This window comes from Anopheles coustani, chromosome 2 (assembly GCF_943734705.1).
Source record: "Anopheles coustani chromosome 2, idAnoCousDA_361_x.2, whole genome shotgun sequence".
NCBI lineage: Eukaryota > Metazoa > Arthropoda > Insecta > Diptera > Culicidae > Anopheles > Anopheles coustani.
Window position 1 is genome coordinate 939,387 of NC_071289.1, and position 68,783 is coordinate 1,008,169.

General features: G+C 46.7%; 8 protein-coding genes across 11 annotated transcripts; 3 read left to right on the forward strand and 5 right to left on the reverse strand.

Annotated features, from left to right (window-relative positions):
• Nucleotides 1-1,378: 1,378 nt before the first annotated feature.
• Nucleotides 1,379-10,621, reverse strand: LOC131267047 (ATPase family gene 2 protein homolog A). Its single transcript, XM_058269799.1, has 3 exons — nt 10,216-10,621; nt 7,833-10,157; nt 1,379-1,552 (listed from the first exon to the last, which is right to left on the reverse strand). Exons 1-2 carry the CDS (start codon nt 10,619-10,621, stop codon nt 8,164-8,166), a joined length of 2,400 nt encoding a protein of 799 aa, XP_058125782.1. The 3' UTR covers nt 1,379-1,552; nt 7,833-8,163.
• Nucleotides 10,622-10,772: 151 nt separating this feature from the next.
• On the reverse strand, nt 10,773-12,543 carry LOC131267048 (torsin-like protein). Of its 2 annotated transcripts, XM_058269801.1 has the most exons (6): nt 12,114-12,543; nt 11,920-12,040; nt 11,835-11,851; nt 11,636-11,766; nt 11,122-11,573; nt 10,773-11,055 (listed from the first exon to the last, which is right to left on the reverse strand). In XM_058269801.1, exons 1-6 carry the CDS (start codon nt 12,310-12,312, stop codon nt 10,923-10,925), a joined length of 1,053 nt encoding a protein of 350 aa, XP_058125784.1. In that variant the 5' UTR covers nt 12,313-12,543; the 3' UTR covers nt 10,773-10,922. The 2 variants fall into 2 exon arrangements, with proteins under 2 accessions (XP_058125784.1, XP_058125783.1); XM_058269800.1 differs by having other exon boundaries at nt 10,773-11,573.
• Nucleotides 12,544-12,697: 154 nt separating this feature from the next.
• Nucleotides 12,698-13,830, reverse strand: LOC131267049 (beta-1,4-galactosyltransferase 7). The gene is made up of 2 exons (XM_058269802.1): nt 13,627-13,830; nt 12,698-13,560 (listed from the first exon to the last, which is right to left on the reverse strand). The coding sequence occupies exons 1-2, from the start codon at nt 13,727-13,729 to the stop codon at nt 12,710-12,712; spliced, it is 954 nt and encodes a 317-aa protein (XP_058125785.1). The 5' UTR covers nt 13,730-13,830; the 3' UTR covers nt 12,698-12,709.
• A 204-nt stretch (nt 13,831-14,034) lies between these two features.
• On the forward strand, nt 14,035-16,155 carry LOC131262319 (endoplasmic reticulum lectin 1). Of its 2 annotated transcripts, XM_058264294.1 has the most exons (5): nt 14,035-14,262; nt 14,331-15,020; nt 15,242-15,289; nt 15,434-15,622; nt 15,686-16,155. In XM_058264294.1, the coding sequence occupies exons 1-5, from the start codon at nt 14,125-14,127 to the stop codon at nt 16,127-16,129; spliced, it is 1,509 nt and encodes a 502-aa protein (XP_058120277.1). In that variant the 5' UTR covers nt 14,035-14,124; the 3' UTR covers nt 16,130-16,155. The 2 variants fall into 2 exon arrangements, with proteins under 2 accessions (XP_058120277.1, XP_058120278.1); XM_058264295.1 differs by lacking the exon at nt 15,242-15,289.
• Nucleotides 16,074-17,080, reverse strand: LOC131262320 (intraflagellar transport protein 43 homolog). Its single transcript, XM_058264297.1, has 4 exons — nt 16,796-17,080; nt 16,685-16,717; nt 16,473-16,622; nt 16,074-16,401 (listed from the first exon to the last, which is right to left on the reverse strand). The coding sequence occupies exons 1-4, from the start codon at nt 16,927-16,929 to the stop codon at nt 16,176-16,178; spliced, it is 543 nt and encodes a 180-aa protein (XP_058120280.1). The 5' UTR covers nt 16,930-17,080; the 3' UTR covers nt 16,074-16,175.
• Nucleotides 17,081-17,214: 134 nt separating this feature from the next.
• On the reverse strand, nt 17,215-20,170 carry LOC131262892 (nicotinamide/nicotinic acid mononucleotide adenylyltransferase 1). Of its 2 annotated transcripts, XM_058264983.1 has the most exons (6): nt 19,896-20,170; nt 19,613-19,836; nt 19,275-19,550; nt 19,045-19,202; nt 17,892-18,802; nt 17,215-17,605 (listed from the first exon to the last, which is right to left on the reverse strand). In XM_058264983.1, exons 1-5 carry the CDS (start codon nt 19,978-19,980, stop codon nt 18,007-18,009), a joined length of 1,539 nt encoding a protein of 512 aa, XP_058120966.1. In that variant the 5' UTR covers nt 19,981-20,170; the 3' UTR covers nt 17,215-17,605; nt 17,892-18,006. The 2 variants fall into 2 exon arrangements, with proteins under 2 accessions (XP_058120966.1, XP_058120967.1); XM_058264984.1 differs by lacking the exon at nt 17,215-17,605 and having other exon boundaries at nt 18,665-18,941.
• Nucleotides 20,171-29,211: 9,041 nt separating this feature from the next.
• Nucleotides 29,212-46,404, forward strand: LOC131263619 (homeotic protein spalt-major-like). Its single transcript, XM_058265849.1, has 5 exons — nt 29,212-29,275; nt 38,545-39,934; nt 40,172-42,798; nt 43,172-43,311; nt 45,844-46,404. Exons 1-5 carry the CDS (start codon nt 29,212-29,214, stop codon nt 46,402-46,404), a joined length of 4,782 nt encoding a protein of 1,593 aa, XP_058121832.1.
• An 18,097-nt stretch (nt 46,405-64,501) lies between these two features.
• LOC131267367 (glucose dehydrogenase [FAD, quinone]-like) lies at nt 64,502-66,372 on the forward strand. The gene is made up of 2 exons (XM_058270232.1): nt 64,502-65,288; nt 65,348-66,372. The coding sequence occupies exons 1-2, from the start codon at nt 64,502-64,504 to the stop codon at nt 66,370-66,372; spliced, it is 1,812 nt and encodes a 603-aa protein (XP_058126215.1).
• Nucleotides 66,373-68,783: the final 2,411 nt, after the last annotated feature.

The window sequence follows — 68,783 nt, forward strand, 5'->3', positions numbered from 1 at the left end:
CTGGCTTCCTAGGCGATCTTGCTGAACGGATGAGTTCATTAAGCACCGAAGCGGGCGTTATCATTTGCTAGTAGCGTTCGAGGATTGGTTTCAAGCTGCGATCGGTTGGCGAAAGTGATTCATGGACCTAATTTAAGGCATTGCGCTACCGGGCACAACTTTTACACCGCTGACGATGACCCGTCCGCTGATCCCTTGTCCGCTCCTTATCAACGGAAGGCGAACCTGAAGGGTCATCAGGGTGGGTTTCTCGCGAACAGCCAGCCCACCCTTAGGGTTCGGGCGGGGATTGATTTCCCAGCAACTCATCGTGAGTCATTTCGGCAGCGAGCTCGTGTCGTGTGTAAGGTCTCCGCCACGGGGATCTTCAGGTGACCTATTTGATACGGGATGTAAAACGGGCGTCGGGATGTGTTGATCGCCTATCGCACTGACGGAGCGGATCAAAGGCAGAAACAGAACTACCGGTTCGTGTGATTGCTGCTCCGGGGACGAAGGTTTTGTCAATAAATGATGTTTCGCAACGGATGCATTGGTGCTTGGGTGATACAAAATTGCAAACAACTTACCTTAAGCCATTAGGTACTTCCCGTGAGCTGAACGGGTTGTACCAATCCCTTTCTTCGTCTGAAGACCGGCTTTGCGGCTTCGGATGCTGGTGCTGGTGCTGATGGTGGTGATGTTGTTGGTGGTGCTGATGTTGCTGTTGTTTGTGATGGTGGCCATGATCGGGTGCGCTGTGGCGTCGTTGGTTATGCTGATGACCCACCACGGTGCTGGTGGTGACCGTGTGCGCGTAGTAAGGACCCGACGGTTCTGACGGTACCATCGGACCGACGGGAGCACCGCCCAGCCGGCCGGGCAGCTGCACGGATCCATGCTTCAGATAGTGCTGCTCGTGCCGGACGTGATGCATTCGGGGTGGGTAGTGGATACGGGGCGAGTCCACCCCGTCCCAGCGCATTAGGCTGGCGGGGGCCGGCGCTGGCGGGAACGGAGACGACGGAGGCCAGGAGGATCGCGTCCGCTCCTTGTCCTCCAACCACTCGTCGCTGTCGTCATAATTAATGTCACTGTCACCGGCGGCGACGGCGACGGCGGCGGCATCGGCGAAGCCGACACACATTTTCACTTTCAAAAATAAATGCAGAAGCAGCATGAACCGAAATGCCGCGCTTTTCGAAATGCCCATGGACGATTTCATGATTAACCCGCTCGAGAACCGGGGCACACACACACACACAAGCACACAAACACACAGACACACACGTTCAAGCTGACACGACACACAAAAATTGAACCAAAAAAAAATCACTTCACTTCGTTTCGCAGCCGAAACGCGATCCTTTTTTTTATTTTCCAACGGACGAATGAACGATATTGCCTTTTAATTCACTTGGAAATTTTCTTCCTTCATTTTCACTCTCATCCTTACTCCATCAAACTCTCTCCCCTTCACTTGGGCGAAGCAGCGATCGGTGATCCTCGACGTCAGCTTCAGAACGCACAGCTACACTTGTCACTCGCCGTAGGCCACCTTGTCTGCGCTTCGCTGTCAATCAATGGGAAAATGGTAAAACGATCTGCTTGTGGAAAAATGCCGACCCTTCCGAAGAGTAGCCTGGGAAACCCCTCCCCCGAACCTCCCATGCGCTGGGTGTTTGTGTTACGAAGAAAAATGGAAACTAAACGCATCGACAGGAATGCGATTTTTCCGAGCGACTAGATGTTTTTCAGTTTTAATTCATCGTGTTGCGTTGATTACCTTCTTATTGCTTCGCGATGCGTGCGTTCTTTTCACACCCGTTGCATCACACAACCTCGAAACTTGGAACAATTTCCAGAGTGAAAATGGTTTGTTTCCATGGTAACCGCGAATGACATAAAGCAACCCCAACCGAGTAGGTGATTTTTAGTAACTCGCCTTATTTACTAATTGATCAATAAAGCTGGAATTGTAAATATGCTTCACAAGGTAGGAAATTATTTTTAACAATTTAATACGCTTCATTGGAGTAAAATTGATAAATATGAAGATTATAAAGAACCGAAAAACAATCGATGAATAATGCAACGTGCGCAACGAGACGTTCGCCGACGTTAACGATCGTGATTATTTATAAAAACGTGCGCCCCGTTCAAAAGAGAGAACGCAAAGAAAGAGGTAAACCGTCGGAGATTCTCGACGATCGAGGAGCTGAGCGTAATTACTTAAAACAAACAACAAGAGCAAGGCACTTATTCAAAAAAAAAACCCTTGTCTCAACTTTTGGCTGAACCACAGGAATTGAAATTCACTTGGCCGCAAAATATGATTTAATGCGCCCGGGGAGACCCAGGAGATGAAAAGGAAACAAAAAGAAGGATGGTTAAATTGGGAAATCCCGCTTGCGTAGATGGGGGTTCGGCGTGACAGCCGAATCAAGGGCCCCCTTGGGCGGGAGGGTCGTCTCGGGACGCAAAAGAAAGGCACTCGGGACGATAAGAGCCGGCGTAAGAAATGAGCACACGTTCCGGCAACGCGGTGATCGTTTGTCCAAGGATTGGTTCGATTCCTTGTGCACCTCCTGGGGGCTACTTTGAGATGACAAGGTGAGATAATTTGTTCACTTCGCACTCGCTTGCACGCGACTATCTCCTGATACTACACACGCCGGTTTGCTTCAGACAATTTTTTTTTTTAATATTCAAGACCAAACGCACAGCCACACACGGACTGACATACACTTTGAGGCCAGGCCGCTCTATCATTAATCACAAACTGCCGACATATCGCGGTAGCACACTTACGAGTATAACACGTGCCGAACTCAACAACTTCCTCGAGAAACACAAATCATCATCTGCGAAAGAATGCGTTTGAAATCCTCCTGATAGAGCCTTGCAAGTCAACCAACGGAGATGTTTACCGTGCGAAAGACAACAGACAACTGACCAAACACCCTCCACTGCGCCGCAAAGCAAACCGTGAAGGGAACCGAGTCGTTCCGAGCCGACCGGGACCGGGTTGCCGACGAGATCCGAGCGCGCTTCGGATTCATCTCAATTCATCTCATCTTGCGGGTCGTTTCGAGATGAATTCATCTCATCTCAGTGCATATTTCTCACAGCATCCTCACAGAGTGAGTTACAACGTTTGCCAACGGCAAATTGGATGGAAAAACCAGGGTAAAAGAGTAAGAAAATGCTCGATACATATACAACAAAAATCCTCCTCATAGTCCTTATGAATTTAAACAGGTTGAAGTAACCGCTTGTATACTATACATCGTTGATTTTATTACATGTTTGAGATGATAGATATTCAAACTGAATCCGAATGCCGGAATGCATAATGCAAGCTACCTGTAAATTCAATAAGCACGCAAGGCCACCCAGAATACCCGGGCCCGAGGGCCACCTTCACGATTTCCATTTCATCAAACGACCACGCATAAAATTGGGCCCAAAAGTAGCACACGTGCAACACTTGGAAGCCCCCCGTTTTGGGGTAAAAGTGACAATAAACCTTCAAACCCGAAACATAACCCGATCGGCTTCCCGTACCAGTGCAATCCCCAATCCGCCGGCCCTGCAATCATTAACAATTCAAACAGCTCGTCCGAAGCAAACCCTTCGGTTCCGAAAACACTTGCCCCGGAGGCGGAAGCAGCCCGGGCGGCCCTTGTCGATCCCGTATTGACAAGTTGACATGCTGGCATAATTCCACGCCACCGTCCGGAACGGACGGGGAAACATGGGTTTGATGCGCACGCGGTCCATGGGGCGCGGATTTAAGACTCGGGGATTCGGGAGTACACCGCAACTTCAGTATCGCGACGTTCCTTCAGATCAGAGGAAAAATCTCCCGAACACCAACAACCCGACCGAGCGAACGTGTTTGGCCGTTCAGATGCTTCATTAGCGCTTCAAGCAACCACATCCAGCCACCCGGGCAGGGTGGCACGTGGAGGTGGGACTCGATGCTTCAGGCTATACGATGCAAACAATCCTCGTAAAATGGGAGGCATCATGTTACGGTTTTCTTCCGTTCTCCACACGCAGCCTCTGCTTTGTTTCACCGAGAAACCGCGTCCGTCCACGGGGGGTGGTGAGCCACGAGGGGGTGGTGGGGCCCATCATCACGGGTTCATGACCCATAACATCGGCCCATGTCCTAGGCACGCACGAACGCACTCACCAGCAGCGAACGGATGGATACTTAGTGCCCGGCTTCCCAAACCCCCCGAATGGAAGCACGTAGAAAATTTTCGTTTATCCTCGAGCATAAACCGAGCCGCACGTGAGTATTTCACTCAAGATGTTCGTTCGAGTAGCAAAAGGCCACCCAGCGAAAGGAAAGCTACCGTTCGCTGAGAGAATCGTCTCGGGGACGAACGACAGTATTTGACTATCCGGTTCCATAGTGCTCGCCTCAAGTGCAAGAGCGTCCCTAGATCCTGTTCGTCATTACTATCCAGCCTCATCCGGCGGGACGGTTATGATTAACGATCAATTCGCATGTTTATACCCGGCAACAGGCTATTGCAGCTCGATGGCTTTGATGGTTTCATTTCTGGCATTGAATTAATCGGCCGCATTGAAAGGGCAATTCTGCTATCAAGCCCTGAAAGGCTAACGAAGTGTATCGTGTTTACGATGGGGGATGGTCCGGGCTAACTATACTCATTTCTTTTCCGTGAATTTTCCTTCAATGCCTGCGCCTTATGTATACTTTTGGTGTGTATGAATATAGGTACATCTTTTCAACGTTATGCTCCACTCCAATGCCGCATTCCTCCGTTGTGTACATGCTGGCCACTTCCATTTCTTCATTTGGCGTACATGCCGTCGGTGGAGTAACTCATGCGAAACGCTACAGATCAAGACCAGGGTCATAACATTTCACGGGCGCACATATTGCTCGTATTGCCACTGACCAGAACCTGGAATTCGCTTGAGAAAAGGGAGGGGATTGGGAATAAAATCCCGTGGCGTAAGGAGAACGACGAAGACGTGGTCGCGTATGGTAAGGTTTTCTGCCCAAAACGAACAGATTGAGATTCAAGATGTTATTCTGACTAAAGACTTGCGCCTTTAGGGGATATTTTAAATATAGGAAAAACCTTTCCATACGAAACCTTATGGAGACCTTATGGTATTGAAAGCTCCTGTATAATGTTTGTCAGCATCAAAATGAAAGTATCTGTGACCGTCCTGGTTACTCTGAAATTCATTCGACAATGCCTTTGAATTTTGCCAGTTTTTGTGCTTGCCATAGAATGCAAATACACTAGACGGGTGCTCTGGTGGAACTAGCCGAGAATGATTTTTTGTGTGCCTTACCCTACCAAAAGTAAAACGAAAACGACCCAACGCGGATGTCATAAAGTTGCCATCGTGTCGCAGCGCAACAAACGGTGCATCGGGCTCGAAGGGCCTCGAAACCCTGTCCGGGTTCCAGACCTACAAACAGACAGTGGGAGCAGAGCTTCGTGACGAGAATAAATTCTCCAATGACCACATTCGTTGCCGGGTTTGGTGCGAAAAGCCAGTGTGCTTCCATTGCCATCGTTTTCATTTGCGCTTCTGCTGCTTCAAACGATGGCCAAACTCTACTCTAAAACATGTTGTTCCTAATTCGGAATTTGTTCTGCCCTTTGTATTGAGATGAAAAAAAAAACACTTCATTTGAAAAGACTCCCAAGTCGATCCATTCGGTATCCATGGCAACCGACAACGGAAGAAGGAAGGCTCCTATCGAGTGCACGAAATTTATTACCTCTTCCTTAATCCGCATCACCGTGGTAACGAGGCGAGTGTTCCCTTTTTTTCTCGCTCCAGCCCTTAAGCACTTTATGACGGGGTCATCCCGTCTCCGCCAAAGCCGTTTACTTCTCTGCCATAAAAATAAACACCCGTGGTTCCGATGTGACTTCGCTTTTAGGAACACAAATTTCGTCCGAAATGCCTAATATGCATTCCAAACTGGACGATCTTGTTTGGCGAGTAAAAAAATGAGAAAACGAACTTGACAGTATGCCACTGCAAAAAGTTCCCCGAAAATCATACTGCTCTGTGAAGATGCAATTATACTGCTGCATACCATATGTGTGTATCCACTCCATAAGAGAGTCATGATAGTAGCGATGTAGCGAGACAAACAATCGTTATTTTTCATCTTTGGTTGAGTGCGTTCGACGGATGTAAATGGGTTAAAATTTACAGCATTAGTTTTATTGCCTTTTGACGACGCTTGCCGCCCGTTGCCTACACCTCACTACAGATTCATAAGATAAATATAACACACCCGGTTCGCTTCTTGATCGGATAGGAAGGGTATGATTTTGAAATAATAATCGATCCATTAGCAGCTCGTTAATATAAACGATCGAAAAACGAAGAAGAATGCTCTTCCATCTAAGCCACCCGTTAACAGTGACCGATCGTAATAAAATTATTCTTAGCAACGGACAATGGGTAGGCAAAGGGCAATATACCGCGGGGTTGTCGATGATTCATCTCCAATTCCTGTGCATAACGCTCGCTATGGAGTAACTCCAATAATTGCATGCACGTGTCATACTTTCAAAAACAATGCCATCATCCGCGAGTATGATGAAATTTGGGTGTTCGAAAAGTAATTCACTTGTACAAGTTTCTCCGTTCAATTGATTAGTAATGAAGACGAACGAATTGCGATTGCGAGCATGCATCATTCGATTAACGCGAACTCGAAAAGGATATCCATTTGCATTCCCGAGCAGTGACTTCAGCAGCGAAGGATTCCGAAAATGGAATGGAAAGTTCAGAAGATGTATTGACTTCATTACGCCCACCGGTTGAGTGCACACAGATGAAAAACATCATCTTTAAGAATGTGAAAAATGACAACGAAATGTAGACTCTTAAAACATCCTCGATTCTTATTGCGAAACGCAGGTTACGCAACCGACATTTCTTTTTGTTAGATTAATAAACTGCAGTACTTAGAACCATTAAATGTATCGGGCAAAAGTATTTTATGTTGTCCCTATCATTACGAATCAGGTGAATCATTTTGTTGGCTACGTTATGATAAAATCCAAACTAATGCTCCCCGTACCATTGGTAAGAAAACTGGCGTCAACTGGGGACTTTTCCTCCTATGAAGTGCATCTCAAAACCATTTGTAACGATTGCCACCCTCTTCGCGATCTTATGCCAAGGGTCCACTGGAGTGGAGTAATAAGAATAACACATTTGGTAAATGATTTCCACTCCCATGGAAAAGTGTCTGCCCTAATCCCCTTGCATAACCCTCTTGCATTGGAGCATGCGATCCGAACGATGTGTCAGTTTTCAAATTTGGAGCTACGTCTTTGTTGCCGGTGGAAAGGGGGAGAGGGGCAATGCTTTGGTGGGGTAAACGCTCGAAACACAACAATGAGCTTATAATGCTCCTCAAACTTCTCTGACTCGCTGCACACCCAATCCCACACGATGGGATGCACTTCAATTTGGGACTGCAACAGCAACAGTTCAAACATGATTTTCCTTTGGAAGCATACGCAGGGAATGGCGAGTGGTCATACAGCAGCATTCCGAGGGGCGAGTGGCAACCCACTTGGTGATAAGTTATTGCGATGTAATTAAAAGTTTGAATTATATGACAGGTTTATGTACGTTGGCAGAGTTGCTGAACATGACCCAGTGAACACCACCCATGATCGAAATGGCCTTTTCGAATGGTTCCATTTCACACATTTAAACCAACCCAATTCATGTTGCGTCCATTTGTGAACGACTTCATTTCTAAACTAAGGATATTTACTTTGGAAATTAAACGTACTTAAAGGCATACTGTTACTTACCTGTATTCTAACTGCCAACGGTTTCCAGAATACTTTCGTTCTTTTCATTTCGGGTGCAGCGTGCGTAAACATAGACACCCCAAAGGTGCTAAAACGTTTCGTCTCTTCTTTGCTTACGCCGTACGATGCCTGGGAACAAACATTCGAATGTTTGTCGTTTCAGCCCTCTGCTCCAAATGGTAGAATTGTTCGGAAGTTAACACACCACCCGTCTAATGAAGATGTATTCAAATCGTCCCACTCAAGATGAAATTTATTTCATCGCAATATATCTCAATTCCATCGGATGATTAATTGGGTATGCTGGGATTCTTATTCTTTGCAAAACCTCTTATTGATGTTGCATCAAATACTCGTCGTACAGACGTAACAATTCGGTACTGGTGCGTGGACGGACGACCGACAGAGCATACTCAAAGTGAGACCATTCGATCGCTTCCACATTAAAGGAGGTTTGCAGTCCTCGCAAAGCCGCTTCCTGGCAGATGGCTTCAATTTCGGATCCTGAACACCCGGCAGTACGTTGAACCAGTTCTTCCACGTTGACATCCATCGCCGTGGGAATAGTTTTTAGTTTGATACGGAAAATTTCTCTCCTTGCCGCTTCGTCTGGCAGTCGAACGTAAACTATGCGATCTAAACGTCCCGGACGCATCAGAGCTCGGTCAATCAGATCCGGTCGATTCGTTGCGGCCACAATCCGCACGTCCTTCAGCGTACTCACACCGTCCATCTCGGTGAGAAGCTGAGCGAGAACTCGCTCCTTAACCGAACTGCCGGTATCTCCGGATCTTTCACCGCCTATGGCATCGATTTCATCGAAGAATATAATTGACGGTGCTACCTGCCGCGCCCGACGGAATAAATCCCTCACCGCTCGTTCCGACTCACCGACCCACATGGAAAACAGTTCGGAACCCTTGATGGACAGGAAATTGATGCGACTTTCCGTTGCGATTGCCTTCGCTATCATCGTCTTCGAGCAGCCCGGTGGGCCGAACATAAGAAGGCCTCGCGGTGGCTTAATACCGAGCCGGATGAACAGTTCCGGATGGTGAATGGGCCAATCGATGATCTGGCGGAGTTTCAGTTTCAGCTCCTCTTGTCCTCCGATATCGCTCCACCGCACATTAGGACATTCAATCAATATTTCTCGCATCGCACTCGCTTTCACGTGCTGCGTGGCCGCCATCAAGGATGCCTCATCGATAACGGCCGTTTTGGATAATGAAACTGCTTTTGAGACCAAATTTTCTAGATCGGCTCCCACGTAACCGTGCGTAACACGAGCGACCGTCTGCACCGCTTCACTAGCCAACTGTTGGTTATGGCGGGCAAGAATACCTGCAAGTATGGCAGCTCGAGCGATCGCATCAGGTACTGGAATTTCAAATTCATAGTCCATACGTCCACCACGGCGCAGCAATGGATTGATACTGTCAATGTTATCCGTTGTTCCGATAACAATCGCACGATTGCCACGAGCATTTCCATGCAAGCTGTCCAGGAGGTTGAGAAAGTGTTGTGACATCCGTTTCACAATGTCAGTCGATGTGCTTTTCGGGCAAAGGTTGTGCAGTTCTTCCACGATTACCATCGCGGGTTTAGGATGAACGTCAAACACCTCCATAAATTGGCGTGATACATTTGCTTCCGATTCGCCGTAGAATTTGCTGAACATTTCCGAGCTATTCAGTCTGATCACGTGGCACTGGTAGTGTGTGGCCAATGCGTTAACAAGCATCGTTTTGCCAATGCCTGACACACCGTATAGTAGAAGCCCACGACATATCGGGCCAAAATCGTGCGGGGGACGTTCGCTGGAAGCTGTTGTGGACTTGATGCCAAATGCCATTTCTATTAGCTCTTTCATCTCGTTAATTGTGTTATCCAAACCGCCGATATGGGACAGGTTGTGTACCCGACGCTTATGCTTCTGTTCAACCTCTTGTGAATCATCTCGTAACACCAGCTTTGTGGTTCTTATAATGCGAAGCATACGGCTTCCAATGCGTAGTCTTGACAAATGATCTGCTAGTTCCATGCCATCATTAACCGCTTGCGTTTGAGTATCATCTACCCGAAATCGGAACTTCTTATTGCATACGTTTAAAGTAATTGGATTGTTTGTGAAAATCACGCTTTCAAGAAGTTGATTTTTCAAGCAGGTGAAAAGAAATTTTCCATTTTTACTAAACATCTTCGCTTGGGAAGGATCTTCTAAGTGGAGGAAAATCTCAACAGCATCTTCCAACTGTTCTCCCCTGATGGCATACACTTTCACTCTCATGTCGCGGGCCGGTACTTTCAGTGCATCTATATCATCTAGAAATGGAACAAACGATAACTCATTTGTGTATAGTTGCATAGCTTGCAGACCTACCTAGTGTTTCAAGAGCAACTTTCGCTCCAACACGATCTTCAACAGGCCACACAGTTCGGACCACCGATCCCACGGGCTTTCTCTCGATGCCTTCGGTTACCTCTATCGTAACATAGTCGCCCGTCGACAATCCCAGACACCTCACAATACCAATGGGCAGAAGCGCCAGACCATACCGTTGAGAATCGGTACACGGTTTCACTTCCTCGTACGAAGACAGCTTGCCGATCTCCACCTTCCGACAATGGAAAGCTCCGCTCGGTTCGACATACCCACTCAGTCCTTCCAAATTACCACACTCATCTGTCTGGTGTTTGGTTAGTTCCGATGTTAGAAAATACGTTTTACATTTTTCACAGTTCCACCACGTTGGTTTTTCCTTTTTGCTCGCTGATTTCGGTGGCATTGTAATGAATTGATTCTTGAGGACCGCAAACAACACCGGCAACGTGCACTAAATTGTAAACAACACGATATGTTGATGTGTCATCCATGTTTTTGACATTTTGCTTAAACAATATTCGTAAACAAAGAATGGGACAATTCAAACCACCATGTGATCAGAAGAATAACTTTAAATTAATTTATTAATAAAACACAAAACAACGCCTCAAACGAAACCTGGATTAAGTGTTAAGAGAAAGTAGCCTTGGGGGAAGATAAATAAAGAACAGTCGGTATTTAAGGACTTGGGCTCTACGTTGAGTTTAAAGATCTCCATGAACACGTTTCCGCAGCCTGTTATAATACATCGATTCCACTTTTTTACTTATCCGTTTGCAACCGTTGTTAGAGAATAAACCAGTCTCGTCGAACGTAACTGCCTCCTTCAGCACATCCCTGCAATTAAATAAAAGGAATATGAGCTTCACACCTTCGCATTGGCTTGGGACATAAAATGCATACCTCATGAAACTTTCATCAAGCATTCCCTGGTTATCATACTTAAGGTACTCTTGCTGGACACACTTTTCAACGTGGCGAAGTTCTAGAGGCAAAAATGGTACAAAATGATCGACCACATGCGACTCAATCATTTCACTCCGATACAACCCTCCGCCCAGGTTGTACGAGCTAATCTCTAGCGTTTGTTCGAAGTCGTGCAATTTTGATTGCTCACGCCAAACGCCCGAATCCAGAAGATGTTTCAACTTTTTTGCTATCTCGGGACCCGCCACGTTCGATAGGAAGATGAAGATAGATTGCCTAAAATCCAGCTCTTTGGTGTACGCATGATTATCGAGAAGCGTAACGATGGAATCAAACAGCCCAGCCGGCATCTTTTCGACTTCATCGAAGATAAATAAGGATTTGGGACACGTTGCAACAGCGCGTTTGATATCATTCACTAGCTGTATCTGTAAAAAGGTGCAAAGATACAATACGATGCTCGTGTGAAGTTAGTCGACAGTGTGCTCACCTTGTATAGTTCTACATTATTTTGCAACGGGAAATCGATTCTTCCAAGATATTTGTGCACGTACTTGCTCTTAGCTCCATTCTTGTACAACGCACGTACAACGTGCTCTGCTATGTAGTTTTTCCCCGTTCCTAAATAAAATGAAATCAAAGGTCCATCAAAGCTACGATCGAAAGAGTAAACATTACACCGTCCTTACCAGGTGAGCCGTGTAAGCTGGAATATAGAATGAACAAGAAAGTGATACAATTGAGTAGAAAATCACCAGACACGAGCATGCTTACCTCATCACTAGTGGCTTTTCCGACTCATGAATGTGCTTGAAGTGTCCACCAATCGCATCTACCACAATTTGCTTGGCTATGTGTTGCCCAAACAACCTGTCATCCAATGCATTCTTCAAACCTGACCACAAGGAGTGGAAGTACGAAAGTGATAAGTATGGCGATATGATAATATTTCTGAAATCCACACTTACCCGCCACATCCGCAATAATGTATCCATCGGAACAACACTCTGTGTAGGAGCAATACGTTGAATCTTTCACAAACGAGTACGTTGTCTTTACGCCGGAAAACGCTTTACTAGCGATTGATGCGACATCGAAAAATGCCAAGCAAACTTGGACATTTATTACCAAAACCACAGAAAGCGCAAATTGAGCCCACTTAAACATTTTACTGGACTGGACAATACTTGTACAATCTAAACAAAACACTCGCGGTGTGGATTTTGTACTGTGGGTCTACGCACAAAAGGAAAACGCATCTAATTCTAAACTCTTTAATGCTCAACTAGTTTAATGGTCGGATATGTTTAATAAAATAATGAAGCAATGAATAAGACTTATTCTGTACACAGAAACTGCATTCTCGCCAATGTATTCTGCATTCTGTTCTTGAGTTATTCAAGAATGTTTTACTGGAAGGACTTTTTAGCATGCAAGGGTTATTGAAAAAGTAAACATTCGCCATCAGCCGGCATTGAATTGTCATGCATGGTTTATAGCGCCGAGTTGTGATGTGTTCTTCAACATAGTTCAAAAATAATCCAAATAATAATTTCAAATTTTATTAACGCAGTCGTGGCTTTTTTTTAGGAATATTTTGGGTTACATTTTCTGTCTTGGCTTCACATTCACACCAAGGTGTTTTTATTTTGTCGCAGAACAAATCGACGTTCAGCACCGTCACGGGAATACCGTCGATCGTCAGCTCCCGCCGACTGTGTATGGAGTATTTCAACGTATTTAGGCCGGTTTCACGATCACGCTTTCTGGTAATTTCACGTTGATTGAAACATTTAACCGTATCTCGACGTCTGTGCACCCGATCGTGTACATGCAGGAAGGTGTTGTTGGGCCCGGTAGTTATATTCTTTGGGCGAGACACTTCCAGGCCAGCTTCTTTTATTCGCACGTAGAATTCATCGTCCTCTAGCCCCCAGCCCCAGTAACGGTTGGACATTCCATTTAATTGCTCAAAGTGATCCATACGTAGCAGCAAAATCCCACCTATGAATGCTGCGTAGTGATACTTAGGATGAAATTCAGGTCCAGAAATGTGCAGCGGACCGTCCGCAGGAAACTCGTACCGAAGATTATCGTTCACCGGAAGCAGATCAACGTCGTGCATTGCGAAATAGTTGTAGCTTTCCCGAACATGCAGGAATCCCACGTTGATCAGAGAGGCGCGGTTGAAACGATATCGATCATTTTGGTTCACTACAAATATGTGGAAGGGTACGTTTTGTTTCTCCAAAAAAGCTGCCAAATGCGGGGCGAATTGTAATAGCTCGTCGAATCTGTCCCGGAATGGAACAATTATGGCTAGCTTTTTCCCGTCCATTTGCTCGATCCGGAAACTTTGATGGAACTTTTCATGTTGTACATCGCGGTCATGGTTGTCTTCACAATTGCAACGTTCTGAAAATAGTGGGAAAGCTTAGATCAGCAAGTTTATTACACTAACCACACGGACATGCCACGCACCTGAAGCAGTCGGAAGACCGCCGATTTGGAATATGACGACGAAGATACTCAAAATGCATATGCCGATGAAACATTTGAAAACAGCGCGTGTGTGGTTGACCATTGTTGGTCATTTTATGTACTTTAACTAGTTCAGACGATGAACATTCTATTGTAATTCTAAAATTAGCCCTCGTTGGGGATATTGTTGATTCTGCATGTTTTCTTTTTTTGACATCGAACGTAGAACTGAACCACAGCTGCGAGTTGAAGAAAAGATTTGAAACTAACACCGCCCGCATGATGCCATGTAAATTGAACACGTATCATACGATGTAAACGCATTTGACGGCTCGAGCTAGGGAAAAGTTGCTTGTTTTGACGTTATCAGTTGTGAAAAGTGATTATCGTCAATAACAAAACCTGCACCAATCACTTTCTACCACGAGTCTTGCTTACCAAATGGATGTACATTCCACTCTACAGTAAATTCGCAATTCACACAGTATTGGAGCCGAAATGCGATTACTTAACTCGTTCATACTAGTCGCAGTGTTTGGAGTTGCTCCTTTCCTGTTGTCCAATGGCCACGACTTGAAAGGATTTGACGACTCAGTTCTATTCAATCTTGTGTGGCATACCAAGGATGAGCTAGTGGTAAGTACACGTTACACGGTGTGCAATAAATGAAAAGGCATGTGTTAACATCATTGAACCCTTTTTAGCCAAACCCACCAGATGCTGAGGAAATAGTGGTCACATCAGCCAACAAGGAAAAGTACCGCTGTGTGATCCCATCCATTACGGCCAAGGAAAGTACCGGGGACGTTGAGTACAACGGGCCGAGTCCGTTTGAATTGTTGGAGCCACTGTTCTCATCGACTGCCTGTTCGTACCGTATTGAAAGCTACTGGTCGTATGAAGTTTGCCATGGCAATTACATCAAGCAGTATCACGAAGAGCGCCACGAAAAATCGACCAAAGTCCAGGAATATTTTCTCGGCCGATGGGATAAACAGAAGACGGAAGCAATGAAGGCACGGCAAAAGAGCGGCGAATCAGAGAAGGAGCAGATGAAGTATAAAAAGATTGAAGGTTTCAATCTGCCGTACCTCGAACTGGAGATGGATTCCGGCACAATTTGTGACCTGAACGGGGAACCTCGTGTGACGAAAATCCTGTACGTATGCTACATGTTTGGCAAGAACGAAGTATATTCGCTGAAAGAAACCTCCACGTGTAACTACGAGGTAATCATCCTGACGGCTGGTTTGTGCACCCATCCGAAGTACAAACCACAAGACACGGAGGAGAACAAGATCAACTGCAGTCCCGTTGGAGATTCACCTCGTAAGCCGAAAGCTTTGTTGCAGATGGAGGTGGATAAACTGCGGCAAAAGTATCAGCAGCTGTCGGTATGTTAAGGCTACTCGTTTAATTAGCATGGACTCATTGCGATTGGTGTTTGCATTGGTTTCGTTATGCTCGTTTTGACGCTTCACATTTTCTTTGCCCTTAATCCTTTTTTTATCATGCTTCTGCTTTCGGTCACCTCATTCTCTCATCTTTTACCAACTTCTGTTTATCTTTTGTACGTATTTTTCTTTCATTTCCCTTTCTGCCCTATTTTCCTCAGGTCACTATTAGCGACGTATTAGGATATGAAATGCCTGCAATGAGTGAGGTTCGTTCTGTTTATGCACATTCCGGTGTGAATTTTAATATGTTTAGTCTTTGAACGCAACACAGAGATTGCTTATAACTTCTCCACATGATTTTTGTACTTCATCTTATCGGTTTTACTTAAATGTCTTACCATATGCAACAGGATGGTTCCATTCGAGGTGATCTCATTCGCAAAGATGAAGAGTTTTCGTTCGGCTGGAAAGGTTTGGAGATTGATCCAGCTGATGAGGAAGGCGAAACACCTGTCTCTTCGATGTCCAAGCGTCCAAAGAAATCCAAGGAATTAACCTCGCTACTAGAATTTTTGGATGGTGCCTATTGCCTGCCTGGTGTAAGAATAGCAATCTGCACTTGTCGAGGAGTTCTGTTTTTTTCTACTGTTTTTCCTTTCTAGGGTTCTGGATGGTGGAAATTTGAACTGTGCTTCGGTAAGCATGTACGGCAATACCACAAGGACACTTCCATCTACCTGGGATACTTCAATGTGGACAAGCATCGTGAGTGGTTGGAAAAGCACCCATCTGTACGGTACAAGCTCAAGCTCGAGAATCAAATCAGCCACTTTTACACCGGTGGCGATATTTGCGACAAAACCAATCAGCCTCGCCAGGTGGAGGTGAAACTGAAATGTACCGAGCATTCGGCCACCAGCTCCGATGTGATTGCCCTTTACTTACTGGAACCGCGTCCCTGCGAGTACGTGCTGAATGTTGAATCTTCGAAGATTTGTGATATTCTACCGCTGGCATCGGAAGATATGCTGCTGCCGGAAAACATGCAGCAGCTCGAAGAAGAAACGCTTCTTGTGATGGACAGTACCAATAATGTTAATAATTGAATAAAAGTGTACCAGCTCACCATCCACTAAAACTAACACGTTGCAGTCAATTGCTGTACTCCGCGACGGGCGTTTTCGTCTCCGTGTTGATTTTAACCGATAGCTGCGTAAACAGCTGATCCCAAGTCCACACTTCGTCCGGTTCTTCAATATCTTGCTCGCTTTCCAGGCATTCCGTTAAAATGGAAATGTCAATTTCATCTAAATTTCCCAGCGCTGAGGCTTTCCCGTTGGTAAAGATGTCCGAGCTTAGGTTTTTGTAAGTTGTAGCACTGTAAATCGATGAAAAAGTTTGAATGAATTACTTATGGCCCGACTATACACTATCAGCGTGCAAACGTACGAGGGAAGGTTCGGGCTTTCGTTGTACAGAAGGCTTTCGTGTATTTCATCCGCATCAGGCAGCACGGGAATATCATCGATCGGGTTGTAATCGATCGCCGTGCTGCTGCTGTCGTCCATCGAGATGATATTATTGCTGCTGAACCGCTCCCTGCAAAGAGTTGTGTGAATGTAACGGTACTACTTACATCATCTCCGACCAGTGCTACCTACATCTCTAAAATATTCGAAAATTTCCGACCGTTCCTGAAACGATTACACGAAACGCATTAACTTCCGTGCGACTAGGTTGTTTGATCAATAATCTGGAAAATGAGACCTTACTTTCCATGTCCCGAGGCGCCCGTCGTTAACGATGACAATGATCGACCAATCGACGAGTCTTCCATCCAGCTGTCGGTTTTTACCTTCGCTGGCGTTCCACCAGCTCCGGTGGATGGGGATGCTTTTTCTTGCATGCTTAACGAGTGTTTTTTTGCTGCCTGTTACCCCCACCGGATCATTAATTACTATTACCGTGCCCTAAACCGTGTTCCAATGGTCCTGATTCAATATTTATGCCACGATTCGGTGTGAAGATAACGTGTCATCTCAGTTGTCTGCTAGACCTGCACCGTTTGTTGTGTTGTGACGCGTTGCCTATCAGGTTGCTAGGCGACGCCATGCAAGCAACCCAAGCAACTGTCAAACAAGGACAGCACGAACAAAACGAAATCAAAACAAAACAACCGATTCCTCCATCGTTCAGCTAGGTGTTAAATTTATTATATTTTCTAATCACATCGTTACATGTTTGCTACTAGCTTAGACCCGCAGAAGCTCATTCTCATTGAATAGGAGCTGCGCTCAAAGGCGTCTTTCTTGTAAGGTGTTGATTTCCCTTAACCAGCTTTTCACCGACAGATTGGAGAATTGGAGTAACAGTAAATAAATATTATGAAACTATTCGAACAAAATGTAAGGAACTATAGTGTGAACAACATTAACTATAGAATAGCTAAGGAATAGCGCCCCAGTACCAGCGTTTGTAGATTTTGTGCTCCTTTTCTAAGCTTCCTGCTGAGAAGAATGCGTGGATGTAAAATTGACAAGTTTCTAGACAGGACACGCCGATGTCTTCATCTTCTTCACGACCTAGAATCATAGAGAAAGTATTTAGATATTAATATTTGGCATAGGGGTTCAATTTATCTACGGATCTACCATGCGAACAAAATGGTTCTATGCAAATTATATCAACGTTAGATGTGGACTGATGCACGTGGTGTAGAATGATATGTTTAGTATCTACTGTCCAATGTTACAGAATACAAGCGTTGCCAAAAAGCCGTTCTTCTACAGACTACGAGTACGAGTATCTTTGCGCTACGACAAGTTGTCGAAACGAAAGCATGCAAACCACTATTCGCAGCGTACTTACGCCAAAGAGAGATGAAATTCCAGAAAGATGGTTATAGAGATAAACCTGAAAATTTGCCGATTGAGATCGTTTCGTGGGCCGTTTGAAATGAAGCCCCTACACACGTACAAAAGCTCTACACTACGTACTCGCGATCACTAATGACCTTGATACCGTGTTCGGTAAATACAAATTTGATCATATCGTCGTAACTACGAGATGGACTGATCCGCCCGGTTGAAGCAGCCGTTGAAGCGGCCGTATGGGCTGTGCTGGTGCTAAGAGTAGCGCCTAGGTTGCTAGCGATTGATGTGATCGTTTTGATCGTGGCAGACGGGCTGCTTCGATCATGTTTTACAGCATTAGCGGTGCTAGCGTTTGAGGTTGTCGTGCGTTTGGTCGTTGTGCTAGTATTGTCGTTGTTGGTGCTGCTTTTAGCGTTTGTGCTCGGTTTCGTGGCCGTTTGTTCGATCGATACCCGGCGTGGGCTTAGCTTCTCGCTCGTACATACACCCACCTTCTTGACCACCGTGCTGCTGCCGTCCACATCGTCTAGGGTGATAGTGTGAGTGAGTTTTGCATTGCCATCAGGAGACGTTAGCAGCGGGGGCGTCGAAGAAGGAGCCGCCGTTGTAATGATCTGTACGGCACTCCCGGGACGGCCGAGAAATGTGCCGCGACTACTACCAACCACCGTTCCTGTCTTGGAGGAGGAAGTGGAGTCGTTGGCGCAACAAAACACCTTGTTGAGGGCCGCTGGGCCCGATGGTATGAAGGGTGATGGTAGATCCGTTTCGTCCATTACTTCACAGGACGATCCAATCTTGTTTAACTGATTCCGATGCTCTATGTAGAGGTCCGGGTCGCTTATAGGCGAGATGGGCGAAATGCTCATGGCTTCCGCTGCGCTGCCAGGTGTAAGAATATACTTACTGTTCCATTCCAGCCCGCAAACAATTAAGTTGGCAGGCGGCCGATTGCACAGACATGTCGGAAAGCGTATTCCGATTAGGCGAGAATGGGTGAGGCAATTACGGCGAGTATGAGCTCAAACATGAACTGTCTGTTTCACTGTATGGAATGTATGCGTGTTACTGTCATTTTCTGTTCCTAACGATGTTTGTCAGAGGTTTGATTCAAACCAACCCAAACTTCCCGCGGTTGAACTACTCACGTGTCACTATTGCACCCGAACAGTCCAAACTTCCTAATGTACTCCGTGACATGGTCATCCAGCAGATACTTCACCGACAGTCCTCGATTCAGCAGACGACGAATCAACGTCGAGCTTACATCATTTGTAACCCAGTTTGTAACGATCGTTATGTTGCGCTTTTGGTGAGAGAAGAAAAAGAACTTTTTGAAACTGTGCTAATCTAATTTTAGAAACAATCACATTCTTACCCGGTATCGGCTTAGTAGATCAGAGTTGAATATGAATTGCTCTGGGTTGGAGCCGGCTCGAGAGATGACCACGATTCCATGATAGCCTAGAATGGCCTCAAGATCCTCGTCCTTCCAAAGTCCCGGAGTGGCGAAAGATTCCAATAGATCAGCACCACACAAAAGTTTCAGCTGAACCTGTCCAGCCGTTTTCTTAATCCCTTCCGGAATCCAGGCGGGAATGTGCTGATTGTTGATGGTCCCATTGGTATCTTTCAAGTATGAATTGATGTAATTCTGTAATGATTTGCAAGTAGGTCAGGTTTGGTCAAATGCATAGTTAAATACAACAATGTTACCTGATGATACTGCAAGACCTGCCGCGTGCGTGTCCATTCTTCCTGCTGCGTTTCCCAGTCAGAAAGGTGTATCCAATCGGACGACTTAAGGCCAATCTTAATCATCGCACAGCGGTGTGTGGCAGAGACCAGTCCTTTCTTCGCATATGAGTCATGCACAGGAGACACAATTCCTCCAACAACCTGCCCCAGGCCCATCTGCTGGATGTGATCGCGTGCAATTTCTGTGAGAAAATCCGACAGTAAGTATTTTCCTAATATCGAACACAGGCGTGCTACCTACCAAACATTCGGAAATGCATCGGCGTTGGCGGGCTAAATGACCCGCAGGCTATCAGCATTATTTTTGTGGACGATGTCATTCTCATCTGTTATGATTTTTCCGTGCGGGATTCCGGACAAAACACTCAACCAGAACGTTCACCGCAGTGATGGATTGGAAAATGTGAACCTTTTCAAACCGGAATGGTTGCTTAAACAATCAGTCTATTGAGTATTAACGATGCACTTGGCTATTTTCTTCGCACAGACACGGGTTTCTAGTTTTGTAGACAAGACTAGAATATTACATCAACAAATTTTTGTAAATACAATTTTTGACATATTTTGCAAATGACAGCAACTGTCATCGAAGATTGAGAATTAAGCATCTTGGTTAAACGTATTAAATACCCTGGTATCGTTGAAGCTTTCGAAGTTTCTGAAATTAGCTTTCCTCTAACTTTATTTAACAAACCCGTTTACAAAAATTCGATGAAATCCTAAAATTATAAAAATTCATTTGCCCTATTGATTGGTTGGTTATGGTTGGTTATTTAAACTTAATCGTTTGTTCGGTAACGTTGGTACTACTGTTTTATATGAACACACGTTGGCGCCTCCATTCGTCCACGTGGATTTTGAGGAAACAAATTTTACCAACTTGCTTATTGTTAAACACGTTTTGAAGTTATTCGCTAAATGCACAATTCATCGTTGTAAATTTTTGTTATTTACTTATTGCTTCTAAAACCATGTGTCAAATGTGCGTTTAATTTATTCGCGTTCGCGTTTTCAAAGGCAAGTCAAAATAATTCAACCTTGATTATTCATTAAGTTAACCCTTCCCATTCCAGGTCCGCTTTCCCATTCCAGGTCAAGAGCAAAAATTCGCATTTCCCCGTGTCTGCACAAACCCGCGGCAGACTACCGATTATTGTGCCGAGGGTAGCGAATGCCCTCCGCGGCGTTCTACCGGAAATCGTGCGTTCTATTCACAACTTTGCCGCTACTCCGATTTAATTTCAGATTAAATCTCTCCTCAGCGAGGAACAATTGTACATCGCTAACGGCGCGCCATCGTTTAGCGTTTCATCGTTAAGGAATTCATTGCTGGTACTTTGGCAAACATTTTTGATGCCCTTCCCGAACCGAAGTGCGTCAACGAAGCATGGCAAAGTTTTCCCACTTCTAACCCGAAGCCGTTCTTGGGAGAGAAAAAGAAAGACGAAAAGAACAGAACGCATCATCTTTCAATAGGGAAAACATCTCTAGGAAAATTCGTTTCTGTTCTCCTGCGGAAGTTGAGGTGCATTTGGAAGGGAATTTGGCGTAAAACATTGATTGATCACATCTTTCCGGGCATCTTGCCCCCCCCCCCCCCCCCCGGAAAATCGAGAGGCAAAAGGATGGATCGGTGGATTCGTCGTTCAACCACTCTCGTTCTACGCCTGCCTACGATGACGAATCGAAACGGGACGCGCTGGAAGGAAGAGTTGGCGTTCTCGACGCGAGAAAAGCCGGGCCCTGTTTACCAAGCCAAACTCATCATCCGCATAATAATGGGATCAGCGAGAGGTTTGTACTTTTAGATGAGTATAATGGAGACGGCGAAGGGGGAGGAAAGAAATCCATCCATTTTGGTTCCATTTGCTCTTCCTTCTCATTTGACTACCTTGCCCTTCGTTGTCTCCATCTAGTCAACCGTATGAACATTCCGGAAATACCGTGATTAATTTTCAATCGATTTGTAGCACGCTTAAGACTTACACAGTGTGCCCCACACTCCTTGGCGAGAGGTTCTCATTTGTCTCGAGTGCAAATGTTCAATTTAATCAATCTCCCTAAGCAACGATTAAAGATTCCAATTTATAAGCAAGTAAACCATGCAGGCTTCTCTAAGAAAGCCACTGTAACTACCTCGCTTTTGTTATGAATATAACCACACACATGTCGATCGGTCGATTCGATCGTTTTCGGTGGGTGTTGGAGCATATGGAGTCGATCATGAGCGAAACAGCACCAACGGTCTGTTAATAATCGTGCGTCTCCGATCGCACATTTCAACGCCTCCCCGTGGGGGTTGCAAGTTCCGTGGCGTCTCACGATCATTTCACCGCATGATCTCAGGATCCCCTCTCCGGGGCGATGTTGAAGAAATGGACGTCCCTTTTCCAGCCATTTTCACTGCCAACGATGGCGCTGCCGCTGTTGCTGGTGGTGGTAGGAGTAATTAGCATAAATATTAAATGTTTTGGAAAGGGGATTGGCCAGCGCGCGCGAGATGGCGTAACTTGCTTGCGTTCGGTTTTGCTCGAGCCGAAACCGAACCGATGGAAAAGCTGTCCGACAAGAAAACGTATCGCTTCGCCGGATGCAAACAAGATGTACTCTTTTCTTTGCTTTCTGAAGGCACAAACGAATCGTTGCCTCTCTGTTAAACTCACCGCTTCACGGACTTACGCCAATCGTGGCCCGTCTCGCTTGTCGGAAGTTTTTTGTTTGGTTCGCTTCAGGAAATGGAAAACTCAGCCTTTCGCTGAAACCCGGGGTTTTCACGTCCGGGGGACGATTATGGAAAATTGGGCCGAGGGGTGTGGGTGTCCATGTCTTCGTCCCCGACGAGCAAATGAAAGAAGGAAGGAAGGAACGATAAGAACGAATCGGTATGGAAATTGAGCCTTACATTTCATATTGTGTCAGCGTGCCATTGAACCGCGAAACCCGCGCTAGGGACAGGACGGAAAACACGGGGGAAAAAGCAGCAAAAAATAATGAAGGATGGAGGCGCACAATTGTTTAAATTATGGGGATTTTCATCCTCGCCGGGCGAAACTTTTCTTCGTGGCGTCTTTTCCGGGAGCCCAGTGCGCAAGAAGAGGCGGAAGAGGAAAACAAATGCCTGGCATTGGGGAGATTAGTAATTTCCCCCACCCGCACTTCCCGGTCCCGCTGGACATCTTTTGTTTCTACACGCAGTCGCCGCCATTGGATTGGATTGGGTGGAAAAGTTTGCCGAGAGCTGGTCATTTTCACAGAGGGTCGGGAAGCTGACGGTTCGCTCCAAACACAAGGATAACATTAATTTATTCCATTTATTTTATCTGGTATTTACATAAGTATTACATTGAATTTATTTTTCCCCGGGCAATGTTTTTCCCTCTCCTGCTTTATGTTTTTCTTGAGTTTTTACACTTGTAGTCCCGTTTGCCTTGTAATAACAATGAACCATTTCCGATGGAAAAGGTCGTTTTTCGAATGTTCCTGCTTGGGTGGGATGAGTTTTTTTTTTCTTCTTCTAGGGTTTTATTTTATATTTCACTAAGGATTTATTGGGCCGACGTAATGCAACTTTATTCTATTTTCTATCGGAGAGATTATTGGTCGTCCATTGGAGTTCTCCATTTTTTAATTAAACTGACAGTTTCATTTTCTCCGTTTAATTAGTGTGTATAGGGATATTTCTACCAACATTTTCTTTGCGTCACATTTCTTCCTTCATTTCCTTGAATTTCTTTTTCCCGCAAGTAGCGCGTGTTTTGTTTAAAAAAGAAATCATTCATACAAAAAGTACACGGACTCCGCCCAATTCGTCATCTCGCCTGTCGGCGGGGATTATTTATGAAACTCATTTCCGTGACAAATACGTTCGTAAATGACCGTTTCAATTTGACCGTGTGGTCCAAATTAGCGCTAGAAAACTAATTGATGATGAAAACTCACTCATCATTCGAAAGTGTTTCAATAAATCTCAACTATGCCGGGTCGCAAGTCGTTCACGGTGTCGCTTTTTAAGTGAACATCTGCACACGTCCACTGGCGGGAAAAATATGATATCTCGTCGCTCGGTGTGTTTTTGTCACGGTGATGTGCTTTGATTGTTGGGATTGTCATTTTTGCCTAAACGACCGGCATTTCTATTTTTATAACATTCAGTTTTAATGCGGTTTATCATGTTTCAAGACTCTCGGTTACATCCGGGCTATGTCGTTTGTGAAGACAAAGAATGATAATTACTTTCCGATGTAGTCCTTATCAATTACTGATTGAGTCAGTAGGTAGTAGAAGTTCGTAAATCACGTCTGTTGGCCAAGCTTTGTATTTCAATTGTTTTTTTTTTCTTCCCGCTGAGCAACACAACATAAACTGTGATCCTTTACGATTGATTTTATTATTAAAAACTGTCGTTTGGAATTAAAAACCCATCAAACGGGAGATCGATCGCATTGTTACAGGCCCAAACCACCTGCTGTTTATCGATCGGTCCGAATTCCACTTCCACTGTGAACATTCCAACCCGATTCGGTAAGATAAACCCACATTTTAATACGACAATCAAAGTATTATGTTTTACCATCATCGCTTTTATTGGTTTTTAATTCATTTTTGTAGTTTCTCATAGTGTTCACAAACGAATAAAACCGTCGCCACGTGAAAACGTTAGGCGAGCTGAGTCGAAATGATTTTGATACGGATGTAAAAGATCGGTTCTCATCTCGGGTCCGGATGCCATTTTGGGCCGGCCGGAATCGACTGACCCCCGAAAACAGCTTGCTGCAACTAAAAAACGTGTAGGAAAGACACTCTCGAAGACGAAACTGACGCGGTTCTGATTTATTAAATGACTGATTTATAGTCGTTCATCAAACGCTCGGCGACCCCGCGCGAGCGGATCAAAATGAAATGGTCCTCGGTCGGTTAAGATAGCCCTGATAGCGCGGGTTGGCGATGGTGGTGGCGGGGCAGCGCAGTGACAATCGGATTAATCCCCGGTTAAAGTCGACAGTGACGCGAACAAATGGCCAATGTGCAAGAGATTCGCGGTTTGATGGGATGATTATGGCGAGAAAGATTGTGATATGTTGATCCCTATCGGCCCCGCCGAGCCTTTACCCCTTCACCACCCCCTGTGCCTGATACCGGACGACCGGGCATTCTCCATGTTCCTATCACCTCCATTTCCCACCCCCAAGCATCATTTGGCTCGTGTTTTCCACTAGTTTTGTGTGCTACGGAAAAGCCCCGGGCGCTGGGATGGAGGAAAGGGGAAAGTGGTGGTTAACTGTCCATTTGGCTTTTTATTTATCTTGCCACCCGTGCCATCAGAATGTTCACTTGTTTTGATGAAAATTAAAATGAAGCGTTGTGAAAGAAAGGAACAGGAAAAAAAACACGACCAAACACGAAACAAAAATTGAACGTGAAAGTGCGCGCATTCGCAACAGAGTGGGGGTGAGAGGGGGGGAGAAAACACGGGGTTGGGAAATCGGGACCGGGGGCAATATGTTGTCAAAAGATGTAATCACATTTGCTGCGATTATTCTAGCTCGTCCAAACGAGCACACAAATTATGGGACATTTGTTTCTGACTATGAAGGTTGATGGTTCTTTTTCATTGAGGTTTTATTTTCATAGAGTTTTTCGGTGGGAAAACTGATGCCTCTCGATACCGGTGGGAAGATGGGCTGATGGAAACTGGGAATGCACTGCCTGATGGCGAGCTTCCCAGCACGGGGGGGGGGGGGGGGGGGGGGGGCAAGTTGAAGAATTTTGAACACATTAACGGCGGTGAATTATGAAACGGTGGAAGGTTGGTCTTTTTTTTTGTTTTAGTGGCGAAGTATTTGAGCAATTATTGCGAAAACGATATCGAGGTCTCGTTGTTAAACGTGTTACCGAAAGGCGCGGTTTGTGACGGATTTATTTTTAAATTTTTATGTGCATCACTCAGAACTGTCGCTGAAATGTTTGATTTTCGTTTGCTCGACGGTAATCTCAATGATTGAAAATAAAAGTTGCTCACCGTTTCCCGGCCGTTGGATATGAAAAATGGACCCGCAAGTGGAAATGGACCCGCGGGGAGGGCTGTTGATTTTTATCGCCCCGTTCTGATTTATCCAAATGTGTTCGATCGGTTCAAGAAATGAAATTTATGTCGCAGATCGAAGATCATCCCGTCAAATTGATTGGCCGCTTCTGACGGAAGGGAACTCGCCACCTTATCGCCTGTAGTGGATTGTCACGGTTTAGCATCTGCGGTCTCCTCTGGTATTGTTCCACGTTCTGGGGGCCCCTAGAATGGGAACCTATTTTTATTGCGCACGCAAACGCAGCAAGACACACGGACACGTTCGTGCGGGGATTGTTTGGTGTTTTTTTTTTCGGGGTTTCTCGGCTGAGCTGGGCATAAAATAATATTAAATCTAATTTATAATTCATCAAACCAAACGAGTTGAAATGACAAAAAGTTAAGGACAGGCATAGTCACAGATAAATTTCATACACACACTCGCGCGCGGACATGGGGCACCATACGGCGTTACGGGGCGTTCATAAAACCATAACAGAATTCAATAAATCACTATCATTGTGTCTCGTGAAATGTCGCCATCCCGACCTTCCCGGTTTCAGGCGGGTTTTGCGCCACGCACGGAAAGGAAAAACGGAATGTTTTTGAGAACCCGAGCCGGGGTCGTGCCTATTGTTTATTTGTATCTATGTGTGTGTGTATGTGCCTGCCAATGTAATGAGAGCGTATTTTGTTTAATACTATTTGATATGACCGGCTAGTAACGTTGCGTTATTTTCGGTTTGCGTTCATCTTGCGGGGTTTGCGTCGCCAAACGAAACGTAACGGAACGAAAGAACGATTTGAGCGATTTTTGACTCTTTTCTTTTATGACTATCACTGCCGGGGTGGGGGGGTGTGTAAAATAGAGAAAAATGTCCCATGAAACATAATCTCACCCTCAGTCCGTTTCCTCATTTGACCTGTTCCGTTGGGGGAGAAGGTGTGAAGGTGGAATGCTTTAAATCACTCTCGTGCTTCAGATTCGCCCACCTCAACCCCTTCCACGTTTCGAGTTCCGATTTTCCACGATCAACCAATTAACCGGACGTCGACCGTCAAAAAATGGAACAATTACTCGTGGCCCGAATCGTCGTTTCGGTTGAAGACAACCAGTGTGTTAGTAGTAGGTGATGCTAGTGATATTAACATATCATAAATGAGGCTCAACTCGACGCAAAATTCATCGTGTTTGAAGTTGTTTTGGAAAAGGGGTTGAACTTAAAATCGAACCACTTTCGTTCCTTCTCCTGCTTGTTTGCGCACACTTGTTGATTTTAGTGCTGTTTTTATTTGCTTACTAAAGAAGCTCAACCTCAGGGAATTTAAACTTGAGTAAATCGAGCTACTTATGTGTGCATTCCGTTCCAAACTTATAACCGATCAAAATTCTTCAAGCGTAGCACGATCTTCCAAAGGGTCTGGATATAAAGATAAAAAAGGTGGCAAATTAGATACTCGTCCTGAGCGCAACATGAAATACATAAAATTGTATGTAACTCCCTCCTTGTGTGGGTGTCCGAGAATAAGGAACGGCAAATCGATCGTTGGGAGTAATGATACATTCGTTCATTGCGGGATGCATTTTCATATCAAACATGGACCAACGTTAAGAAAGAATGAGACAGGGAGAGAGAGCGAGAGACATAGTTAAGAAAAGAAAAAGGAATCGAAGCAGCAAGGAACGTAAGGTGGTAAAAGGAGAAGGAGATCCGGAAAAAAGATGAAGCACCGCAAATCTACAACAAAAAAACCCCTCGGCTCAGCCCCACCCTTGTGTGCTGCAATCATAAGCATCAAAGCTACCCCCATCGTCCACCCAACCGCCGCCAACCCCACGTACGGTTTTACATACATACACACACACACACGCAAACACCGCAAGCAGGCAACCAACCAAAAGCGTCCGAACGCACACTTCAGCACCTTTTTCTGCCCGCTTTATTAATAATATTATCAAAATGACTCCACCTTTCTGTCATAATAATAAATTGTTTATGACGGAGGGGTGCGATGGGGCGAAGGGCGTTCGCCGGTGGGACGAGCAGGACGGCAACGTGTGCCGTTTCGAAAAAACAACCCCTCTTCGGCTTCATCGATCCGAGATCGGCGCTCGTCTGTGTTGGTGGGGTAGGTAAATGGGCAAGTAACACGCTTCGGTAAACACAAATTTATGTTTATGCTTTATGAAAGATAGCCGTCGCGCGCGCAAGAGGAGGAAGACCGACACCCTTCGACTTACGACGAACGGTCGACGAAAACAAATACTTCGCCGAGCGGATATTCGATAAATATTATGATTCGTGTACGTCGCGCTGTTGTACATAAGCCGCACACACGCGCGCACTGCTAGCATACCCGCCCGCCGTGACATCATGCTGCGTGTTCCATCATGCTTGTCAGAGGGGCGAGTACATAACGGCACACGCACACACACTAAGGCGCGTACGACGTCGGGGAAATCTCGACGAAACACCGTATGGTGGGGGAAAACGCTGTACAGACACGGACCCGTCGGTCGTCCGCTGGTGTGCGTGAAAAACCGCAGGCTTTTCGAAAAGCAATTGGTTGGCCGCTCGGTGGTGTGCAGAAGTTTGTTTAGTAATGTTTTGTAGTTTACGGAAACGCGATCTCTCGTCCGCCGGAGCATCGACACACGCGAGAGACTTTGGTGCGTCCGTTGTTCACTTGTGCCGTGTAAGCGGGGTGCGTTTTTCTTCGCGCGTTCCGGAAAAACCTCGACAACGCGGCCTGCCAGCTCTCGACCGGAGGATTGCCGAGATTTGTTTTTGATTTCGGCGCTCGGTGTGGATTTTAGCGTAGTTTTTCCGCGACCGCTGTTGGGTGTGTGTGTGTTTGTGTATGCGGGTGGGATTGACATTTGAGCGTCCGTTCGGTTTCGTCGTCGTCGTCGATTTATCGCCCTGTGCTCCTCTTGGCTGTGAGTCTTAAAGATGCTCCAGGAAACGGCCTTCCACAACAAGTGCAACGTTCTTGGGGCGAGGAAATAAACACACATTTTTCCACGACATCCCGAGCAGAAACACTGTGAACGATAACGATTTGTGCGTGAACGATAGCCTTCAAGCAAGTGACATACAAGTGACACCATTCATTGCAGTTGTTTTCTTGGAAAAAGAAAAACGAGGAAAAGAGCAACTTCCCTCTCGGTTATGTTAAAACAAATGCTATCAGTGCAATGAGAATTATGGGAGGAAGATAACCAAAAGTATAGTGAAACGATTGGTGGCAAGCTGTCATTGTAGTTTGATGCGGATTTTCCGTGGATGGTGTGGATTGAGCATGAGAAGCTAGTGAAGGTGGGTGTAGTGAAACAGGCGAATTTTCCCCCTTCTCAATCCCGTATGGTGCCCACCGCAGATCCCGGGTGGATGTGTGTAGTGCAAGAATCGTGCGTTCAAGAACGTCGTTCCCGACACGGAACACCGGCAAAGGCAGCAGCAACAGAAGAAGCTGGACCAGCACACAAGCAATGATTCAGGTCGACTCTGTTGGATATTCGTCAAACGTGAAAGATGAGCCCAGCGCAGTTGAAGGTGAATTTCGTTTCCAACTTGTCCGAACGCAAGTCCACGAATTCGGGGTCCATCCGTTGAAGCTGGTAGTGGATGTTTTGGAATGCCGACGGCAAATGCCAATCGCCATGTTTTTGACCGATTGCAAAACTCGTTCGCTCTACAGAATAGCATGAGTTTCTCCACTTCCTTTCGTTGGCTTTGTTTTGGGTCGAGTTGGGTGGCGGTGTGGAAATGCCAGAAGAGCCGAGCCAGCGTATGCAAACATTAACAATCAATTATATTTATAACATAACATTTTCCCATGGCACTCACAAAACAGAACACTACCGATAGGATAAACAACACCGCACTTCGTGGAAACGCGCGTGAGGGATAGGTGGAAAATAAATAAATTTTTCTCGCCCGTCCGTGATCCGGGCTTTCGGCTTTCTCCTTTCCCCCGGTCATCGGTTACCTTGTTTTTTTTTTTTTTTGGTGCGCTGGTCAAACGTCCCGTGCGTCTGGCGAGGGATGCAAAATGTTGGGAAAAGTGTGCGGAAAGAGTTATTCGGAATCGATCGACTGTATGTGTGTGGGGTTTTTTTTAAACCGATGTATGGTTTCTACCTAATCGATTTATTTTATTTTTAATCGACCCCCGCCCGGATGATAGGGTAGGGTTTCGTACCGTTTTTCGCCTCATATCATAGCAAATGGCGAACAAATCTCAACCATGTTTACGACTTATTATAAAACCTCCTATGTAGGTTATAATGCGATGAATAACCAGATTTTATGTAATTTGACATGCTGCCTGCTTGCAGTGCTTGTAGTTCGTGACAACTATGAACGGTTTCTCTGCCATTCGAGGTTTACTGGATCTCACCTGGAGATAATTTGTGCAGAAGATGAAAGATAGATTGAGATAAAAACTAATTGCAGCTTTTTATTGTATAAAGTGGTCAACAAATCTGCTACACTGTGTGAGCATGCGATACAATTTGTACACCTTTATGCATCGTAGTAATAACGTATAAATACACTACTTACAAGATGATAATACGTTTGGAAGCGAAGAAATAATGCTACAAGCCTTGCAATGTTTCAAAGTATGCGATCGAATTTCAAAGAAAAACAACAATGATTCACGACAACTTTTCAGTTTGATAAAGTTTTAATAGTTTATTGATACTATGAACATAATGTTGATTATCGAATTGTTTAGCAAAATTCTTCTTATGTTACCTATCTACCTTTTCGTGAAGATTTAATTAAAGCATCGCCCTTAATCTTCCGATTTTGAAGCAAACACCTTATATGGTTAGAGCTTGGGATTAACGTTAACGCCGTTTGATTTATAGCTGCATTAGTGTTTTATTTCTTAGTTTGAAAAAGGCGTGCTTTATGTTCAGAAAACGAACCTATTTTTATCGGTTAAAGGCTCCTGTATACCCTGACAAGTATCGGAAAAATCGAACCGATTCGAACCCCCACGAGTGAGCTATTGATTGATAGACGTCTTGTCTTGTCTTGTCTTGTCTTGTGGTCTACGTTGTGTCTGTCACTCCGTCGAGACAAAAGCTCGTGCAAACCAAACTGCTCCTGGAACACAAAAACGCATCGTCTTGCGATTGGCGACCTCGCGAAGTCAATCTCGCACGTTTTGGCGCCGCGATGACGGATAGTTTTCCATCGTCTCGACCGATTGATAATGGGCGGAGTTACGGCTGCGTTATGACTGCTTGCCGTCGTCGTCGTAATCGGTCGTAACATCGGCGTCGATTCGACGAACGAGGGGTGCATTGCATTATTGTGGCTGCTTGGATGGCTCAGGGGGTTGCTGTCGAACCGTGAGTTCGTGTGTGCCGTGGGTTGACGACGAAGCCATCCAATCCGATCGATGGATTAATGGAAGCACCGTTGGCGATTCGTTCTATTTCTAGCTGTGTCGTTCAATGGAGGGATTTTTAACAACCAAAATGTGAGTGAGAAGCAGAAACAGTATTTTTAACCAGTCATTACTTGTGCAATAAACGGCGAGATGCATTTTGAACATTTGCCAATCGTTGTCAATTTACATTGTCAATATACAATGTATCGATCGTTCAGGGTAGTGTAAACACTGTGTGCTTAAAGTGATAATTGTATATTTAGCACAGGTTTTGCACGTCAATAGTCATTTCTTTATGTCGTTGCAAGGTTATTGGTAGGGCAAACAACCATTTTTACCGAGATTTTCGATAATTAAATCGATAGGATAAACGCTTACAAATTAAATCGTCAAAGCAAGCTGCAAGTATCCGTTGGGTTTGGGTAAAGCTACCAAATCTGCACGACTTAAAAATGGCCAAGCTCATTAGAAACAGGCATTCCATGTGGCTAACGAATGTCAAAAGGGAAAGGGTCATGGCGGTTTAAAATCATCATCTACAGGGAGCTTGAGGAATGTAATTTCCTCTGAGTTAAATTTAAACAAACGGACCTTTCCCGTTCCACAATAATCACGCCCAAAGGATACGCTCTTTTAGGGTTTGAACTGGGATGAGGATTGCAACCGTCGCCGAGAGTCCCAAAATGACCGTCATTAAGCGAGATAACGCACACGGAGCTCCCTCCAAAGGTTTCCCTTCAACGCGTCAAGAACCGGCACCGAAGCACTTCTGGGTGTGATTAAAAATTAAGATACCTCGTTCTTGGAAAAACGAACAAATAAATGTAGGCCTTCCGGAAAAGAAATGGCCAACGGAAGCGGTCATATCGCGACGGTTTGTTTTAGAAAGAGGACGGACGGGGAAAAGGACCATCCTTGCTAATGGCTTCCTGATCTTTCGACTGCCTCGAGACATTTATCACAACGGAGAACAACGCGCCTGTTGGAAGCGAAATAGGTTCGAATAATATTGTCATTTTGCTCGTAGATAAGATTTTCCATGTTATTGTTATTCAGTTATGCTCGACGCCGGCCGTTGCGGTACATTTGCCTGGTCCCGCGTTCTGCTTAAGGTTAGGGGAATCGTTCCGCCTTATGAATGTTTTGACTACGGCGTCCGAAGATTATATTTATCGTCGGCAAGTCGTCAGCGGAGCACTATTCAACCGAATGGTTCGCTGTTTGTTGTTGATGATGATGATGATGATGTTGTTCGGCATGCGCTAACCATCGTAGCGGAGAGTCGGATATTTACCATCAATAAATTTCGCGCGAGTCGATGAGCCGAGGACTGTTCCGTCTATTTGCACCTCCCCGGGTCTCCGGGGGTAGCCGACGCCAAAGCCGAAAACCTGATTGAACGATTGGTTTACTTTCAGCTGGTTATAAAACAGGTTTCCTGTTTAGCGTGATGACGTGTAGAATGTTGCATTGCGCAGGGTTTTCCTACGAAGTCGTCCGTGTCGGTGCGCTGTCCGGTGGAGTTTTTCCTCCGCCACGGGGAGAAATTATCAACCCGCGAGCGAGGACGTTTTAGGAGGACGCACGTACACATTTCCGGTGGACAGGCCGTCAAGCGGGCTGTCTCGATAATTTTTCGGTCGGTCGGGTGGATGGAAAGCGGGGGGAGAAAAGCTGCCAAAATGTCAAGCTCTTCTAAATCCAACGGGCTAATCATGTGTGCGAGTCCATAAAGATGGTCATGCGCGCGCAACATGCGGACAAGATTAACCGGGTTTTGCTTGTTGTGCCGGATCGGATATGGAGCTTCGGGGGGGCACTGTTCGATCGAAGCACTGTTAATTGTACTCGATGAGTTCGTTTTTCTCCCGTTCTACCGTTTTTCCCTGTCCGCGACGCCCGCTGCTTATGCGTCGGTGAACTCGTTTTGTTCGCACCGATAAGGAGTCCCACGGGGAAGAAGGAGCCACGTGAGGAGACACTGTCGAAAACCGGCCTCGAGTGGGTGTGTGTGTGTGTGTGTCGGAGAGTCAAGAGGTGAAAAAGATGAAGAAGCGTTTCGATTGCACATCACAAAAGGGTTATCCGGGGGCTATCGGGGGGAAAAAGGAGAGGACAAAAAGGACCAGGAACGGAGAAACAGAAAGGAACAGAAAACTGAGTCAGTTCTGCCGAATAAAACGAAACGAAACAAGGCGCGCGGTTTGAATCGCGGTGCATAAAATGGTCGCCGGGCTCGATGGGAGGCTGTCGTCGTGCGTCGTGTTGTGATGATTTGGAAAAGAAAAGCCTCGATCGGGTCCGGGACGGTGCAGTTCCTTGCCGTTTCGGTCGCTGCATCAGCCGATTATTGATTGATCAGCACGAAATTTTCGAGAAAACGAGCCTCATACAACGACCCGGGGCCGAGTCGCGACTTGTCATGTTGTCGTCATCGGGGGGTTGCCGTGATTTGGTCGGGATTGTGTTGCCATCATTCATGCACCCTCCCCCTCCCGCCATTCCTTTTCGGACCGATCGGATCGATCGATCGCGTGGTCCACCATTTTGTTTTTCGGGGTCCTCGGGCCAAGAAACAGGCTCAAATTAATAACTCGTTTTCTCGCCACAGCCATGATGGTTGCCTTCTCTCGTCCCCGAAACTTGACTGGCCATTTGAGCATTATTTCGCGTAACCACATGGCCTGCACGCGCCCGGAATGCAAAAGCAAGCCAAATGGTTCCGTATGGAAGGCGTGCGCTCTGATTTAAATGACTTTGGTGCTAAATTTACTCAGGTAACTTATTTTAAGTGGGCCAGCGAAGCTTTCGGCAATGTGAAAATTATTGTCCTCACAGTAACGGGAGAGCCCTCCCCGAAAAAAAGCCTCGGACGGAAATGTCGCTTCACGTACAATAACAATAAATAACCGAAAAACTACTGCCACAAACGGTGGTCGGGAAAAAAGAGAGGGGAACGGAAAAACACGACGGCGACCGCCCCGAGGTATCGGTTGATTTATTAATTTAATTTGCCAGACGAATTATAATTAGCTCGAGTCCGGTCGAGGCGCTGATGATTCCCGCCATCGCCATTCGGAAGGCGCCTTTTCGCTGGGTTTCGGGTCACCCAAGTGGGAGGGGGAGGGGTGTCGTTGCTCGCGCATTAGCATAAAGTGCATAATATTTTTGGACGTTTAAGTTTTTCGAACCAATTGACGTCTGTCGGCCGCTCCGTTGCTTCATTATCGCTTTGAACTCGATTGTCGTTGATGCCTTCTGTGCCTTCTTCCTTGAGTCGCGGGCGCGCTGAAGTGCAAAATAAATGCGCAAATTAATAGTTAGTGTTACCGCTCGTTTCGGGTGTCGTCAATCGCATCAATCCGCTTGTTGTTGGTCGGTTTTATTGACAGCGACCACGACAACTTTATGGCCGGTGACCACGAGTTCAACCATCCAGTTGATGCACATTTTATTAAAATTCATTCCATTCGGCTTTATTGAATGTTGGGATATTTTAAGCTCATGGTTGAGGAAGTTTTTCCATTAATCCAAATGAAAACATCTTTCGTCGGTTTAGTTTTGTGATGGGTTCCATAATCCAACTACTGTAAGAAGTGACCAGTCAGATCTTTCAAAAATATCCATTTCCTAATGGAAATGTTGCGCAGTGGAAACGTTAGTTTGCACCGAGGCTCCGGAGGGTTTGTTGGGGGCCCTTTTATGGAGGCAGATATCAATAGGAAGAGCAGAATATGCTGCCCGAAATAAAGAAAACGCAATAAAATAAAACTCACCCATAACACGTCCGAAGTGTGCGAGTGTTTGCAGAAATTGATTCCATATCGAGAGATCCTCAGGTTGATGCGAACAAACAAAAAGAAAAAGTGGGGGGAAAATAGGAGGAAGAAAATCAATTTACAACACCCTATACCACTTGTCCGATTTGTGGGGAAAAAGCCGAGTCGTCCGAGGCAGGAAAAAAGGGATTTGGATCGCCCTTTTCCTTCGTTTTCGGTGAAACACGGTCGAAGAGAGTGAGATGCAGTCTTGCGCACAGATTCTACTCGATCAAAGGTGTACATATGTTGCATGTGTGTGTGTGTGTGTGTATGCTGAGGGAGGGTGGGCCAGGGAGGAAGATGCGGTCAGTTTTGTGTGTACATGAACATATCGATTGGAGCAAACACCGACAGAACCGAACCGACCTGTCGTCTACTCAAACGAGAGACGATTGAAGTTATTGCATTCAATTTCAGAATACACTTTTCCTTTTCTCGATCATCCCCGGCTTCCTGCCAGGATCGAGCGGGCCCCCCAGCGATGCTCGGACGGTTTTTTTTTATCGTTCGAATGTCAAACAGTGTTTTTATGAAATGTGAATGAAATGGTCCCGAGTTTTATCCGCTTCTTGCCTTTCCATGGGGCAAACTTTTCGCTTCCAATAGGGGAAAAGGTTTCAACCGAATGCGATGGGAGGCCAAAGGAAAACTCCTGCCATCGGTGACTGGCTGGCTTATGGTGGAGGCTGTTTTATCGCTGAACCGGTCAACCGGGGAAGAGATAGAAGAAAATAAATTAACACTTTCCTTCCCCGCGACTTCTGCAGACTCGTCCGAAGAAGGCACCGTCGACTGATTTGAACCTTTGATGCGATCAAACCCTTCGACACGGGGCCTTGGTGGGACTGTTTTTCCCCGTTGGCACAAGGGTGCCTTTGGTGATGGCCACGAGCTCGGAAAGCCACGACGACTAGTGTCCGCAACCTTTGATCGTTTCGGCGTTCGGTCTGCGGTTGCAATTGTTCGTTCAAATTTAAGGTACTTAATTAACATTATTCCTGTACCGTTAATTTAGTGCCAGTTAATAACCAGCACGGTGACGTTCCGCTTCGGCCATATCAGCGCAACGGTTTGTTGTGCTCCCGCAATTGACATATTTTTGATTGAAGAATTGTTCCGCCTTTGATCTGCTCGCGGGAGCACGCGCTTTCGTGAAGTCGTCCACGTTCACTTTGGAAGAAATTATGGTCAGTGGGGAGGGAGAAAGGGAACCCAGCTGTATGAAGCATTCGATAAAAATGCATAAGTCCTTAACAAACCGCCCCGTGTCCTCGTGATTTCTCGCGTTCGGCGGCGCAATCCGCCAATAAATAACGGCGGAACGGTGGAAAAGCCGGCCGAATGCGTGCCTCGAGTGCGGTTTGACCATCGGCCGAGAAAGAAAATCCTGCAAGAGAGGGAGGCAGAGAAGGGTGAACTGCTGAGTCCGAAGATGCCGTACTCGGCACTCGCCCTCGAAAGGAAGATGAAGAATGGAACGACGCAGAACGCGAGGGGGGGAATGGGCAAGGGGCGCGAGTCGACATCGAGAACATAAATCCAAACTGAGTTAAATTTATAATAAATATTATATATAAATTTAATGCTCGACAGACAACCAATCGGGCATAACATGTCCTCCACTGCGATCGAAGCGAGAGCTTTTAGTTCCCCTCACTCTCAGCCCTTCTCCCCTAGAAACCCCCTTTTTTGAAGGGGTGTTTTTTTTCTCTTTTATTTATTCATTTTGGTTCCGTTTTCAGTCCTGCCTGCCATTGCCCGCTTGTTCGATATATTCCCGATAATTCCAATTCCGTTCCGTTTGCTCCGGGGAGCTCGGCCGGAGGGACATGCCGTTTGCTTGAGTGTGCGTGTGTGTGGCAGCTTCTCGGTGCGATGATCTCGATTCGCGGACGAAGCGAAGGATCGGCGGATTGTTGTGGCTCGCGATCGTTCCGCAAGCTGGACGATATTTGCAGTGTTTAATTCTCGCCTGCCTTTTATGCGTAATAAACGAAACCTAAATGGCGCGAACAATCGTGTGCCATCTCAAGCACCGGGGCTCAGCTCAACCGCCCCATGCCCTCCCCCCATCAGTCCGCCCCATTCGCCATTCCCTTTTTCGAGTCCCTTCGACTGATTCCGTTCGATCAGCCGTCCGACGTTCCGATCGTGCGTGCATGAATTCGCCACATGCGTGTCTCCCATTTCCTTCCAATGTGTGTGTGTGTGCGCTCCAATCGCTGGGGAATCGAGCTGGGCGAGTGTTTTATGTGGCAATGGCGGTTTTTAACTTGTGCTTATTCATGTAAGCGGTTCAATGCTTTTTTTTCGTGCAACTTTAATTTTTCAACTTACGTGAGGGCCTCGTTTTGAAGCGTTTGCCTGCTTTGATTCTCTCCGTTTACTTCGATGCCATTTTTTTTTTGTTTTGGTTTCATCTCCCGATGTTTGTTTTATGCATCGTTATTAAAATATGTAGTCCATCGAATGGTCAACCCTTTTGCCCTCCTTTTCCCCCGGTGTCCCGTTTCTATCTTTTCTCCGTGCCGTTTTATCTCTACCGTTTTGGGACATCGTATTTTATCCATTCCCTTTAATGCACGTGATGTGACTTTACGGCAATCCGTGTTCGAATCCAAAGCAAATCTTCCCGTCCCGTGTTAATTGGAGCCTTTGATGTGGTACGTGTCAACATTTTAGTGTTTCGTACGGGGGCTTCTCTGGTCCTCGTCCATCATCGTGCGCCCGTTTCCATCGTTTTATTTCCAAATCAAAATTATGGGTACTATAGTCGCTTTAATGACACAATAATTTGCTGTGGGTCATGCAAAAATAGCGAGATGATTATACTCCTTGTTTGTGTGGCCGCGGTTTGCACTTGGCTACCTTTTTGTGACCGGCCCACGGTTTCTGTCTTCCTCTCTCTCCCTCTCTTTCGGGTGTAGCATCAATTCAGGTTCATCGGGAGCACAACAGGATAACGTGCTATCGCGAAAAGCATTGGTGTAATGCACACCATATCGAGCGCATAAACATGCCAAACGTGTAATGCGAACGGGGCAATTTTTATCACCAACGTCGTCGTTGCGTCGTCATCCTTGCATCCAGCCAAATCCCTTCCCCTCCCCCGCTGCACGCTGGCTGGTCGCCTGGTTTACCTGGTGGTGGAATGCAAAATACAATCAACCATTAAAACCCGTTTCTGCTCACTACTTGTGTGTGTGTGTGTGTACGCTTCGGACAGAAACTGCCGAAATGAAAGAGAGGAAACAAGATACGTTTTACCGAGCCTGAATGACTGGGAAAACGATCGGACCTCCCGTTCCGACCTCAAACCCGTTAGCATAATTTGCCAGCAGGTGGAGGGAGGGGGAGGAACGGGTGGGAGGGGACGTCATTACAACGCCCAAGGTTCGCTTGATCGACTCCCCAAAAAGTGCTTTATTTAAATGTTGATTTGGTATGGTGGCCTTAAGACTTAAAGGCCTCTGCTTGGGCCGGGGCATAACATTTTTCCTCCCTTCGGTGAAACATACACTGATTTTAATCCGTCCGTTTTTTTCTTCTTCTCTCTCTCTCTCCCCCGCCACGAAACTGTTTTACACGCGGTGCAGATATGAAGGAGAATGGTTGCATCGATAACGAGGGCACAATCGCGAAACCGTCGGCGCAATTGTTAGCGAAGATGTCGGAGGAATACGCCGAAAAGGCGGCGTCGGCGGCGGCGGCGGCAACTCGACTGAACGACCATCATCTTCATCATGCGCATTATCAGTCGGCGGCCACGACAGGTCGCCATCAGGAGCAGGGCTCAGATCGGGCGGACGATCAGATCGCGCATAACGAGGATAATTTAAGTGAGGATGAAAACAATGACGACGAGGAGATGGCCGACGGGACGGCGGCGCCGGGGTCGGCGGCCGCAAACGATCGGGAAAGTGGCCACGAGAGCGGCGGCGAAAGCCGGGACGACCGGAAGGGGCCGGGAAGTGAGTGTGCGACGGGCCGCAGCAGTCCACGATCTCCGGTTTCACTCGTGGGCCGAGGTGGGGAAGGGCTGGGGGCGATGCTATGTGGAGCTGGGCCGGGAGATGACCCTTCCACTACGGCAGCGGCCGCAGCCGCCGCAGCCGCCCTCGGAGGTCCCGCAGCAGCCGCCATTGCAGCAGCAGCGGCCGCCGCAGCAGCAGCGAAGGGCACGATACCGGGGGCGGTAGGTGGTGGGGTGGGCCTATCGGCGGCCGACTTCAATCCGGCGGCGGCGGCGTTCGGCTTCCCGGCGGCTCCCGCACCCGCCCCAGGAATGTCGATTCAGGCGTTCCAGAACGCCATCGCTCAGTTCACGGCGAACGCGCTGGCCAACAACATGGACAACGACACGGTGGTGAAGAACCTGGCCATCCTCCAGTCGGCGCTGTTTACGCTGCAGCAGCAACAGTTCCTCCAGTTCCAGCTCATCCAGCACCTGCAGTCGCAGTTGGTCAAGAAGCACACGGAGAAGGAGGACGTCGCCGCGTCCCTGCTGGGTGGAGCGTTGGGGGGACTAGCGGAAGGCGTCGGAGCGGGCGTTGACAGTGCAACGATCGGTTTCCTCAACAACAACAATAACAATCACAACCAACACAATCACAACAAGAGCAGTCCGCAGCAGCATCACCTGCAGCAACACCCGAACCACGCCAGCAGTCGTCTGCAGCAACACCATCAACACCTGCAGCAGCAGCAGCAGCAACAGCACCAGCAACAGCAGCAACATCATCAGCAGAACCTGAAGAACGAACCACAGGATCTGCGGAAGTCCCAGCCGGCGGCTCATCACGCCATGGACGCGGAAGACGAGGAGGAAGTGGAGGAGGAGGGCATCGAGGATGCGTTCAGCAAGAGCTACCAGATGGCGAACATGATGGCGGCGGCCGCCGCAGCCGCCAAATCGCACGTCCCGAACCACGTCAACGAGCTGTTGTTGCGGCCTTCGATTCATCCCGTTCCGGAAGAGGAGCTAAGGTAAGTCTTATGTCTCAACCATTCGTGAAACTGTTGATTTTTGCCAACCTCGTTTCGTAACCTTGTTCAGGTGTTGAAGACCAGTATTTTCGTTCTTGACCCGAATCCAGATATGATTTTAAAGTCTTTCCTTGCCGGACTAAAGTGTCAAATGTGTCAACATTTGACATACACTTGTTCCACGACGAACTGGGATCGGAATTGACATTCGTTTTGCATCGTTTTGTCCCTGTTTAGGAAACCAAAAGCAACGGAGGCGAACAGCATCTTCGGGTCCTCTTCATCGTCAGCGGGGGACAAACGGACCCCGAACGAATCGGCGTCACTGTCCAGCGCAGTGTCCGTTTCGTTGCCATCCTCCGCGGCTCAAACCACCTCCAGCACGAACGCGTCCAGCAGCGCTAACGCCAGCAGTGGACGATCGGAAAAGGACGAAATCTTGACCTACCACCAGGAGCACGGTGGCTCCATGGGTAGCTTCTCTTCGTTGGCGGCCAACATTATCACCGACCACGCCCCTTCGATGCTGGGAGAGCCGAATTCGCTGGCCATGTTGGAGAAGAAGGCACAGGAAGTGCTGAACTCCGCGTCGCAGGGGATTCTCTCCAATAACTTGCTGGATGAGTTGGCCTTCGCTAACGATAAGTCGTCCCCGAATGGGCGCAACGACGCGGCACTGTTCAAACACCGGTGCCGGTACTGTGGCAAGATCTTTGGGTCCGATTCCTCGCTGCAGATTCACATCCGGTCACATACGGGCGAAAGGCCGTACAAGTGTAACGTGTGCGGGAGTCGGTTCACGACCAAGGGCAACCTGAAGGTTCACTTCCAGCGGCACTCGGACAAGTACCCGCACATCCCGATGAACCCGAATCCGGTGCCGGAGCATCTGGACAAGTACTTCCCGCCCCTGATCCCTCAGGAGGCACTCAAGGAGCAGCAGCAACAGCAGCAGCAACAGCAGCAGCAGCAGCAGTCTGGCCAGCCACCCTCGCAGTCGTCGCCCATGCCAACGGGAGGATCGGCCGGGCCGGGTCCTGGCGGTCCGGGCGCATTCCCCGGAGCGCTGGATGGACGCGCTCCGGCTGGTTTCCCTCCGCGAGGATTCTTCCCGGACTTTTACATCCCGCGACCACCGCATGCCCAACTTCAGGAACTGTTTGGCGCTTCGGCAAACGATGCGGCCGCACGCAATCCGGTCGATCTGTCGCAGATGAAGAAACCGGAACCGGTGCCACCAACGCGTGATGCCACGCCCGAGATGCGCCATTCGCCCGAGCTCTCGAACGATGCGATCCCCTCCGCCAAGATCAAGCAGGAACCGATGGAAGAATCGCTCGATCTGTCGGACAAGTCCTCGAAGGTGGCTTCGGCAGTCCCGGCGCGATCAACCAGTACACCTATCCAGCATCACCATCACCATCACCGAGATCACGAGGAGTCAAAGGATTCGTCCAAAGATGAGCCGCACCTGATGGATCAGTCGGATCAGCTCAAGGAGGACAGTGGAGCCGTCGGCGCTGGAGGCTTGAACAACTCGACCAGTGAGAAGGAGTTCCCGTTGAAGCTGAAGAACAACTCGATTGAGAACTTGGCCACGGTACCTTCGGTGTCGCCTCCTTCCAGCTCATCCTCGGGCTCGCTCTACCAGGACACGGTACTGGACCCGTCGTTCTACGCCGCGCATCTCCCGCGTCCCGATAGCAACGACAGTTCGTGGGAGAACTTCATCGAGATCTCGTCGGAAACGTCGAAGCTGCAGGAGCTGGTGGACAACATCGAGAACAAGACGTCCGAGCCGAACCAGTGCCTGGTGTGCAAGAAGGTCCTCTCGTGCCGAAGCGCCCTACAGATGCACTACCGAGTGCACACGGGTGAGCGTCCGTTCCGGTGCAAAATCTGTGGCCGCTCGTTCACCACCAAGGGGAACCTGAAGACGCACATGAGCGTACACCGTATCAAGCCACCGATGCGCACCCTGCACCAGTGTCCCGTCTGCCACCAGAAGTTCTCCAACATCTTCGTCCTGCAGCAGCACATACGGCTGCACACGGGAGAGATGACGGACCTGACGCCGGACCAAATTAAGGCCGCCGAGATCAAAGACTACGACGGTGGAGTGCCTCCTCCGCCGCATCCCGACGCGCTGCGGTTGAATCCCTTCGGCATGCGGTTAGCCAGTGAGTTCCACCAGCAGCAGCAACATCTCGTCCAGCAGCAGCAACAACAGATGCATCAACAGCAACAACAACAGCAGCAGCAGCAGCAGCAGCAGCAACAACAACAACAGCAGAACAAGCGCTCCCTCGAGCACTCGGATGAAGAGAACGACCACGAGAATGGCGGAGGGCAGCAACATCAGGTGTCGATGGATCGTGGCACGACTCCTATCGGGAAGATGCCCAAGGTTCCTATCCACGAGAAGCTGAAGGTCAAGACGGGCCTCACTTCGCCCGCCATCGACTCTCAGGTGGAGGACCTCCGCACGATGAACCTCCAGCGTCTCTCGATGCGGTCGCTTCCACCGGCCGAGGATGGGTTCTCCCGTGACTCCTCCTCGGCAAGCCCCACAACCGCCACCTCCGACGCCAAGCGCCTCCGCTCGTCCAGCCCCTCGAATGCGTCCTCCTCGACGATCCACTCGCGTCGCTCCCCCATTTCAACACCCCCGACCGTCGGAGGCGCCGAGCAGGCGAGCGCGGCCGGACGAGCCGCTGCGGCCGCCGCAGCCGCCGTTGCCTTCCCGTACGGACCCCCCTTCCTCGGCATGCCCCAGTTCCCGCCCTTCATCAACCGACCGCCCTTCCTCGGCAACGTTCCGATCGTCCCGCCCGGCTCCAGCATGCCACCGTTCGGACTTTTCGGTAAGTAACTCTAGCGCCCTCTAGCCAACTGCCCTACTCCCGCATCTCCTGACACCCACCACCCCCCGTCCCCGTCCCGCTGTCTCTTTCTTCTTGCGTTGCCATTTTGCCAACCTTGCCCGCGCGCTCGCTTTACATTCCATTGCCGCATCGCCGAAACCGCGAACACGATCACGCATTACCCGATCCAATGCGATCGCACCCCAGGCTAGGACTGGACTCTCTCTCTCTCTCTATCTCTTTTTCAATCTCTGTAATCCTGCCAACCATCCCTCCCCGTACTCCTTTCCCGCCTCCCCCCCCGAAAAAACCGTTAACCATATCGTTTCAGAACATTCAGATTTCTTATTACAGAAAATTTGATTAATTGTAGGCGTTCGTGGAAACACAACAACTTGTAATATTTGCTTTAAAACTTTCGCCTGTAATTCCGCACTCGAAATTCATTACCGAAGCCATACGAAGGAGCGCCCATTCAAATGTTCAATCTGCGATCGAGGATTCTCTACAAAGGTAAAGGAACAAAACCAAAACCACAACCACAAAAAAAAACCAACCAAACTCCCCCGCCCCCCGACCCCCTTTCACAACCCCGTACTTCCTCGAACCCCTTAGAAAACTTGTCAGGTGGAAGCAGTTTTCCGTCACGATCTGGCTCTTTGACTCACTTTCTCTATCTCTTACCCTATATCTTCTCTCCATGTTTTCGCTCTGTCTGTCTCTGTGTGTTGATTTTCACTATTGTTTCCATTTGTTAAAGGATTATCTGTTCAGTAAGCTGTTCTTCAGTGTAATAATTTACAATAATTCCTACAATTGGTAGTAGTAATGTGGTTATGTTGTGCACAGTATCTCGTACACTTACGTGGTAATGTTCTACTCAATGTTTTTTCTTGCTTTTTCCACCCCCCCTATTTTCTCCATGTTGACCCCCTGTTTTATTTTCCACCTAGAGTATATTTTGTATGGACTCCCCTGTTTGATTGAGTGTATTTTTTGTATGGCTACGTTCTCGGAATTATACAAATTTTAATGTACGACACGAAACAGAATAATGAAAATGAAACACACACCTTCATCCGGTGGCTGATTCGGTGAATTGATCAAAAATTGGCATCTACAGGCTCAGGAAAACTCGAGAGCAGGAAAATGTGTACCTTCATTTCCTCTGCCATCGAAGGAAACTCGTTGTAACTCACGCACACACCACACGTAACGCACATGCAGACAAAAACCGGATCAGCTTTCCATTCTTTGATCTTTCCCTTTGACAAGCTGGACAAATGTCAACATGTTGACAATTATGAAAGCTTCAAACAATGATGGGGGGTTTTGTTTGTGAACCATTAAGGGGATTAGTTCAACAATGAAGAGAATAGAAAATGAAGGATCATAATCGGCGAGGGCTGCAATGCGTATGATCGTCTAATAACGGTGTCATACACAAAGACGTTGCGGTTCAACGAAAATACGGCAAAACCCTTAACATCGAGGGAGGAAGCGATCGGTATTAAATAAACAATCATTCGAGAAGAACTACCTGGAAAAGAATGCCGCAACCGGGAATGAAGAATTCGTGTCACTGGCAAGATGGGACAAATTTGAGACAAACCATTCCTCACTTTCTTTGCGCAATTATACACTTCAGTGGAAAGGTTTGTCGCATGGATGAGAGGATGACAGAGAAGAATTGGAGACAAAAATAGGCGATTAAATGTCGTTTGGAATTGAATCTTTGTGAAGATGACATAAAGAAAAAGAAACGGAGCCGACAAATGTGAGAACAGAAATAGTGCCGAAGGTACTTCGGTGTGGGATTTATTTGCTCTCGAGGAAGAAATGTTTCTCTGCTCGAGCACGGAATGCGACGAAAAGGGACAACCAAAAAAACTCAGCCACGATCGGTAATGCCCTTTCCCGATCGATGCGAGCAAATGTGAGGAATTTTTCGTCGATCTCCCAAAATACTTCCTTCAACTTTCTCCCGAGGGACGTTATTGGGAAAATTGGGAAAAAGACAACTACATTAAAGGGCACCTCAAAATGCGCTTCGGCGTTTAGTACGTGATAGGGAAATATGTTCTAGAACTTAACGTTCCTAAATAGGCAAGAATCTGGTATCCTGCGCCATGCAAACTTGTCCCTTCACTTACGCACAGCTCCGATGTGTGTTTTGTTTTGCTTCATTGGCATAGTTGTTGCCTTTAGAAAGATCACCTCTAGATCACAATTGAGTGAGGAAATTGATGGTAGATAGAATGCTTCTATAATTAAATTCAACAAACGCATCGTTGCCAATGTTGTTTTTCGTTTTCTGCGCACACTTTTTTAGCAAAACCGAATCGCCGCAAAATCGATACGCACGTTGGGGAGAGTTTTCGTTTCGCTTGCTTGTTTGTGACCGGAATTTCTCATCTTCGCTTACACTCATGATCATGCGTTTGGGTTTTTGTTTTTCAAGCTTGCTTTGCTTTTAGCTCGTTGTTGTAACGTTTCGTTTTATTTTTACGTTGTATCCAATTTTTTTTTATCTCGTGTTTGTTTTTACCCCGTTAACGGAATGGCAGTTTGCTTTCATTTTCTCATTTTATCTTTTGTTGCATTCCTTTCCAAAACAATGAGGAAATCTGTGATAAAAGTAGTTTGTCCTGTTTAAAGTTGTGCGAGTGCCTTTCAATAAAATGAAGAACTAACTTGGAAAGTTCGATTAAGGAAAATTGACAAATTTTAGACGAAACAACCAAAGTCAACTGTTACTTTACAACAAATGATCATCATTAGTTTCTTCGTTGCTATAAGAAATCTGATTTGTGTAATTATGCGATTGCTTATTTGTTGCTCTGGAATGTATGTCACGTTAATGTGTTCTCTCTTCTAACCCCCGTTTTTCTATTCCTGCTCTTTTACTCCCTACCATTTCCACACTCCCTGGACTTCCCCACCAAGCATGGCTGGTTTCAAGACAGTCTGAACTAATGGATATGTTTTCTCTTCTTCTCTTTGCTCTCGCTCTCGTTCTCTCCTTTGGCGGTTTTTCTTCTGCAGGGAAATATGAAGCAGCACATGCTCACTCACAAAATCCGTGATATGTTCGGCAGCTCGGGTGGCAATTCCGGTGATGAGTCACGAACTCAGACACCGCCCCAGGACAACCATTCGCAGTCGTCCAACGGTTCGGAGTCGCACCAGCAGCAGCAAACCCATCACCAGCAGCAGGATGGAGCTGCCCAGGACTACACCCCTTCCGGCGGTGGCCATCGGTACGGCGGCGGAAGTCGCGAACGCTCTCGTTCGGCAGGAAGCTACGACGGGGCGCCCTCTGGTGGCAAGCAGTCGGAAGCGAACGAAGCAGGCCTTGCCGCTTCCATGCCAGACGAAAACGGTTCCAGCAGCCTGCAGTCGAGTGCGTCCGACCGGGGTAGCTCACCGACGCCCCTAATGGCCGGAAGTGCAGCCGCAGTGGCCGCTGCTGCCGCCGCTGCCGCCGCCGCAGCCGCCGCCTCCTCGAACAACAACTACAGCGAGTATATGGGCAAAGAGGTGGTCGATCTGAAGAATTGGTGCCAGAAGCTGAAGGAAATGCCGGAGAACATTGCCGCAAGTTGATAATCTACTTGCGACGGCTCCCGACGGCGGACGGACGGTGGAACTTAATCGAATTTCTCAACCAACCAAAGCGAAAGGCCGAAACGGATCGATGAGAGGCTTCTCTGGTAACCGAGTGGAAGCAGATGAGCGCAAATTGGACGAAGCAAAGCTTTTAGACGATGGCGTGGAAAACCATCCAACGAGGACGCTATGCTACATATCATGTAACCCTCACTTCCCATTTATGTCGTTGCTTTAACTCCTTCTTGGTTTTCTCCCGAATGAAATTTTCCCCAACTCGATGGCGAGTCGCTACTTGTACATAGAAGAATGAAAAAAAAAAAACAAAAACTGGAGTTGCCTCAAGTGTTTTGAAGTGGCCACCGGAGGAGACTCAAAGAAATAGGAAGCAGGACTACAACTGATCAAAATGTTATTTAAATATAAAGATGTGTTAGCCAACAAATGCAAGATAAAGAAAAAACAACAAAAAACAGAACATAAACCTAAATCGCTGTATGTGAGTGTGTCGGTGTGTAAGTGTGTATGTAAATGTACAATGTCTCGTAGATTCGAAGTTAGTTCAAAATGCTGTGCCGGGCGCCGGGAAAGCTGCAAGAGAACCGAGGCAAAAGTGCAACAAGTGTTCCGGTAGATGGTGATCGTGCAACTGAATGGAAAATCAAACTAGGCTTAGCGTTGAAAAGGGGAAAGGAAAAAGGTTCTGTATGGAAGCGATGGACGCTAGCGTTTTTATGTGGCGATGTGGCGGAGCGCATATTATCAAAGACAACAAAACACTTATATGTAGTACTAAGTTTTAGGTGTGTATAGCTGCGACAGCAAAGAAGCGGCAAAACGGAACAGGGAAGCCTGGGAGAAAGCGATGAGAGGGAAAACCAATCAATCCGTGACGCGTACTGGTGTAGCGATGTTTTATCTAATCAAATCAAACGAAGGACTTTATCGTTAGGGAGCGCGTAAGAAGGACTCACCACAAGACAAGGTGCATATGGTTATTTGTGGAGCGGTTTTGATTTTTGCAGAAGGTACTGGCTTGTCACTGGCCCAGGCAGTGTTAATCATGAAATGAAACAAACACGACCCACACAAAGTATATAAGCACTCTCTAAACACGGAAAAAAACAAACAATCCCAGATATGTTTCAATAACATCAACTCGAGCATACAGGAATTTATCGACAAAATTTAGTTTCGTTTTATTTGCGTTTCGAAAGACAAAACCATTCGACCGGTTCGTAAAAGTTCTTGGTGAGGGGAAAAAAAACCCAAGACAATTGATTAAGCTACATTTCGAAACATTATGTGCGTATATTCATTGAATGAAGAAAAACGAAAGGAAGTAAGCAAGTAAAAAAAAAATATAATACATTCAACCCACTGAGGCAATCTACCGTTTCATTTGAAGTATGTTTCGTCATTTGCGGACCAGCGCCAAAACCGAGCGGACAGAAACGCAATCGAATGAATAAACCTTTTTGTGATAATTTATGTTATTAGATACTTGAACATATTCGTAGGTATTTATACTATTAATTCCTAAGACTCTGTTTTTTTATTTTAATTAATAAACCAAACCTGTGGAAGAAAGTATAAAGTAAACATGTGTCTTTTCTGAGATTTAATTTGTCGATTATGATCCGAAACGAAAATTATGGCATGAAATTACTGAATGGGGGTTCTTTAGTTTGGTAGAAAATGGTCTTCTCTTGGTTGCTAAAGAATGCGCCTTTTTCTAAAGTTAATAAAGAGGGAACTGTAAAAACTGAGCCTACCAAAGGGACTAAACCATGTGCACGTGTGATGGAGGGCATCGAATTGGGCATAGTGGCGTAAAAACATAACACGCTTAATTTAGATAAAGGTACCACCGTCATCGTACCGTCCTTTTATCTTACCCGCCATGCCGAGAAAGTTTTCCGGCACGATTGGCCACAAAATGCTCCAACAACCAGTGCGCAAGCAGTTCTCCAGGTCAGATGCAAAATTGGATTGTAAATTTTCCTATTCGCCCTACGCCCGTAGAACCCATAAACCAAACCCATCTCGCTGAAGCGCCAAGGAATAATTACTTGCCCCTCGGTCCAGCCTGGCCACGCACTCGTGCGAGAGTTTCCCGTTTGCTGGTTGGATGAAAGATGAAAGTCATGTCGAATCATCGTTTATTATGTAATTTATTCGAAACGCCGACGCCCGTTCCGAAGGCCCGGCGCTCTTTTTGCACTAAGCACCGACGCTTGGTGCCATTGGAGAGGGTTCGCCATCGCTTCGTCGCGTGAGTTTAGAGGTTTTAATGAAACATTTTAAATGATTTTTCACGGTGAAAATTGATGCACGGGGAAAATGATTTATGCCCATCCCCCTATGAAGATCGATGAGGATAAGCGAGCTGACGCGAAAAAGGTTGAAGGAAAGTTCTGATTAAATTCACTTGTACCGTAACTGTAATCAACATTATTAGTTTTTGTTTTTCATATACATTCCTTGCAATTTAGCAATTATCAAATCATTCCATTTAGCGACAGTTTTCATGATCCAAAATGGTGTTCTTTTGGGTATATGCTGAGTTCAGTACGATATATTTCTCCTAACTAAATAACGAGCAATGTCGTGTGTACGTCCCTAGAGAATAAAAAAGAAACGGTCAATCGAACAGGGAATCCCTATACCCTCACTGTCCGAATGCTCTGCAATATAACAAAATTCAATATTATATAACTCCAACGGCTTCTGTCTTTTGTTCCTCCTAGACAAGGAGACGATTAGATGTGAGTGAATGAAAGGTTTTATATGAAAAAAGACTAGGAACAATATCTGCAAAAAGGTAAAGGAGACGTGCTCGCCAGGGTACAAAGGAGCCCGTAATGAAAACCCGAAAGAAAAAAGTCATTGCGATGGTAAGTCCTTGGAAAAACAATAGTAAGCTGCGTTTCACCCTTAACTTCTAGCAAATGGAAACCATTCGAAACGGGGAGAACGTGGGCGAAGAGCCTGGACAGCGGTGGGAAGTAAAAACAAAACGGAGGCGAGGGAGAAAATTCTCGAACATGTTCCCCGCCGTGACCGTGGTCCCGTGGATGGTGGGGAAGCGTGGGCGAAGGGATGGAAAAATATATGAAAATACATTACTCACATTTTTCTCATTTCGCCCCATTTTCGGGCTAGGGTTTGGTTTGGCCGGAGTTTTTGGGAAGATGTTCCGGAATATCATCATTTCAAGGAATGGGAACCCGCCTGCGCCCACCGCCTCCCACTGCTATCACATACCCCCGGTGGTCACCCGAAAGGCGAGAGGGAAAATGCGAATGTCCGAAACGAACGGTCCGATTGTTATTTCTGGTCGTAATTTTGGATGTGTCCAGCGCAAAACTCATCAACATCCGTTTTCGGGTCCGCGGGAATGGGCAGTGGCCGAGGTGGTGCGGAGGTGGTCGGGTGGAATTTCCACCCATTCTCGTTAGTCTCGACACTTTCCCTCGACCTTCTCGCGCTGCCCGCTTGACACAGGACCGGGAAATAGGGACCGAAGGACTCTTGTTAGTGTTCGTTTTGAAAAGGTTTATGAGTCGAGCAGGTTGTTGTTATAACATGCTTCGTTTGGTAGATTGGGAAAACGTTTTTGGGATACCTTTTTGTCTATCGCATGTAGCGAATCCATCGGGATGGTTTACATTTTTTCCGACTGGTTTTTGCAAAATTGACTGGCCAATTGCCAACGACGAAACTGGAATGGAAGAAACATAACCCCTCTCCATGAAGTACCCGATTAGAATATTTCTATAAAAATCCAAAACTCCCGCTGCGTTGAATGTTTTGCGAAAAAGTCAATTTCATAAGCCAATATGCACAAATATTTTTATTAGAAGTTCAACGGATGTGTTAACGCGGAAATATGTTCATTTCGAATCTATCCTCCAGGTAAACTACGCACCTCCTTCGGTTTCGGAAAGGCCGAGGGAAACGATGAAACCGAATATTGCGCAAATACAGTCTGAAAACATGGCGTCAGGCATCCATCGATGATTGGGTGAGTCCTGCCGAGGGGATCGTGTGCCGGTGAAGGAAGAAAAAACAATCCTCCACCACCACCACGGGTTCGGCTCATAAATACAGCATAAGCCACTAACGCGTCTAGCGAAACGAGCAGCGAATGTGGAAAATAACCCACCCCGTGGGTGGCATCAACCGTTTGGTCCCTTATCCGTTGGAAGATCCGGCCGGTTCCGGATGTCGAGAAAAAGAGAGCTCGGGTCGAATCCTTCGTTCTGAAGAGCATCCGCGAGCGATGTGAAAAGGAATCAGTGAGTGAGAAGGAGAAGGCGAGCGAGTGAGAGAGTGAGATAAACGTAAGCAAGAAGTCCTTATTATCTCACCCATCGGGAAAATATCTTTTCCCAGCGCCCAGCGTGCAGGGGTGATATCCCTTTTTTTCGAGCCAAGGAAACGGAAAAACCTTCGCCGAGGGAAACGAACCCTCTCACTTGCGCGACATGTCCTTCGCTCCCCGGGAAAAACGGACGCCACTCGGACAGAGCCAATGATATCGCTCGCTAGATATGGCAAGAAAGTTATGAAATATTTTGACCGCATGCGTGTATGCGCGCTTTCTTGGGCCGCCATCTCGCTTTGGCTTACTGGTCGGGTTTGTTTCTCCCTTTCGGCGGTGGCGCATCCCGGGGCCTTTATATCTTCCCCCTGGTTTTTCTTTCCTGTTCGGATTGGGAAAAAGAAAATGCAGGTCCGTTCTTTTGCGCGATTATGTATCCGGAAGCCGCTCCAGGTCCGGTCGCTCGGTGGCTTCTTTTCGGATTTATGGCCGATGGGTTTCTGAAGCACCGTACAAACTTATTACTGTGGCGTATATAGAACCCTGGACGTAACCTATCTCACACACATAGACACGAAATTTCCTGGGGTAAGCCACGTAAAACTAGTGGATGGAACGGACTCTCTCAAGACGGTCATCCCGATAAAAAAAAGGCATTGGTAGAGGTCCTGTTATCATTCTACATCTGCGTGGTACAAACTCGTTGTTGTCGTTACCACCACCACTACCACCAACCAATCGTAACACAAGCATTTTTATTTCCAAGATGCACCCAAGACGTCGAAGTGTGCCTTGATTCCCCGCCATTTTTTTTAACAGTTTTTAGCTCCATCTTCCGTTATGCTACTTTGTCATACCGAATTGATCGGTCCGTGTGTCGTCTCGCTCTAGCAGCGAACCTCAAACAACACAACAACAACCCAGGATGAGAAAATTCACTACTTTCACGCAAAAGGATCGCCACGAACGAGATGCGGTCGGGTTCCGATGACCGCTAGTTTCCATTTAAGCTCCTTCTGGTCTTGAAGGAGAAAATAATCGGATTTCTTCGTGATTTTTGTTCCGCTCGTTGGCAGCCATTTCTAGTGGGGGTTTTTTTTGCTTCGCTAAACTCTCCGAATGGTACAATTTGCACCGAAGAGATCCCATCGGAAGAAAAACAAACAAAAGTTGATGTTAAACTTGGAGAGTCGAGGTTCTAGATATGAAGTGAAAAGAATCGCTTTGTATTTTTTGGCGGTGGAGAACAAACTGGGGTAGAAGAAGAAAACTTTAAAGCAAACAAGCACTCGCCTCCAAAGGAAAAACAACTCCTGGAGATCTTTCGCTTTCTCCCTTCTTCGTTCGATCTGAACACACAAACAGCCTTGTAAGATGTGGAGAGAAAACGATGTAATGGATTTTTGTGAGCGATTGATTCGGCAGAAGTTTTCCATCCGGAAACAGGTCGGAACCCCTTTCCGTCAGGTGCGACAAGATGTTGATCGTTGACCAGAGAGCTGTAATTTCTTCGGTCAACAGTCCACTGTTGATTGAAAAGGAAGCTCGTTGGAACTCTTTGCGGTTGAAGTAGTTTCCTGACGATGACCACTCCTGGTGTTGGACCATCGTCTCTAGAATGCTGTGTACGTTCGAAATCAAAAGAAAACCCTTACCAATCGCTAGTTTTCATCGACTTGAGTAAACAATTTGAAGCTTTCCACTGCTTCACATATTTACCATTCAGCTATAAGTTGGTGCAAAAATTTTGGGGTCGAGTTTTTCATACACGAAATTTCCCTCTGTCATAATAATTAGCAAGAGAAGCGAAATGTTTCCCAATCTCTTAACCTTTGACCCATCGTGATTACTTGCTTCGACCGCATTTGCAGGGGATCGATATCAATAAATCGCTCCGTATGAGTTGTCATCGGAATCGTTCCTCAAACAACCCACTGAGCCACGGTACATCTTCTAAATAGCCGTTCAATATACCGACAATGCAACATATGCAAACATCAATAAAATCGTACTGGCACTGGTTTTTTGTCAAATTAATATATTGGCTTTCAGCGAGGAGAGGCACCGTGTCAGAAAGAAGAAAAACGACCGTCCATCCCATCCCAATAAAACTATTTGGGTGCGAACGACGGGAAGACCTGACTCGGGAAAACCCTACCCACCCAAGGGGGAAGGTAATTTTTTGATCAGTTCATCCCTAAAATGGAATATTTCCATCGTCGAAAGTGTCGTCCGTTCGTCCGAACGTCCGAACGATCCAATATTACACTTCGATAGTCCCGACTCGGGCATAGTAAGGGGGTCGGTTGGACATACGACGTTTCTTTTGGATGGTTTCCGTGCGGGACTGTATCATTAAAGTGAACCCGGAACCGACCGCGGAAATGACTGCGAGGCAAAGGCCCGAACGAACAAAAGATTAACTCTAAACCACTTTACCATCTGGACGCATTTACTCGTTACTGTTACTGCTCGCCGGGACGGTTGCCAACGGTGTCGGGACCACCGATTTTCCCTTCGACGCAAGGGGGTGTAGTATTTTATTGGGAAAACTCTTACGTTCAATGAATTTCAATATTTTTCTAGGTAAGTAGTAAAGCAAAAACGAACTTTTTACACTCAACATATAGAAACGGAAACCTTGTATTTAAGATAGAAAAATATCATACAGCAGTAGAATGCACCCTTTTGCGGAAGAAGATATGTTTTATTGAGCGTTCATTATAAGGGCACCCCTGCGTCAATCTGCATCGCAGGAAGTACAATTATGAAGATTAAGTTCCGCTCATCCTGAACATCCTGCTTCACGTCACCGTTTTCCAATCTCGTACCTTGCCTTTGTCCGAAACATAATTTTCTGCTTTATCAACCACGGCCTGCACTAAAAAGGGGCAACCTGTTTCGTTCCTGGGTGGTTTTCCAAACGCCACGTCGCACAGAGCTTCTGGCAAAAGTACGCTAACAACAATACCCGGCCAGCGGTGATAATTTTCACTTGTACCCAGGAAAAACGCCAACGGTGTAGTGTGAATGTGCAAAAGGCTAAGGGCTGGTTTCAGGCTAGGGAGCAAAAGGTTTTCCTAGGAGCTGAGCTGAGGCGAACGTCCTTCGATGACACCCCTCGGGCTGGTAAGAAAGTCGTGAAGGAGGGTGGCCCGATAGAACGGGGGAAAACAAGTGTACAATTTCACAGTCAATAGAGCGATTGTGTAGCTGTTCGGTCGTTGAGTATCGACTGCATGGGAATATAGAGTCGTACAAAGGGATTAAAATAATCCCTTGAGTTATTAATGGAAAATTGTCATCTTTTTTTCCTAACTCTTTTGCATTCTTCTGCCGGCCAGAAATGCATTAGCATTCGCTTTGATTTGATTCGAGGTAAATCAGGCTGACGGCAAGTCGAGGGAACAAGCGAGAATCCAGATTTTGGAAGATCTCCGCTTCGAGGGGATTTAGGAAACGGTGGAAGTTGGCGCGGGAAGAAAATCCTACTCGATGCAATTATCCTCTCCGTGTGAGTTTCCCTGCTGGAGTGTGATAAATCTCGACTCACTGCCACCTTCAGTGGGGGCTTATCATTTTGAATCGAGCGTAAAATGGTAGAGGGTAGAATAATTTTTCTAAAAATAGGTTCCGGATTTTCCAGAAGGGATTTCCGAGGAGATTTTCATGTGTTTTCAAAAGAGCAATCGAAAAAGCTTTAAGAATTGCATCGAACTGGAAATGTTTTTCTTTCATCGACCAAAAACATTACCCACGTTAATGAACTGAAGGACTACCGGAAAGAACCCATAACGGAAGAAAACCTCACCCATAAAGTTGTGTAAATTAATCAACATCAGTTTCGAAACGGTAGCTCGGTGAAATTTTTGAGGAAAGAAAACTTTCTCTCTCTTTTGAGGTGTGAAGGAGGGGGTTTGAAAAAAGGACCCTTCGAGACACAAATATCTACCGACGTTTGCTAATCACTGTTCGGTTTTATTAACCTTATCCAAACAAATTTATGAGATGCAAAGTTACGGCTCGCGTTGAAGCGTGCTGTTGTTTTTGTAGCCACTGATTCTTGGTTTTTCCGAAATTCTTCATCCGGGAGCCTTTCGAGAGGCCAGCAACGTTCGGTCAATATAAGGGGAGCTGCTGCTTGCTTTTGATGTCAAGTTTGACGGTTTGCGGAGTGCCCTTTTTCATTTGTTTCATCTTTCTACGGGAAATTTCTTTTTGGGTGAAAGAAAACCCCCGTTGGAAGAAAACGTTCTTCGAGGAAAATAAATGAAAAACACAATCAATATCACTACCGGAACGGAGAGTGTTTTGGGTAGGCATTTGGAGTGTACGCAAAGGAAAACGAAGATATCAAGCGGCCAAAAAAAGTGGGCCGGCTTTTTCTTCCTTTCCCAGTGAACTTTTTCCACGGAACAAGCAGAAAAAATGAAAGGCAAAGAAAGGACTGATTCATCTTTGGCGGGTGAAAAAGTTTCCGACTCTCGCTAATTTCCCATTAAGCAACATAAATCATAGCATGTTTGAGAGACAACTCGGGGCAATGAAAATCAATTCAAAGAAATAGAACTGTTCTTTGGCCTCGGAACTTAAGTTTTACAACGGATTTTCTTGTTCTTTGTTTTAAAATGACTAAATTGAGGCAAGGGACGATTGGATCGGATTTTCCTACAAGGGAATTATTTTCGATGAATAGCTGGAAACAAAAAGTAAATAGTTTAGGAAGAAGCTTTAAATAACTTGTTTATAATGAAATCTTGTGAAGCATTTACTTATACTAACTTGAAGTAAGTAAGCCTGATAAATAAGGTTGCGCTAACAAGAAAAATAAGATGATATAAGCGAACGATTATTTCATGCAATTTTTCTTTGAAATTATACCACGTTCATCTAGTTCCAGCCTTCATTCAAAATCAGCAAACACGATGGGCTCGTTATTGACAGTGAGTAAGCGGCACAGAGCGACACTTGGGGGTATCTACTTCCGGGAACTAAGCAAACAATAAGCGAATTTTCCCTTCGTGGACCGACTGTGACTCTCCTTTGTACCATTGATACCCTTTTGGTGCGGGGAAAATGCTGAAGAAGGGAAAATTTTGGTCGTTCCGAAGGGTGCAAAAGGTATAATCTTGAAAATTTACATAAATGTATAATAAAATAAAGCATTTGTCTTTTACTTTTTTTTCTGGGCGAGTTAAAAAATACATCTCAATTTTATTTGGAGGAGTAAAACAGTCGACAAAAAGTTCGGTCCCGAAAGCGAGCGCGTGAGTTTTTATGTGAGCTAACGCGGGCTTGTAGGAGATAAAAAAAGGAGCGGGTAGCACAGAAAAGGGAAAACACGCCATGAAAGAAAATATTGCGGACGCCTTTTGGAGCAATCGTGTGGTGATGGTGAAGGGGAGCGCTAGCAATCCACTAGCGAACCCTCTGAGTTAGGAGTGGAGGATTCAAAAAGGACCGTCCTGAACGCAATGTCGCATAAGTTTCCCCGAAGCGGGTGGTGTAGGGCGGGTCAGGGGAAGGTTATCGCGGTCTTATTTTATGAGAAATTTAGCCTCCACCATCAATGCGAGATCCTCTCCCCGTCCGTGGCCAATCGAATGTACAAAATGGACGCTCTGAAGCTGTGTCGGTCAAGGACCGGGGGTGGGAAGGAAAGGCGGTGGGAGTATCGAAGGAAGAATGGGGGAGAATTTTATTTTTTCGGTCTTCATCTTTTACAACACTTTCCCGTGCTTGAGAGGACTGCGTTATACTTTTCACAATATGTCCACCGTTTGGGGGGAGGGAAGCTAGATGACTTTTCCACCCGCCCAACGGTCTCGCTGCTATGAAGCCAACGCCACAATGGCCAACGTTGTCGCCATATTTATGTTTCCCAACCACCTTTTCTGGTCGTTTGATCCCTTTTTTGCTGCTGCTGCTTTATCTTGCTTGCCGCGTTGATGGAGAGCATAAAATATTGATCTTCCATCGCGCAGGAAGACGAGGGAGGAGGCCAAACAAGAAATGTGTATAAACCTTTTCCACCAAAGTTAAGTTACATTAGAAAAAAGAAAAAAAAAATGTTATCCCAAACAATGGCTCCACACGGTGGACGAAGGACGGGAACGATGGGAAACGAAAATAAAATTAAACAAAAATAAGCTCATCGGAAGTGAACGGAAAATCCCTTTCGCTTTCCTCACGATTTTTCCCAGCCTCACCGACTCACCGACATTCACGCGGGAGTCCTTGGGCGAGCAAGAACCGGGGCAATAAGTTTGATACTCACTTTGCATCGTCCGTACGCTTTTCCCCATCGTGCATTTTATTGTTTTTCCTCATCTTTTGTCGCTGGCGTCCATTTTGCAAAATGCCCCTCCTACGCCGGAAGGGAGTGCTGGGCGGACGGGCGAAGGGATAAAACGTAATGTTGGTGCGAGATATTACATTTTATCCATACAGATGAGATTTTTATGGCAATTTTTGTTTATCGGATTGGTTGCTTCGTAGCTGGCGGGTTTGTTTTAGGATTTTTCCTTTAAAACGGGGGGAGTCCGGAAGGATCGATCGACCATTTTCACCGGGCGAGCGAGGATCTTGGTTTTATTTATTTGAAAATTTATTGTTTTTGATAAAAGAGCCCCTGTCACGGTTTCCCTGGTCCCACTAGACGCTGGGTGAAGATTTTTCCTGCTCGCTTTTCGTACGCTGCTTATGTTGCGGCGTTTTCTTCTTTCCCGCCCGCTTTCCGCTCGCGTCTCTCGTACGTTCATTCCAGTCGGTCGGAACCAGCGTAAAGGATTTGTTTTAACGCTGGATAAAGCGACCCCTTAAACCAATGGCACTGGGGCCGAGAAATGTGACAGCAAGTGGAAATCCGAGGGTGGAACTCGCAACGTGTGCTGAAAAGTTGATGGCAAACGATGGTACGATTTTTATCGCAACTTAAGATTTACGTCACGCCAACTTGAGATACAGCACGTGCATATTGCGAAATGTTTTATATGATCATACCACCGTTTTGTTTATTTTGAATAGATTGTTCAATGTACTCGTTTAAAAATATTTTAAGTATAAGAATTTAACATATTGTAAAGTATGTTCAAATGTATTTGAGAAAAAACGTTTAATAAATCACGTTACAGTGATTTGAAACATCTTTTCTTCTCCAAAACTGCAGGACATAAGTAAACACATTCATCTCCTTATAGCGGAAAGCATAAGGTTACGGCGAAACAGATGCCTTTAAATTTATAATAAATTGCTGGTAATATTTGGCCAATTGTTGGTCACACTTCACCCCTGGCGTATTTTACATAAAACATTCGCTTCCTTTCCAACGAGCACGAGGGGACGGTTGTCCTTCGCCAGAGCAAGGACCGACTTCCCTATTCGGGAAGTTTAACAAACCCAAACCGGAACCAAGGGAACCTCCCGGAGTGAGACAGTGTCACACTCAAGTTAGCCATAATAGAAGTTTTAATCAAATTTGTCATAATTTCTAGGGGCTCTTTTTTTTATCAATCTCTTTAAAACGGTCGCCAGGCGAACGCGGTGCTGGTGGTGGTGATGGAAGGAAGTGATCGCCATAAAAATAATCGACATGATCCGGTACTTATTTGAATGAAATTTAAATAATTGAATCAAAGGCAAATGCGCTTCTTTACGGTAATTTTCACGGAGGATTTGACCGTTTATTAATTTGTTGTGTTCGGGTACCGTCTCTACCCGGACCTCGGGCCACCCCCCGGGAGTACCGGTGGGTCTTTTTTGGTGACAAATAATTTACTTTTTATCGCCCCAACGCTGAAAAGCGCTTAAGTTCGCCCGGTGTGGTGCGAGCGCGGGAAAAAGCGTGGCGAAATATTTAAATTCCTCGCACGTGAAATGGAAATGATGACGCCGTCGGGACGCTGTTTGATCGGGAGGAAAATTGAATTTGCATGTTGGAGGCTCAGGGAAGAGCCGGCGTGGAAAATCCGCTCAGACCCGGTGCAAGTAAATCCCGACTTTGCCGGTGCCTCCGACCGACCGCTTTATTGTTCAAGAATATATGGCTGCGTGCGGAAAGTAATCCGTGTCAGTGATGGTATTAAATTTCGTTAACGTAGCTTTACGAGCATACACGGAGTGAATTTCAATTTTATGAAAATTGTGTCTTCAAAACGTAGCCAGGGAAGGGCCAAAATCTTGGTACGATTTCGTTCCTCCAAGCGATTGTTCTGCAAATACGGAATGACAAAAAATATGATTGTACATTGTTTCATTCTTCTCAAAAATATGTTTTTCTTTTTTTTCTGTTTTGGCTACCGAATGCACCGAAAGCTGGTGTGGAGCATGCGGTCGGTTATTTATTATTTATTCAACTGATCATATTTCTTTCATCATCATCACCACCACCGCCATCAACCGATGCATTGTCCTTGGCAACGGTGACAATCGAAGGCGGCATTTGTTGTCACTTTTCCAATTTTTCTATCTTCGCTTCCTGCGCTCAAATCTGTTTTGCCGGAGCCCGAGATTCCGCTGCGCAGCGTTCGATTCTGTCATTCAATCGAGCGTTCGAAAGTCCCAACATCGAGAGGGAAAAAAACGGGTGAGTGTTGTGCCCTCATGAAGAACACAAAAGTGTCGCTGAGGCAAATGCTACATCGAGGCGAAATCTGCGTCATCCCATTCCCGTTCGCCCATCTTAAACACCGCCCGACGAGGCAGCTATTCATGTCGCAAAGGTGTCGAAAGCGGTATTCCCTTTTTTGTGCATCCACCACCGAACATTGCGACACCGGTGTTGGTGTCAGTTCCGATCGGTTTTCCATAGCGTAGCCCGGTGGAAGGATCGACCGAACACTGGATGAGAGGGAAGGTGAGGTGAGGATTTATTCACACTGTATTTATAAATTTATAATTTAAAAAATTCTCAGGTGTTCAACGAAAATATTGCAAGAAGAAAAGCATCCTCCAAAAAAGACGGTGGTGGAGAGTTCGGCAGTTTTGGGGGATCTCCTTTGTGGGCTGGCGAAAAGCAAAATCCGGTGATTCTCGGTCGATGCCGACAGATTCGATGAAATACACACAAACGATTCCGACCGGAGACACTTCCGTCCCTTAACCCCTTTGCATCGACATGCCCTTCGCCGGGCAGGATCCTTTGCCTTTCGGGCCGCTCAACGCTGCGAAACGACGCTGCCAGACAGGGTGGCATTATTTTACCCCTTTCCGCCCGGTCCAAACATCCTCCCGACGAGCCGTTCGAATGACGTTTCGGTGGTCCGAACGGTTTTCGCTCGAATTCGTAGGGTTAAGCATACACACGGGTACGGGGAATTTTTGAAAGATGCCACCGACAACCTCTCAGATCCATTTCGAAGATATTGATAATTCAATGAGCTACCGCGATTCGTTGCTGTTTCGCTTTTCGGCGATCGGTTACGGCACCCGTCCTCGGGGGGAGGTGGGTGTGCGGCAGTCCAGTGTGCATTCGATTCCCTTTGATCATGGTCTTGGGTCCGTCCGGGATCCCGGAAAAGGGAATCAATAATTCTTTCTACCACTTAAAATTGATGGGAATCAAAATTTTCTTCCCCCGAAACGCCCGGAGCGAAGCACACATCAAACGGAGGATGTTTGCGCAGAAATGGACCACATTTTGATCAAAAGTGCCAACAAATGGGAGAGCGAAAGGAAAAATGAAGCAAAACAGACGGTGTTTGTGGCTGGTGTTGTTTGCAATGTTTGTGGTGCTTCCGATTTTACACCATCCCGTCCATGGCGAGCCTTCTCCTTCGCCACCGAGCTACGTTCAACATCAAGGAATCAGTGGCGGGGAAACCGGAGCTTCGTCTCCGACGGCGTCTCTTGCGCAAAACCGATGTCGCCGGGCTGTCTCTTGTCTCTCGACGATGCTAAAGCGAAAAGACGGAAAAGACTCGGGAAGGAAGCAAACATGTGCGATGCGATGCTCAGCGTCAACCACGTGTTGACACACTTGGAATGTAAAGGATTTCCTCTTTGGTATTCAATTATTCAGCAGCCCTCTGCCCACCTCGCAGCCTTCTGCAGAGCACGCCATCACTCTCTGGCCGCACGTTTTTCGCCAGCAAAAGAGATAGGGCCCCTCTTCTGCATCACTTTCACTCCGAAGGTAAAACCACCCGGGGATTGTTTTCGATACAGTTTTGAAAAGCAAAGGTCATAAAATATTATAGCATGCAGTGTTCATTACGGATCGGTTTGAATGTATGAATGCAATGAAATTATATTACGTTCCTTCGATGGCAATGACTGGTAATGTTCTTTTTTCGAGAAGGAGTTTTCCTGTATCATTTATGTTTTTACTGTTTAATGTGATATTTGTACAACGAAGCTGTAAAGGTATAAAAGGTTGCAGCATCTCCCTTCTACACAACCCCGGCATACTGCATGCAATCCGCGATGCCGAAGGTCAGGTCAACTATTCGTAAAACCCTGTGCAATTATACAAGCAACATTAGAGATTGGTCCCAGCGGAGTTTACTCGTACAGATTGTGTACCAAATTCGAACACACACACTGGCGCGTACTGGAATCGAAACGAAAGGCAATCAATTTCACGTCATGATTTATTCAGTAATTATCCCGACCGGACATCGGAACGTACCCATTTGGCTCGGTGCCTCCTTTTCGGCTGACCACTCCTAGGTATTATCTTATGTCGTGATACCGAGCCGCACGCACAAGGGTGCAACTGCCGAGGGAACCCCCGCCCAAGGGTGCAAAAGGTCGAGAAGCGGTCAGCGTTCGATCGAACTCATCTGGCGATTCTCTTTGAAATCGCAAAAATCAGTCCGAAAACGCATTAGTTTCATACATATTTTATTACAAATTTATATCAATAAATGCATACCAGTGCAAACAGCGCGCGCATCGGAGCAGTCCGGCCAACGGACTTTATTTGATTTTACTATCAATAGATGTGACGTACGCTTTGATTGAGTTCCTGCTCCCATCGTTGCTGTCAATCTCTGGAGGATTGGAAGTGGTTGTTGTTTTTTTTTTGCGCAATCCTACTGGTCCCATGATATGCTCGGAATGATAATTGAAAATATATTTGCAATAACATCAAGGGACAAATCGGCGAAATCGGGGCACATCCGTGTTACACAATTGAAAAAGGAGACAGGATGGAGAGTTGAAAAAAAAAGCGATGCAAGGAAAATCCATCGATCGTGAGTGTGTGTGACTAATGTTCTAAATGAAGGTAAATATATCTTTTCGAATTTATCTCCTGGTCCCTTATTAATGTTTACTCTACTTTGTCACAGAGTTTCGGTCCCCTGTTGGGATTGTGCTCGCACTCGTCCCTCATCCTCTGCGAAACAGGATCACGATTACAACGCACTTCTTCTCCGGGTGTCGGTTGGTTCTACATGAACCGTTTCGTGGATTTTCCCGGGGGGCGCTGGTGGTGTCACTTTTTTCCACGTTCATCATCACCGAACCGCGCGCGGAGATCCCTTTTTTGCCAACGCCAACCGTAACAGGTCGCGCAAATGGGACAATTGCGTTCCGGTGAGTGACTTCTTACCCATTACACAAATAATATCTTGCACGGTACACGCAACCATTCCCGTGTGTTTCATCCCTTTCCGCGCTTCGGGGATATATGGAAATGTACCGAAGCGTTCCGCGATCCTTCTGGTGTAGTAACAAAAACACGATCTAAATCGTACATGGAAGAGGGTGAGAGGGTGTACGCGGGACAGAAGGAGGACACCACACATCAGTTTCTAAAAAAAAATGAAACACGTGCTGGCGCGAACGTGCTGGTCATGATGAAGGAGGCGTTGTTGGTGGACGCAGTGAGAGGAAGCGTTACAAAAATGACATCTGTCAAATGAATTAAGTGTGAAATTATAAACAAGTTATTGAGTCAGGCCAGTGATCTCCTTCCGGCCGCGATTTCCCTAAGGCACTGGAGGCACTATGCAGGGGCGTTGACGTCCCCTTAGTAAAGGGGAAAACTAGAACCATAACTTGTGTGCGTGTGTTTCTTTGCTTTGAGGGATGTGGAAATTTGCTGGTGAACTTGCGTGAGATCCTGTGTTCCTTGCGGACTTGGACATATTCATCAAAGGAATCTCGGTATGAACAGTAATTATTTGTATATTCATTTTTGAGGATCCATATCTACAAGCCATACTTCAACACAATGTTCGTGCATTGCACAGATCCGCAGAAGGCCACAAGGGAACCGGGGAAGCGTTCCGTGTGTTCACCGTGTCACACGTTCAGATGAAAGAAGATTTATTGTTTGAGCAGTGTGAAAATAATCTGCTGGAAAAATAGACGCGAGCGCATGGAACCGGGGACGAAAATGTCACATTTTCCTGGGTCGTCGTCCGCGGAAGTGATGGTGGTGGAAAATGAGCGGTGAGGAAATTAAAAGGATAATGTAAACATTTAATCAAACCAGTCATCCGAGCGAACCAAACGGTGGACCGAAACGCGGCGTCGGGTTGTGGTGGTTGTATTTATGAAAACTATACCTCCAGTTCATAAGCCCGCGGAGAGCTTAAGCTGATTTCGGTGGAACGAAGGGGGACGTTGGCGGCAGTAGATCCATTTGCAGTACAACAGTGTCTTTGTCAAAGGGATGAAAACCTGCGAACCGGAACCGAACGAGGCGTGTATTTACCGAGATGGGTTTTTTGTTTTGCAAAGTATCACACTGTGTGCGTGTGTACCGAACATTGTCACGCTTTGATTGAGGATAAAAGGATAGCGCAAGCGATGGAGAAAAAAGTAGAGAAACAAGCAGGGATAAAAAGCAGTTCCGTTAGTTTTTCGGACGGCGATCATAAGACTGATTACTCGCAAGCACCATAAGTTTTTTTACTCCATGATGGTAAGTCATCAACATTGCTTTACCTCACTAATTAATGGCAGAAAAGATAATTGACTTGCAAGACAGATTATCAATGAAAGAAAATAATTTCTGCTACGAAAGTCAATCAAAACGATAATTTTTAAAATATTCCTAGTACTTCTCCGCAAGATTTTTAATTCATAATCCAAGAATATTTACTGAAGGTCGCCCCTCTAGTTCACCAACCTTCTAATTTGCTTGTGAAAAAAATAGAAAAATAGCAAAGAAACTAGTTCTTCTACCTTCGCCGTACTATCTCAGAAGCAAACATTCTTTCGCGTTTCTGCTTATTCTAGTTTCGCCGTCAAAGGCGTGATTATGATTCTGCCTTTTACAGGCTTTTAGTGGACCTTATCATTGTAACCGACTCCCCTTGAGGCGTTGGCTGCTTTACTCTTTCTTAAATTCGTAAGTTTTTTGCTTCTGCACGAACTTGTGCTCTTCACCGGAAAGAAGTAAAAAGGTAAAAAATATGATGTTAATGAGACTCGCAGGCTGGTTGATGAGGCTGCAGGGCAGGTTGACGAACTTGGCGTGGAGAAAGTTTGGATAAAAACGCGTAAAAAGATTGACCTCGCAGTTGCGTCAAGTAGGGCAGAAAACGGCGCTTGTAAGAACCGTTACAGCGTTCTAGCTAACCGGTTTGATTAAGCCGCTCGGCTTCCTCTGTGCGCTGATGGCCAAGTGTATTTTAAAGGCTCCTCGCGATCTTCTGCCAGAACGATTCGGGATATTGTGGAGTGTGCATCGTTTCGCGCTGGTGCCTTGCACGGTTTTTGGAGTGATAATTGAAGTAATAATTAGTTTTATCGAAGTGAGAAAAGATGCTGCGGTGGACCTTTGTGTCGTTTGTTGTGTTGTTGAGCAGTGCAATGCTGTCGGTGGCCCTTCTGGACCGCGAACGGCTCAAAGATCTGACGGAGATGCTCTCGGAGATCAACGATATTGACTATGGAAATCCGCAGCTGCACGATTCGTACGATTACGTGATCGTCGGAGCGGGACCGGCCGGGTGTGTGCTTGCCAATCGGCTCTCGGAGGATCCGTCCGTGTCGGTGTTGCTGCTTGAGATTGGCCGAGGTGAGCGTCCGGCCTTCTCGGAGCCACCCCTGCTCGGGCCTATGCTCGCATCGACGGACTACAACTTTGGGTACGTGACGGAACCGCAGAAGTACGGGTGCCTTGGGCTAACCGGACGTCGCTGTAACTGGGCGCATGGACGCGGTGTTGGAGGCTCGTCGATCATCAACAACGTCATCTACACGAGAGGCAATCGGCGAGACTTTGACAACTGGGCGCGAGCGGGGATGGAGGGTTGGAGCTGGGACGAGGTGCTTCCTTACTATCGGAAGATCGAGCGTGCGAATATTCGGGACTTCGAGAACAATGGTGCACACGGGAAGGACGGACGCGTGTCGGTGGAAGATTGTCCGTTCCGGTCGGATGTATCCAAGGCGTTCGTGGCAAGCGCAGCCGAGTCAGGATATCCCTACCTTGACTACAACGCTGGAGACAACCTGGGCGTTTCGTTCCTGCAAGCTCACACGAAGCGAGGACATCGTGTCACGGGAGGAACTACTTACCTGAAGGATGTCTACCACCGTCCCAACTTGCACGTTTCAACCCGCTCGTGGGTCATCAAGATCCTGTTCGACGAAGGTAAGATCTCCTTGGAAGACTTGAACGGCTCTAATCCAATCTCGTCTTTCTCAAAACAGCCAAGAAAGAAGCCGTTGGAGTTCGGTTCACGAAAAACAAACGGTACCACACGGTAAAGGCTCGGCGGGAACTGATCATCTCCGCCGGCGCCTTCGAAACGCCCAAGCTGCTGATGAACTCCGGCGTGGGACCAGCGGCGCACCTGGCACAGCACGGCATCAAGGTGCTCCAGGACCTCCCCGTGGGTCGCCGCATCTACGAGCACGGAGGTGTGTTCGGGCCGATCTTCATCGTGCGGAACGTGCCGGCGATCGAGCAAAACCTGATCAGCCTCGAGCAGGTCGTCACGCTGGACGAAATCTTGCGTTTCCGTAACGGAACCGGTCCGCTGACGTCGAACTCGATCGAGAGCCTGCTGTACGTGAAGTCGCCCGTAGCCGCCGACCCCGACCCGGACATGCCGGACGTCGAAGTGATGCAGTCGTTCACCTCATTCAGCTTCGACTCGTCGACCAGCACGCGCTTCGCCTACCATCTGCCGGACGCGCTGTTTCGCGAGTACTACGGACCGCTCGTCGGCACGCGCAACTTCATGTTCCTGCCGATGCTGCTCAAACCGCACACGGTCGGGCGGCTCGAGCTGAAGTCGCGCAACCCGTTCCACCATCCGCTGTTCCGCTATCAGTACTTCGAGGACGAGCGTGACGTGGAGGCGCTGGTGTACTCGATCAAGGAGGTGCTGCGCATCATGCAGGCCGAGCCTTTCCGGCGCCTTGGCGTTGAGCAGTACACGCGGCCAGTTCCGGGCTGCCAGCACCTGACGTTCAACTCGGACGACTATTGGCGGTGCCACGTGCGCACGCTGACCACTACCTTCGAGCACCAGGTGTCCACTTGTCGCATGGGCCCAGCGGGAGACCCGGAGGCGGTGGTCGATTCACGGTTGCGCGTTCGCGGCATCCGACGACTGAGGGTGGCCGACGTGAGCATCATTCCCGAGCCACCGAGCGCGCATACTTGTGCCATGAGTTACCTCATTGGAGAGAAAGCTGCCGACATGATCAAGGAAGACAATGGGTATTAAGTGGGATGAAAAGATGGGTTGCTTTAGAACTATGTTTACAATAGAAAATACGTAATGGATTTAGCCTCTCTCAGTTTAACATAGTCTTTCTTAAAGAGCCTTTAAGACATTACTATGTTTTGGCAAACACAAACTCAAAAAACGAGCAAATAAAGATAACTGAAGATAAAATATTACTCCTACCGTGAAGTTATTCCCATGGGATTCTTCTGAAGAGAACAATCTCGCGTCGAGGAAGATATCAACGTGCATATAAAATTGAAATTTTTGGTGAAAAACAAACACCAAAATCGCCTCCACGTTGATGTGAATGTGAATTCTAAATTGCCCATGTTCACACCATTAGAACGGCCACCGAAACTGTCCCCTTATCCTGCCTCCCACTTCAACAGGCGGCACACCCCACCCCCTCCCCGTTAGGGCCCTCCAAAACCTCGGTTTGAAGGACGGCTGTGAGAGCCTTCGGTTGTTTGGTTTTTTTTGTCTTGTTGTTTCTTCCTTTTGCTTTCGTCTCACACGCGCGTTCGCCGGATCGTTTCGTTTATGCGTTTTTTGCGCCTTGCTGGTTTCGGTTTCCGCTGGGCGCGTATTGGGGCGTTCCATTTTGTGGTCCGAAACGTCCGCTTTTTATGATTTTTCTTATGAACGGGAAATTTATTGAATCCCCCATTCCGGTCACAATCTGCCGCCCTGCTCTGCCCCATTCCCTCATCCACGCATGAGAAGAGGACGCGCGTCAAACTTCGGTCGACTGTCCAGCGAGGTGTTGAAGCTTTTGACGTGTCGGAAACGTTCCGAGAATATCAAAGAAGCACTTCGGATCGGGAATCGCGAGTTCCTAGCCTACCTTCCTTCCTCGCTTGTGGTTCGAGAGCGTTTTCGTTTTAATGGGCGCAATGCTGCAATGAAGCGATCATAGGAAAAGGTTCGTCGCTTGACAAAATTTATTAGCTAATATATTCAAAAGTCCAACCGACGCTGCCCGAGTCTCCCAGAAGCCTCCCATGAGAATGCCGAAGCAAGACGATAAAACAAACCGGCCAAGTTCCGACGTGTGTGACAATCGTCAATCAAATCGTACGACGAGTAACGTTCCCACCGTTCGAGGGAAAGGTTGTTTCGAGCGCTCAGAATCTGGGAACGGATGAGGCCCCCAAAAAGGAACTTAATTACTTTGGGGAACTTGCGCCGCGTTTGGGGTCCGGATTTTGACGAGATTATCGACATCGATGCGATTTTTATTGGAATCTAATATCATCGTAGAGTGGCGAGCCCCACTGTAGCATAACGATTGATCCGATCCGATGGAAATGTCCGTCGGAAATGTTTCAGCGAAAAATAAAAGGAGAAACATTGAACCGAACGACGCGGCTTCAAGGAACATAATTACCCAACGTTTCCCGCGCGGGGCCCTTTCTTTGTGGATTGGTTCGGCCGCCACCGATCGCCGGCGCGAGAAACGCCAACGATAGATACGATTACGGGGAGATTTCGGAATAGAAAACCGCTGTGTGGGAAAACCTCGATAAGCACCGGTGCGCTTCCTCCACCGTCTAATGGGTTGGGTACGGAAACCCCTGTGCTTAAAACTATCGATAAGTTATGAAGTAACGCTAAAACTTTGGTAATTAAACTTTGGTTTTCCTCGAACCACGGAGTCAGCGGAGTCACCCGTGTGACCCAAACCGAACGACGGGACGTGAGATTTTCGTTCGCCAGGAATAGGATCGTGCGAAACTTTTACAAAACAAGCCAACACTACGGTTGGAAAGATGTTTGGTGAGAAATAAAATTTCTCAATTTCCTATCAAATGCAAGTTGATGTCATTGAACACAAGACTTGAAAGCCATTTATGAAAAAGGATAGCTAAAACCTGCTCGGTCACAAATCGGAGGTATCTCATTAGTCAATACATTTGAAGCAAGCAGCTCAACTAAAACAAGGAGTAAAATAACATTTCTGGGAGGAGTTTCTCCTTTTCCTATCGCAAGACCTTTTGGTTGAAGTTTGTGTGATGGGAAAAGAAATTAATCTTATCACTTGGGAGCCGAAAATTTATGCACGTTCACGATTTTCGCTCCATTCGGCTGCGCTCATACCACGGACAGGCTGCACTGAACTTCTGGCGTCCTTTTTGGCCAACGGTAGCGGCATGTGCAGTCAACAAGCATGAAATTAAAATTTTGCTGCAATTTTGCTGCCGAAAACTTTGTCCCGGCTGGGCGACTTCTGTTCGTGGCCCTGCATATCCCGAGGAGTTCCTGTTTGCCGAAAATGGGATAAGTTTTATTTCAAGTAGGACACTTTAATTATTACATTTCGAGAAGATTTTTGCAAGCATGAAAGTTTGTCCCTGCGTTTACCAACCCCGAAAAAGGCGTACATTGAGGCGACCGTTATGCTTAGTCTA

Coding starts and splice junctions, on each gene's coding strand:
- LOC131267047 (XM_058269799.1), bottom strand. CDS start 10,621: ATGCCACCGAAATCAGCGAGCAAAAAGGAAAAACCAACGTGGTGGAAC. Junction 10,158..10,215: donor AGTTGCTCTTGAAACACTAG/GTAGGTCTGCAA, acceptor TTCCATTTCTAG/ATGATATAGATGCACTGAAA.
- LOC131267048 (XM_058269800.1), bottom strand. CDS start 12,312: ATGTTTAAGTGGGCTCAATTTGCGCTTTCTGTGGTTTTGGTAATAAAT. Junction 12,041..12,113: donor CATTATTGCGGATGTGGCGG/GTAAGTGTGGAT, acceptor CCTTGTGGTCAG/GTTTGAAGAATGCATTGGAT. Junction 11,574..11,635: donor ATAATGTAGAACTATACAAG/GTGAGCACACTG, acceptor ACCTTTTTACAG/ATACAGCTAGTGAATGATAT.
- LOC131267049 (XM_058269802.1), bottom strand. CDS start 13,729: ATGGTCAACCACACACGCGCTGTTTTCAAATGTTTCATCGGCATATGC. Junction 13,561..13,626: donor CGGTCTTCCGACTGCTTCAG/GTGCGTGGCATG, acceptor CACTATTTTCAG/AACGTTGCAATTGTGAAGAC.
- LOC131262319 (XM_058264294.1), top strand. CDS start 14,125: ATGCGATTACTTAACTCGTTCATACTAGTCGCAGTGTTTGGAGTTGCT. Junction 15,021..15,241: donor AAAAGTATCAGCAGCTGTCG/GTATGTTAAGGC, acceptor TATTTTCCTCAG/GTCACTATTAGCGACGTATT. Junction 15,623..15,685: donor GTGCCTATTGCCTGCCTGGT/GTAAGAATAGCA, acceptor TTTCCTTTCTAG/GGTTCTGGATGGTGGAAATT.
- LOC131262320 (XM_058264297.1), bottom strand. CDS start 16,929: ATGCAAGAAAAAGCATCCCCATCCACCGGAGCTGGTGGAACGCCAGCG. Junction 16,718..16,795: donor GGCGCCTCGGGACATGGAAA/GTAAGGTCTCAT, acceptor TAATCGTTTCAG/GAACGGTCGGAAATTTTCGA. Junction 16,402..16,472: donor GAAAGCCCGAACCTTCCCTC/GTACGTTTGCAC, acceptor ATCGATTTACAG/TGCTACAACTTACAAAAACC.
- LOC131262892 (XM_058264983.1), bottom strand. CDS start 19,980: ATGAGAATGACATCGTCCACAAAAATAATGCTGATAGCCTGCGGGTCA. Junction 19,837..19,895: donor GATGCATTTCCGAATGTTTG/GTAGGTAGCACG, acceptor ATTTTCTCACAG/AAATTGCACGCGATCACATC. Junction 19,551..19,612: donor AGGTCTTGCAGTATCATCAG/GTAACATTGTTG, acceptor AAATCATTACAG/AATTACATCAATTCATACTT.
- LOC131263619 (XM_058265849.1), top strand. CDS start 29,212: ATGATTCAGGTCGACTCTGTTGGATATTCGTCAAACGTGAAAGATGAG. Junction 42,799..43,171: donor GCCACCGTTCGGACTTTTCG/GTAAGTAACTCT, acceptor GATTAATTGTAG/GCGTTCGTGGAAACACAACA. Junction 43,312..45,843: donor ATCGAGGATTCTCTACAAAG/GTAAAGGAACAA, acceptor TTTCTTCTGCAG/GGAAATATGAAGCAGCACAT.
- LOC131267367 (XM_058270232.1), top strand. CDS start 64,502: ATGCTGTCGGTGGCCCTTCTGGACCGCGAACGGCTCAAAGATCTGACG. Junction 65,289..65,347: donor CAAGATCCTGTTCGACGAAG/GTAAGATCTCCT, acceptor TTCTCAAAACAG/CCAAGAAAGAAGCCGTTGGA.